General features: G+C 42.2%; 3 long non-coding RNA genes across 3 annotated transcripts; 1 reads left to right on the plus strand and 2 right to left on the minus strand.

Moving 5' to 3' along the window:
* Nucleotides 1-25,422: 25,422 nt before the first annotated feature.
* On the minus strand, nucleotides 25,423-38,224 carry LOC117010323. Its single transcript, XR_004420621.1, has 2 exons — nucleotides 37,883-38,224; nucleotides 25,423-27,669 (listed from the first exon to the last, which is right to left on the minus strand). It is a non-coding gene; the product is annotated as an uncharacterized LOC117010323 (long non-coding RNA).
* LOC117010321 lies at nucleotides 32,110-37,198 on the minus strand. Its single transcript, XR_004420615.1, has 2 exons — nucleotides 36,185-37,198; nucleotides 32,110-32,726 (listed from the first exon to the last, which is right to left on the minus strand). It is a non-coding gene; the product is annotated as an uncharacterized LOC117010321 (long non-coding RNA).
* Nucleotides 38,225-38,794: 570 nt separating the features above from the next.
* Nucleotides 38,795-42,238, plus strand: LOC117010327. The gene is made up of 3 exons (XR_004420633.1): nucleotides 38,795-39,040; nucleotides 39,139-39,271; nucleotides 39,812-42,238. It is a non-coding gene; the product is annotated as an uncharacterized LOC117010327 (long non-coding RNA).
* The last annotated feature ends 29,851 nt before the right edge of the window (nucleotides 42,239-72,089 follow it).

A 72,089-nucleotide genomic window follows, 5' to 3' on the forward strand; every position in this document is an offset into this window, starting at 1 on the left:
GCATATGGGCTTACCTATTTTCAGCAGCCTTTAGTCACTGCTTATAAGATCACAGTATTAGATAACAGCTTCATTCTGTCTCTGCGTTGAAGATCTCTGACTTGGTGGACCTACTAAAGTGGTGTAACTCTCTGTGCAAGACCATACATTTATAATGAAGAATAAAGTCTGTGTTGTTCAGTTCCTGTCTTAAATTACATTTTCTCATTCCAGGTAAACACAGTTACATGTTTCCAAGTTAGTCTGTTGTATTATCCAGTTCCAGATCACTTCTTGTTTCCTCTGTGTGCTGACAACCTTGTGTAGACTGAACATAAGTTTCATATCTATATTAAAATTGTGCCAAATATCGGGGAACAATGAGTTCAATTGTCCTGAGAAATAGCCCTGTGAATACATTGGCATTGCATTTTGTGCTTAATCACAGCTGCAACATCCTCTCTTAAACAAAGATTCCCAAAAGGTGTAAAGAAAATCTATTTCAATTCGAAGTCTACTCACCTACCCAGCGCACAGCTTTTTGCTTCCAAATCGCAGCTCTGAAAATAATGAAAGATTTAAGAGTCTTGCTGAAGGTTAATGTAGAATGAGACCCCATGTTCCATTTTTTCTGTTCTTATTTTTGCCCTGGTTTCTGCATATTCTGTAGATCATCAGTAAGAGCAATAGATAACGATTAATATCATAAACACAAGTATCCCATGACATACTATTTCTTGAAGTATATTTTTGGACACTTGATGACAATTTTTCTTAGTTGCTACAAAGGCAGATGGTGCTTTCTGCCTAGAATTCCACTATTCTTGTCTTCTCTTACTTCCACCTTTAACCTTTTGCTTTCTGACTCTCATGGATCACCATCATTTGTATGTTTATCTGATAAGAAACCTTCTGAGAAAGGAATTTTCTCCCAAGTGTGTTTCTCCAAACTCTTAAAGCATTCATTTCTCTGCAAAGCAAATAAGCACTTTGTACCCCTTAGGAAATAAGAAAGCTAACATGTTGTTCATTAGACTCAGCACATGCTGCCTCTTGGCTGAATATCGTGCAAAACAGAGTAAAGAATGGGGTACGATGATGTAAGTAATACAGAGGGCACCTCAGTGACAGGAAAGTTGTGTGTATTGTGCTAGTGGAGGAGAAGAGACTCAGAAAGGACACGGAGAAGCTATGGAGTTTCACACCTGGTGGTAAGAATGAAGATAAAGCAGATGGCTACTGGAGATACGTAAAATAATTACTAGGATTAGGGTACAAAGGCATCCTTCCTTCATCAACTCACCAGAGACAATCTGTTCACATTTTCACATTCAAAAAGAATTTTAAAATTTTTGAGAGGCACTGGAAAATTGAAGTGGATCTGGTTTGGGGGGAACAAGTTGATCGTAGTGCCGGGGAACTTGGCATAGGGGTGAAAGGTTGGAGGAATTGGGCTTGATCTGCCAGGGGATAGTGAAGTTAAGAGGATCAAAGAATCTTGTATCTAAAAGGTATTTATAGAGTAGAAGCTGTACTTGCTTCACAATGATGCATGGTGACAAAACAAGAGGAAAACTGCTGCCTGGATAGAAGCAAAACATCACTAAGAGCACTCTAAAATATTGGAACGGTTTGCTCAGCAAAGTGGTAGGTAGAGTCTACCTTGTTGAAAACATTCATGTCTTAGTCTGAGAAGGCCCTGGACAACCTAATCTAAAGACTAAGAGGTTGGATCAGATGATTTCTGATTTCTGATTTCTAAAGGTCGCTTCCAACCTTTTCTAAAGGTCGCTTCCAGACTTTTCTATTATTCTGCGTCTCATAGTAGATTTGAGTTTAGCATAAAAATCCTAGAAAATGGCTAATGATAAAGACTATGTTAAAAAACAGCATACATTTAGCATTTCAAAACAAAACATATTTTTAAAATTATCTCCTCCTAACAAGGACAAACTGTTTGGCCATTTTTTAAAAGACTGAGAGTTCCAGGCCAGTGTGCTCAGTTCTTCAGCCAGCCATTCTCCACTCTCGCCTCAAACCTCTCTGCCTTATAAGTAACTCTGTCAGCCTGTCTGTCTCAGATGTCTATTCGTCAATTAAGAACATGATACTGTGATCTTCAGTTAACATACAAGATTAAAATGTTAAATTCTTATTTTACATTAATTAAACTGAATGTTAAATAATTAAAATGTTTTAATTGCATTTAAATTAAAATGGATTAAAATGTTTTAATTGCAGAAGCAATCAGAAAATACAATTTTGTAAAAACTGAATTTTAATTGTTTTGATTGTATTCACTGTGGCTCATGTTACTACACATCTTTCATTGTGCCTCCCCTTTGATTGTAATTGCTCACACCACCTTTAATTTGGAGTCCTCCAATATCTCCTTTGTTAGTTTTAATCAAGTCAGCTACCATTTCCATTTTGCTGCCTCTTATTTCCTACTTCTTATATTATCATTTGTCCTAAAATAGCTCATTGGTTCTGACATCTTACTCAGTGGTATGCTCTCAACCTCACCTCTTCTTGGAACTGATCCTTCTCTGTGATCTTCCACACCAAATCTCTTTTCTCTGTTGATTTACACCCCTCATTTGTGCCCTTCCCAAGACTTACAATTTGACAGTGTCTCTCAATTCTGCAGTACATCTGCTATTTACTTGTGACAGTGTAATATTTATTTGCATTATTGTCTACAGTTATAGGGTCTTTTATACTGTAAACTCTTGATCATTAGTTTTTGCCTTCTGTGAGATCACAAACACTATCTTCCGTCTCTGAAGTCTCACGCTCCTTTTGCCATGGAATTAAGGAGGCCAAGTGATTTCTCTCTTCTTCGTGTCTTTTCAAGTGTTACATTTGTTATATCTGTGCTTCTGTTCCCTGTTCAAGAACAATCAAAGAGTGATTTGCAGTCCTTTCTGTCTTTTCTGCAGTTTCGTGTCTTTCTGTTGTTGACTCCACTTGTAGTTTCATCAAGTTCTTAGAATCATGGATTCATAGAATGCTTTTTAATTGGAAGGGATCTTAACGAGCATCTAGTTATAAACCCCCTGCCACTGGGGGTTCTCATCTCCATTCAATCATATTGCTATGCTCATGTCTTCTTTACTGAAAGCTTTGCTCTACTAAAACCTTTGCTCTTATTCTGTTGCCATCTGTAGGCTGATGATATGCTCTCAATGAAGAAGCAGTCATTGGACAAGATAAATGGAGCTTCTGGAGGATAGTCACAGCTGCTCATAACATGAAGAGAGGCACTGGATAGAGCCAGTGGCGCAGGCGGGGACCGCGTGGCCAGCAGTGAGGGGCACAATGAGCGATTCCCCAGTGCGGAACCTGGACAGGGTCAACCTTTCAGTGCAGCTAAACCCTACAAGGACTTTTCAATTGACAGAACTTGAGAACAAATAAACCTACGGACACCAATTCTCTCCTAAGTCAGAGAAAAGGAAAAGGTGAAGACACATGAGGAGAACAACATGGCAACACCAAGGTCAATGAAAGGAGGGAGGGCAGGAAGTGCTTTGCGCGTCGGAGTTGAGATTCTTCTGCAAGCTGTGGTGAGGACTATAACGCAATAAACTGTTTCCCTGTAATTCATGAAGTGCATGATGGAATGCAGAGGTAGACTCACAGTGAGAAAATGTGTTCATGGAGTGTGGGAAACTCAAACAGAGAGAGAAGGCCCTTGCTTCCAAGAGACAGAAAAAGAGGATACTTGCTTCCAAACTACAACAACTCGCCCACGCCACATAGTTCAAGAAGACTCTTTTGCCTGTGGGAGGGATTTATGTTACAGCAGGTTGGATAGGACTGCTACTCCTGAAAATTAGAACCATGTTGGAGAATGTCACAAAGAATTGCGTCCCATGGGAAGGACCCCACAATATAATAGAAGAGACTCCTTTCCCTAAGCAAACAGAAGAAGGATTTTTAGACATGATAAACTGACTAAAAACCCTATGTTTTGTCTCTCTGCACTATCAGTGGGGAGGAAAAAAGTGTTGGGGCAGGGGGAGAAGGTTTTATAAAGGCTTATTTTAGTTCTCATTATCCTATTTTAATTATGTTAATAAATTTTTCTTCATACCTTTTAAGTTTTGAGCCTGTTTTGCCCTTAGAGTGTTTTCTCCTAATTCTTATCTCACCCCGTAAGTCTTTGGTTTTTTCTTTCCCCCTCCTCTGCTCAACTATAGGAGAGGAGAATGAGTGAATGGCTGTGTGGCTTCTTGCCAGTGTCAAATCCTGACACACACAAGTCTTTTGCAACTTGACTCTTTGAGTAATATTTTTGCTCAGTTACGATCACATTGCCATAAATGCAATTAATAACATGACCTCATCCTTTTAACATCCTACCAGAACAAAGATGCACATGTAACTCAGTTTTTGTGTGAGTCTCAGCTTTTTTACATCAGTCCACTCTGGCAGGTGCTGAGGACAGAAAGTACCTCTCATAAAATTCATAGATCCAGTTCAGGAATGGTCTGGAAATTAAGGCTTCTTCACAAAGGAAGAGGAGAAAGAACAGAAGGTAGGCTGTTTGGCATCTTCTCTTTGAGAAGAGAAGAAGAAATTGTGAAACCTAAAGTAAGACGTAGGTGAGAAAAATGGTTGTATTTATCCAACCTGCTGAGGATGACAGTATTCCTTCAGAGGCTGAGTTGGAGCGGAGCCGTCCTTGATTCACAAGGCTTCAGTGATCTGACCATGAAATATCACAAGGAATCTCACCTGGAAAAATTATTAAAGAAACTTAGATCATATCAAGAACAAAATATAAACAAACATATTTTGGAGGAAAATAAGGACTGTGTTAGTGCTCAGAATGTTGTACAGGCTCTCTGTGCAACAAAAAATCCACCAGCCAAATATCTTTGCATCAAGGAGGAATTTAATTTAGAGACCGGAGATGCATGAAAACCTATTTTCTTACAGCTATGCAACTTTTTGTTTCCTTTCTTAGAACTGACAGCCTGCCAATTGACATACAGTACATGAAAAAGGATCCTTTCTGTTAACTGATATCAATAACAATAACATTACAGCATACTCTCATGGAAAACAGCACAAAAATAGTAATAAATGTGACATGAGAGAAAATTACTGATTCCACCTTCTCAAGTGGAAATTACAATGTAAGTGCCTTTTAAGGACGGTCTCAAATGAAAAGTTGGGGTGGGTCCAGTTATATTAAAAGATCAGGTGAACTTCAAATTCTCTTTTTCTGGAAATCTAAGGGGTGGTCCTTTTTGAGCCAGCCTAGCTCAACGAGGGAAATAAGGAAACTACCACATGGAATAAACATACAACTCTTTTGTTTGATATAGTAGTATTTCTGTATATGCAAAATATATAGAAGCCACAATTTCCCTTTGTGTTCAAATGGATTTTAATTGGATTTCATCTGAGTAGGCTAATATTTGCTATTTTTATAATAATAAATTATTTATATTTTCTTCTTGTTGTCATAGTTCAAATGAACTCATTTCCGGCATATTATAAATTATCATGCACATGAAAAAGCAATTTATTTTCTTAACGTTTTGGTCAGAAGACATTTTGAGATGATTGAGATTTAGTACAATTTTCTGTTTTACTGGAAAAGAATTACTATTCTGTCAAAAACAAAAGTGGTATTAAAGTGGGAAGATTTATCTTTAGCCAGTTAAGAGCTTTTCAGGAGTATTTATTGTAACAATAACTTTGTTAATTACATGAAGCATATTTGTTTTTTGTTGTTGCTTCTCTCCAACTATTTACTGTTCTCTAGATTTTTAAAGGGAAAGGGAGGAAGGTGATTGGACCATGTCTATTGAGAATTAGCTACAATATGCTACTGTTAAGAAAGTAACCAGATGCTGAACTAAAATATTTGATACTCTCTGTTACAGTGAGAAGCTCTCTTTTAGTCACAGATAAAGCAAAGTCATGCTCTTGAAGGAAAGGCATGCTCCTGAATTATGAAGTGAGGAAGTAATCTGGATGCATGCTTTTGAGGTACCTAAGTAATTTCACGAGTATAAGGTGCACTGGAGTATAAGCCGCACTTCCGGGTGTCGGCAGCTTCTCATTTTTGCCCATAGGTAAGGCGCACTGCCATATAAGTCCCACTTTCGTTCGCAGTGAGGATGCTCATGAAACAAAGTGACCAATTTGTAACAATCACGCAATCGCAGGTTTTATTGGCAGGTTCTCAATTTACAAGCTCCGCTCCCCTCGTGCTGCCAGCAGGAGGAAGCCCAACCCGCTACCAGTGGGAGGGATCCCGCCTTCCTCCGCGCTGTCGGCAGGAGCCTGTCTTCCCTCACCACGCAACAGAGTAACCAATTTGTAACAATCGCATGATCGTGGGTTTTACTGGCAGGTGCTCAATTCGAGAGCTCGGCTTGTCCTGTGGCTCGCACTTCTGGGTTTTCAAATTTCAGAACTTTGTCCATATATTGGCCACTCTGGAGTATAAGCCGCGCTTCCGGGCTGGGACCAAAATTTTAGTCAAAAGGGTTCAACTTATAGTTGTGAAATTACTGTAATTACCCACAGAGGAATTATGTTAAAACTGGAGCTAGTTTTGGGTTTAGTATCTTTCACTGAAAGATGGACCTTCCAAAATCCAATGCAAGATAGAATTCACAAATGGGAATTTTGTTTCATGAGGGTGTAATTGCACTGGTGTGGTAGGCTGACCCTGGCTGGAAGCCAGATACCCACCAAAACCACTCCATGCTCTCCTCTGCAAGTGACCAGGAGAGAGGAAATACAATGTGTTCATGACACAAACTAAGAACAAGCGATCTGTTACAGACTTGACTTGGGGATTTTAACTGAATTTATTACCAATCAAAATCAGAACAGGAAATCAGAAGTAAAGGAAGTCTTAAAACCACCTTCCCGGCAACCCCTTCCTCCTTCCTAGGCTGACTTCCACCCCTGCCCCTAGTGGCACAGGGAGACAGGAATGGAGGTTATATTCAGTTCATCATAGGTTGTTCCTGCCACTGGCCAAGGAGGAGTCCTTTTCCTGCACCAGCATGGGATTCTTCCCGCGGGATATTTTCACAAACTTCTCCAGTGTGAGTCTTTCCATTGGCTACAGTTCTTCATTAACTGCACCAGTGTGGGTCTCTTTCTGCAGTATACAGTTAACATCAGTTAGCCACGCTGAAGAAAACAATAAGGGCCATTTAGCTCCAGATGCAATCCAAAAATCTGGGTAATGCATGTCGTCCCATCCTCAGCACACCTACATCTTTCGTCTCACTTCAGGAATCAGTATTTCCATTCCTATTGAGCTCATGGAGCAAAGTGATATCACTATATTGGTGAGTAAATGTTGTAACCCAGTACCTTACTGCTTTAAGAATGGTATGTCCCTTTAACCCTGTAACCCCTGCAAAACCGATGGACTCACCCCTGCGATGGGATTGGCAGGAAGCCAAGACTGACCCCTCCCCTTTTCTGACCCTTAAAAACCTGAGCCCTCCATTGAAACTTCCTCTTTATCCTCCTCTCCCGCTCTGCCCACATGGAAGCCTAAGAATAAAACAGAATATCAACCCTGGGATTAAGAGCCTCTGGTATCTCTTCTGTTCTACATGAAACAGCACTCCAGACCAGCTCTGCAGGATATTTGAGGTGCAGTGCGAGGCCCCCAGAGTGCTGCTTCAGTTAGCGCCCAGTCCGTGGTGGTTTTCTTTTTTTTTTTTTTAATTAAAACCCACGTGAGAGGCTGTGACCCTTAAAGGGTTAGGAAGCCGACGGGAAGTCAACTACCCTGCGGGCGAAACTTGCTTTTTAGCAGGTCTAGCTCAAAGGGACAGAATCGGTAAACTCATCCAGCCCAAGGGTGAGCAGATTTCGGAACAGACTACAAAGTACAGTTTTTCAGCTCCTTGGCACTTCGCAGACATTGGTAAGTATAAATTTTCCTCCGTGGGAGGGGATTCTGAGGTGCTTTCTCTGTAACATCGAGGTGCTGGGAGTTGGGCTGCACAGCATCCGCCCTGGGGGTTAGGAGCTGTGAACAGCTGGAGACGCTGGGTGGAGGTGGCGAAGGCAGCCTTGAAGCAGTTTTCTGCTGTGTGTACAGTATCACGCCAGACAGCTGATTTCAAAGAGAGGCGCCGTTTTTGCTGCAGCCAGTCAGTCTCTGTGGGGGGAGGTGTCAGCTTTGCCGGCAGCTAGTAACCGTCTCTTACTGTGTTTTAACTGTGCATTGTAGTGAGATATTAGAGTAACTTGCTGTGGAAATATGGGCTCCCAGCATTCTAATTTGAAAAAGAGCGTGGCTTCACAAATTAGAGAACTTTTAAAGACTGCAAATGTGCATATTACTAACAGAAAACTAGAACGCTTTGCTAAGTGGCTGTCTATGGAAAGATCTGATCTTATTTTGGAAGATATGAATTTGGTTTTATTTTGGAATGAAATTGGAGATTTATTAACTTTAAAAGTCGAAAATGGAGATTAAAAAGCCTTAATATTCATCCCAATATTTTTGCAAATTAGAAAACTTTTACTTCAAACAGAAAATAACAGCCAGCCACAGCAAACTGCTTCAGAGTCAACCAGTTCTTCTATCTGTCCCTCTGCATGTAATATTCCCTCTTCACCTAAGAAATCTGACTCCTCTGTCTCTCTAACTCAGGCTATCAGCCACATGTCTCCTGCTGAATGCAGACCCCAACACAGCTCCAGCCACATGGCCCTCAACTCTTCTTCTTCCCATAATACTCCTTCTCCCCTGCTAACACCCTCAAACCCCTCCCCAAACTCATCCTCGCCCCTGGGTATTCAGGACTGTTCTCCCTCTGATCAGGTTTCGCAATCTCTACCCCCAAGCTATCAGGCTAGCACAGAGGGGGGTGGGAGTGGGTGTGGGAGTACTGGTTCTACAGGTTCTACACAACCTCCCTCTGAGATAAGGCCTTCGGCTCCACCCATTCCTCAGGACACTGTCTCTGCAAAGGGACAGAATACACAGATAACACAGCCCAGAGCAGAGGAGGGGTAGTGCCTATCCCTAAAACCCTGGATCGGGAAAACCCAGATTCCGTCTGTGGCTCCTGTCATTTATATGGGTAGGAGAAATGGCAGGAGAACATATCAGCCACTAACATACCAAGATAAAAAGAAAATTTGTAAGGTTCAAAGAGAATTTGGCAGACACAGTGAAATGTTTAAAGGATTTTTAAGAGCAACATTTAGTTCTAATGAGATGGTACCCAATGATATTAAGGATTTATTCAGATGTTTGTTATCCCCTTCTGAATTTGAATTATGGGAAAACATTTGGAAAAGATCATTAAGGCTGCTTTTGCAGGAACTACAACAAAGCCCAGAAAGTGCAAAAGATGAGGATAATAATGATATTACACAGGAACATCTTACAGGAGAAGGAGAATTTGACAGCCCTGAGAAACAGGCACGCTTATTAACTCAATTTGTTTTGGATAAGATCTCTCTAGCAGCAGAAAAAGCTTTCAATCAACTACCTACTGCTGAAGTTACAGGTAGTTATGTTAATATTAAACAGTTTCCTTCAGAAAGTTTCTTGCAGTTTCTGGATCGCCTCCGTGCACAGGTGGAGAGACAAGTCTCGGACCCAAAGGTGCAGGCAGAGATAATAAAGGAGATGGCTGAGAAAAACGCTAATGAATCATGTCACAGGGTCATACTTAGTCTTCCCCTCGACCCACCACCTAGCTTAGCACAGATGATAGAAGCCTGCACCAGAAAAGCAGAACTGTTCAGTGCACCAGAGAGGAATCCAGGACCACCACACTCACGATCTGCAGCAGCTATGACACCAGGACCAAGGAAGCAACCAGTACCTCCACAACAGCTCCAGCATATCACCTGCTTCCAGTGCAAGAAAACAGGACACTATGCAAGGGACTGCCCACCCAACCAGAAACAGAAGAAGACCAACAAACAAACAAACTAGGTGTACAGCGCGTACCCGCCATAAATATCATAATGCGCAAAGATATAAATACTGCGGGTTCCACACGGGAAAAAACCTCTCTCTTTAAAACTAAGGGGGAGGATGGGACAAATGGTGTGGGGGTTAATGATAGCATTAATGTTAAATATTCAATTAGCAAGGGTTGGACGCCTTTTGGTCGTCTCAATCTTAAGAGCACTAAAGGTGTTTATTTTATGTCAACAGAGTGGACAGGGATTACAGTGGACCTGTCTAGCACTTCACTGGACCTGACGCTGTTGCATTTGGAACTGCGCTGTGAGTATTTAGTTATGGGGGACACAGCACACACACCCTTGGAGATGGAGTTACTTCCATTATCCAAGAAGGAAAATGTTTCAGGCTTCGTTCTCTTAGCACGCTGCTCACAACCACCTTATTACCTGAACGAGGGGCAAATCCTCGCCCAGGCCATTCCTGTTCCAAAGGAAATCACAGCAGAAGGAAAATCACCTGAAGTCTATTGGGCAGAGGTGGTGGGTGAGGAAAAACCCTCTGTGGCATGCAATCTGACCCATGGTTCAGACCATCTCCATGTGGAGGGGGTGCTGGACACAGGGGCAGATGTGACAATCATACCCGAAAGGATGTGGCCGTCACAATGGGAATTGCAACCAGTGGAAGGCAAAATCCAAGGTATAGGAGGAATCAAATTGGCAAAAATATCAAAAAGCATCGTGCAAATTGAGGGGCCGGATGGAAAAATAGCTAGTGTCCGTCCATTTGTTACAGACTATAAGTGCCCCCTGTGGGGAAGAGATACCATGTCGCAGTGGGGAATGAAAATGGTAATCCCCAAAAATCCTCAGGATTTTTAAAGGCGGCCACTGAGGAGCGCCCTGCCCACAAATTGACATGGTTAGATGATTCTCCAGTATGGACAGCTCAGTGGTCGATGAGTAAAGAAAAACTTAAGGCGCTGGAGGAGCTTGTAGCAGAACAATTAGCAAAAGGACACATAGAAGAAACTACAAGCCCTTGGAATTCCCCGGTGTTTGTAATTAAGAAACCAGGGAAGGACAAAAGGAGATTGTTACATGATCTCCGGGAAATAAACAAAATTATAGCAGACATGGGATCACTTCAACCAGAGATGCCCTCTCCAACGATGCTCCCTCAAAATTGGAAATTGGCAGTTTTAGATATTAAGGACTGTTTCTTTCAAATCCCTTTACACCCAGCAGATGCTCCATGGTTTGCCTTCTCTGTTCCTACCATCAACAGAGAAGCCCCAATGAAGCGCTACCACTGGAAAGTGCTCCCTCATGGGATGAAGTGTAGTCCTTTCATATGCCAGTGGTATGTGGCCTCATTGCTGTCTCCAGTGCGTGCCCAGAGAAAGGAAGCTATCATCCTACATTATGTAGATGACTTGCTTGTGTGTGCCCCCGATGACTCTATACTCCAACACACGCTTGACCTAGTGGTTAAGGTTTTAACCTCTGCTGGATTTCAATTGCAGGAGGATAAAGTCCAAAGGATGCCACCTTGGAAGTACCTGGGCCTGGAAATCACTGCAAGGACCATTGTTCCTCAGAAATTGGACATTAATTGTAACCCAAAGACCTTTGCAGATCTCCATTCCTTGTGTGGGTCTTTGAATTGGGTTAGGCCCTGGCTAGGCCTCACTAATGAGGACCTAGAGCCCCTTTTCAATTTATTGAAGGAGGAGAGAGAGCTGATTTCTCCCAGGGAACTGACCCCAGAGGCAAAAACTGCAATCAAAAAGGTACAGAAAGCTCTAGCAGAGAGGCAGGCTCATCGCTACAAGCCGGAACTGCCTTTCAAATTCATAATTCTGGGAAAACTACCACACTTACACGGTTTGATATTCCAGTGGATCGAGGGGCAGAGAGATTCGCTCTTAATCATAGAGTGGGTCTTCCTCTCCCACCAAAGATCCAAAACCATCACAAAGCCACAAGAACTCATAGCTCAGGTGATTTGCAAGGCAAGGATGAGACTGTATGAGCTGGCAGGTTGTCCCGGTTTAAAGGGACAGCATTACCAGGAAAAGGGAATTCAGGAACTCGCAGGCACAAAAAAGGTATAGGTTGGGAATAACAGTTCTTTACTGAAACTTTTATAAGACAAGCAAAAACAGCATCAGCTATACGAAAGAAAAAAAAAAAGTGACAGAACAGAAATGAATTCAGTCTCAGTCCCTTTTTCAGTCACCGATGGCTCTCCGATGGACCAGGGTGGGCGGCTTCTCGGTCGCGGCTGCTGCAGGGGCAGGGGAGGGGGCCAGGTGGAAGAAAAGGGTGAGGAAGGAAACTGCTCACCGTGGGCGTCCCAGTTCCCAGTTGTTCAGAGGAAGCAGGAAGCTTTAGCAGTCCAAATCCAAGAAGCCTGATCCCAACAGGAGAAAAAGAACCTCTCTCCTCGAGTTTGGCCGGCGAGCTGTAGAGTTCTCCTACCCCCAGTGTCCTCTTACTTGCCGAAAACAAAAGCAGGACTCCACCTTTCCCTAATGGGCCATCAGCTTGCTTCAGCTAGTCATTTGTCTCCAGCTCTTAACGGCTAATAGGAGAGCCATCCCGGCTAGCTTAACATAATAATGGGAAAAATTTCTAAACCTTGCCAACCCACAACACAGGTTGTGACTTTACATGTATTCACCTTCCAGCCAAACTCTCTGAGGAGGGAAGGAACTCTCCTGAGAGGCTGACAAAGGAGATGTTCGAGCACTTGCTCCAGAGCAATGCCAGTCTCCAGTTGTCTCTGGACAGCTACAGTGGACAAATATCAGTCCATGCCCCATCTCACAAGCTGTTCAATGAGGAATTCCACCTCATTCCTCATGACAAGAGGAGTCGGAGACCACTCAAAGCTCTCACAGTGTTCACAGACGCTTCTGGGGCTTCCCACAAGTCGGTGATGACTTGGAGAAATCCTCAGACTCAGCATTGGGAAGCTGATGTTGAGTTTGTGGAGGGATCGCCTCAGGTAGCTGAACTGGCTGCAGTGGTAAGAGCTTTTGAGAAGTTCTCAGAGCCAATCAACTTGGTAACAGACTCAGCTTATGTAGTGGGGGTAGTGTCCAGGGCGGAGCAGGCAGTGCTCAAAGAGGTTGACAATGAGCAGCTTTTCAGGTTGCTGTCAAAACTAATCTATCTAATTTCTCATAGAGAACATCCGTTCTATGTGATGCATGTGAGGTCACACACTGATTTGCCAGGTGAGATCACAGAAGGGAATCGTCATGCAGACTCCCTTGCCACCCCAGCTGAACAAGCACGCCTCCCAGACATCTTCCAACAGGCAAAGCTGAGCCACCAGCAATACCATCAAAATGTGCCAGGTCTGATCCGTCAGTTCAAACTAACACGGAGTCAGGCTTGAGCCATTGTGGCCACCTGTCCCAGCTGCCAGCTCCAGGCCATGCCATCGCTAGGTGCAGGGGTTAACCCCCGAGGCCTTGGCAGCTGTGAGGTGTGGCGGACAGACATCACACAGATTCCCAGTTTTGGTCGCCTCAAATATGTTCATGTAAGCATTGACACATATTCAGGTGCAGTTTATGCCTCTGCCCACGGAGGAGAAAGAGTTGTGCATGCCAAACAACACCTAGTGCAAGCTTTTTCAGTATTGGGGATCCCTAAGGAAATCAAAACAGATAATGGCCCAGAGTATGTGTCCAGGGAATTCCTGGAATTTGTCCAGCAGTGGGGAGTGGAACATAAGACCGGCATCCCCCACTCCCCCACAGGCCAAACTGTGATTGAGCGTGCACATCAGACGCTCAAGCAGGTTCTGGCTAGACAGAGTAGTTCAACTGTGTGGATGTCTCCACAGCAGAAGCTGTGTAAAGCCCTGTTCACTATCAATTTCTTGGACTGTTCATTTGAAAACATGAATCCTCCTGTGGTTCGTCATTTTAACAGTGGCAAACAGTTCAAGCTGTCTCAGCATCCACCAGTTTTGATTAGGGATCCAGAAACCTGGGAAACCAAAGGTCCCTATGAGCTTGTTACCTGGGGACGTGGTTATGCGTGCGTATCCACTCCCTCAGGCCCTCGGTGGATTCCCCAGAAATGGGTGAAGCCTTTTGTCCCCAAATAGCCAGCTCCAGCTGAAGAGGGAGAGAAGCAAGTCGCAGTTGCTTCGAAAAGAAGACGCCGCCAGAGAGGAGAGAGAACTGACACAGAAGACAACCTTCCGGCAGACTCAGAGACTTGTAACATGTTTTAAAATGTTTGTTTTCTTTTTAGAGAATACCTCCCTTCCACTCAACCCGTGATGAACCCCATCCAAGTTGTCATCCTGTTAACACTGAACAGTCAGGCAGCTGCATGGATCGTCCCTCAGCCGCGTCAAAACGTCTGGGTGACCCTGGCAAAGACACTCCAACAGGAAAACATATGCCTGTCCTCGGCAGCAGCAGAAAATCCTATGCCCACCTGCCTGGTAGGAGTTCCCTTAGAGGCTAGAGAATATTCAGCCAGTTTTGCAATGGAGATGCAAAATGAAATTCCCGGGATACACACAATTTCAGTATACAAAACTAGTAGACAGCAAACAGAAGAGAATCCTATGGAGGAACTGCTGCCCAATTTGCCAAAAGCAGCTCAGGAACCTCAGGAATTAGAGCTGTTAGGTTCCTATCCAGCAAAATACTGCATTCAGCTTGTAATTTATCCAAAACCTTCTGACACCAAAGAATTCCACAATGTAATACAATATAGAGAGGAATTCACGGCCAAAAAGTGGTGCGGGGTTTTGAGTCACCTTGCAGCAAACTCCCCATCTCTCACAAGTCCCAAGAGCCTCCCTAAGGGGTTGTTCTTGATTTGTGGAGATCGGGCATGGGCAGGAATTCCCTCTCGGCTTTTAGGAGGACCATGTACCTTTGGGCGGTTGTCCCTGTTGGCACCCAATGAAACCTTAATTAAAGATTGGACTCATAAAAACAAATCAGTGAATAAAATCCAAAAGAGAAGTGTGGACAATTTGGACAAAGATTGTGACTCTGAAATTTTCCATTGGGCCAAATCCAAAAGAGTTGCTGTATCCCTGTTTCTTCCATGGGTAGCAGCAGCCAAGGCTCTGGGTGAATTGGGCCACCTAGAGTGTTGGGTAGTCAAACAGGCAAATTTGACATCCACTGCCATCAGTTCCCTCCTAGAAGACGAACAAATTACCAGGCAGGCCACACTCCAAAATCGTGCTGCCATAGATTTTCTCCTGCTGCTACATGGACATGAGTGCCAGGAATTTGAAGGACTTTGCTGCATGAACCTGACCTTGAAAGCTCCTAACGTCCATGCTGCCCTCCGAGACATGAAAACCTTGATCGGACAAGTGAAGCAAGAATCTGAAGACTGGTTCAATGAACTGTTCAAGGGCTGGGGATTCACGGGATGGTGGACTTCAGTAGTCAAAACTATTCTGTTACTCTTTGTTATTCTTTTCCTTGTAATACTGGCATTTGGAATCCTTCGACACTTAGTTCTCAAGGCCATTAGTGGTCTCGTGCCCTCTGTCGCCATGGTAAATCACATAGAGATGAAAACCCTGAAACAACCTAAAGCCCTGACTAACTCCAAGTGGTGGGAAAGATCATAAGTTGTATCCAGAATAACCTTCTCTCTTCTTTTAAACAAAAAAAGGATGAGATGTTGTAACCCAGTACCTTACTGCTTTAAGAATGTTATGTCCCTTTAACCCTGTAACCCCTGCAAGACCAATGGACTGACCCCTGTGATGGGATTGGCAGGAAGCCAAGACTGACCCCTCCCCTTTCCTGACCCTTAAAAACCTGAGCCCTCCATTGGGACTTCCTCTTTATCCTCCTCCTCTCCCGCTCTGCCCACATAGAAGCCTAAGAATAAAACAGAATATCAACCCTGGGATTAAGAGCCTTTGGTATCTCCTCTGTTCTACATGATACAGCACCCCAGGCCAGCTCTGCAGGATATTTGAGGTGCAGTGCGAGGCCCCCAGAGTGCTGTTTCAAGTAAACAAATCTCTGAAATTTAATCCAGCAAGATGAGGGGTATTTTGACCAGAGAATAAAGTGAAGTATGAAACACAAAATCTGGAATAATTATCAATCTTTGTGGAAGGAAAGAGTTACATTTTTGCCCCACAAATGTATAACATATTTTTAATTCCTTTGTCCAATACGCCCTTAAAGGAGTAGTGCATCCCCACAAAATGTCAGGGACCAGGAGAACTTTCTGGAGAAACACAGTTTTTTCAGGGACAGGTATTTTGTTAGAGTTTTGATTACTTTTCTCTGGACATAGATATACGAAATAGCAGAGATGGCAACTTAATTTCCTCCTCTGACTCCATGGGTGAGAGAGAGAGAGCACAGCTACCCCCACCTGAACCACATCTGCCGCTCCAGCAGGACTACACCCACCATTTAATCATACTGCTACCAACACCCTGACCGACAGGGTGTCAGTGTCTTGGTTTAAAAGACAGGTGTCTGAGAGGGAAGTCAGGGCCCTCTCTTGAAATGGAGAAAGTAAATCCCGCCACTCTGAATTAGTATGATTTTGAAATTAAGGGGCTTTCAGGCAAAGATATGGGGATAGGAATAACAGTTCTTTACTAGTGTTTACAACAAGCCAAACAAAACAACAACTATGGAATTAACAACAAGCAGAACAGGAATCCAGTAACAGTTCTCTTGGCCGCTGCCACTTTCCCTTTGGTGCAATTGTTGTCACAGCTGGCAGTGAGCACTGGCAGGCTCCTGGTGGGCAGGGCAACTGTGATGATCCCCTCATGGCTGCAGGGCACCTGGGGTGATGGCAACTGTGTCCCATGAACCCGGGGGCAGTGTTGGTCCTGGTGCTCCAGCAGGATGCTTGGAAACAGCAAACTGAGACAGCAGGGCATCCTAGCAGGGCAGGGGTGCATGGTTGTCTTGGGTTACAATACAGGGTGTGATAAAAGGTCTATTCTATCACCATCTGTTGAGGGTGGGGGCAGTGATGCTTATCCCTGTGGGAGATATTCTGTTAATGGGCCATCCATTGAAACCAAACAGGGCATTGTTCTTTATCTTTTCACAACCCATCCTACCTCCAGGGAGGTACCTTCTGCTAATGGCCCATTGAATCCCACTGTGTGACTGATAAAATACTTCATCCCATGGAAAGTTGTTCCAGCCAGGGGGAAGGGCCCAACATTTTTTACCAGGGTTTTGGGACACTAAGGTAGCCCCCCTTCTCCACTGGACTCCAGAGGGAAACTGGATTTCTCCACATCACCACTGGACCTCCGGAAGGAAACCGTACCTTCTACAGGACCACTGCTTCAACTGAATCACATCTGTCACTACAAAAGGACTACAGCCACCGTTTAATCAAACTGCTATCAACATCCTGCTTGATGGGGTGTCAGGTTGTTCTCTGACTTTGTCAGGGCTTGGGGTCTGCTTCTTTGTAGTATTGTATTGTTTTAATTTTAATTTCCCTAGTAAAGAACTGTTATTCCTAATTCCCATATCTTTGCCTGAGAGCCGTTTGATTTCAAAATTCTAATAATTTGGAGGGAGGGGGTTTACATTCTCCATTTTCAAAGAGAGGCTCCTGCCTTTCTTAGCAGACACCTGTCCTCCAAACTAGCACAGATTTTGGTGCCCAACGTGGGGCTCAAGGGCATCGAGAGATAAAAGGAATAACAGTTCTTAAGTTATCTGAATTTTTGTGTGCTGATACAGAAACCTCATCAGGTGGCAATATGTTGTCTAGTTTACCCTGGTTTGGGTGGCACGTGGTTGTGGCTGTATTTCTCCCATTTGCTGGCCCTTATCTCAACATGGGCCCTATAACTAAGGCTACTGTGGTTGTTTAATGTTTGCTTTATGGGTTAACAAGGTGAGGAATTCATGGATTTTTAACTTTCTTTGGAAGGCAGATACATGGATTGAGGGCTAGCACACACTCACTGTATATTTCTGAGGTTACTCTAGTAATGGTACTTACTGCGAGGGAATGACACCAGGGGAAATTTTCTCCCAACCCTTCACCCAGATTTTTGGGTCTACCCCACCACTTTTTGAAGGGTTCAGTTCTCCTCTAAATGCTAATGATATTATACAGTGGCTGGTGTTACTGATAGGCTTGTCCTATTTAACATTTAGAGATAAGGGGGGATTGAGCTGGATAACAACCCTGATACCTACTCCAGGAAACAGAGATGGTGCTGCAGACATTGACCCTGCCCCAGAAACTAGGGATGCTGCCCCAGAGCCTGAGCCTGCCCCACAGTCCACCTCAGAAAGGAACCACTTGGAGTGGGTGAGAGTTCTAGTGAAGGAGATAGGCCAGATGATGGAGGAGTACCTCTCCCCAGTTGGTGAGAAACCCTCCCCCTGCCCTAAAAAGGGAGAATCCAATGATGCTGCAGTGGAACCTACTAACGTTACGTCTGTCCAGGTTCCAACTAAACCACAGGGGCACTCGCAGCCAGCAGCAGTCGCCCCTGTGGAAACTAGAAAGTCTAAGACAAAAACAAAGCACCTAGACAATAAGGATAATAAAGGAGGGCCCTCACAACCAGCAGGGGAACCAGAGGTTGAGATCGTCACTGAGTCCCTGTCGTATGAAAGTCTCTGTAATCTCTGAAAAAACATTGTACGGCGGGGCCGTGAGGCTTTTAAAACTTGGTTACTTTGGGTCTGGGACCTTATGGGTGCAGGTGTGCAACTGGATGGTACTGAGGCAAGGAATTTGGGACCCCTGACCCAGGACTCAGGTGTAGATCAGGTATTCATAAGAGAGAGAGGCCCCCTTTCCCTCTGGGAGTGGCTTTTAATGAGTGTGAGAGAGAGGTTTGTCCACAGGGAAAGAATGCAGGAGCACCACCATAGAATGCACTGGAAGACCCTTAAAAAAGGGATCCAACAGCTGAGGGAAGTGGCAGTACTGGAGGTACTCTTTGGGAGGGGTGGACAGCATGACAATGACCCTGACAAGGTCAGGTGCACAGGGCAGATACTGTGGAATCTGGCAAACCTGGGGCCATCTCAATACACCACCTTCATTGCAACGATTAACAACAACAGCCAAGAGACAGTGGGCTCTGTTGCTAACAAGCTCAGAAATTTTGAGAGCATGATCAATGGCCCAATGCAGGTTCATGTCTCTGCTGTTGTTAAGGAACTCAAAGAGGAGTTTAAGGAGGAGATGAGGGACATAAGGGAAGAGGTAAGGAAGGTCAATGCAGCACCAGTGTGAGTCACAGGCCCCAAAGTCGGAACCCAACGCCCCCCAGCTAGGGAGAGAGTGTACACCCCACGAGCTGATCTGTGGTTCTTTTTGCATGACCATGGGGAGGACATGGGAAAATGGGATGGCAAACCCGCTTCTGTCCTGGCAGCACAGGTGCATCAACTCAGAGAAGGAAACACTAACCAAGGGAGGTCTACTAAAGTGAAGGTAGCCTCAACCTCCCATAATCAAGGTGCAGGGTATTAGAGAAGGGAGGATAATCTGTGAGACCCACTTGAAGGAATCTCTACTATGTATGCCCAGGAAGGAAATAAATAACCAGTGCTAGAGGGGCCCTGCCTCTAGCCAGGGAGAGGCATGGGATAACAGGGTCTATTGGACGGTGTGGATCAGGTGGCCTGGCATATCAGAGCCACAAAAACACAGGGCGTTAGTTGATACTGGTTCACAGTGTACTCTGATACCATCAGGACATGTGGGGGAAGAATCTGTTTCTATTGTTGGGGTGACGGGAGGATCACAGGAATTGACTTTGCAGGAGGCTGAGGTGAGCTTGACTGGGAAGGGGTGACAGACACATCCTGTTGTGACTGGCCCAGAGGCACTGTGCATTTTAGGCACAGACTTCCTCCGGAGCGGCTATTACAAAGACTCAAAGGGATACAGACGGGCTTTTGGAATAGCTGCTGTAGCGGTGGAGAGCATTAAGCAGTTGAACACCTTGCCTGGACTGTCAGAAAACCCATCTGCAGTGGGACTGCTGAAGGTGGAAGAGCAACAAGTGCCAATTGCCACCTCAACAGTTCACCACCGGCAGTACCGGACGAATCGAGATGCCGTGATCCCCATCCACAAGATGATCCGTGAGCTGGAGAGCCAAGGGGTGGTCAGCAAAACCCACTCACCCTTCAACAGCCCCATCTGGCCTGTGTGCAAATCTGATGGCGAATGGAGATTGTGGACTATCGTGCATTGAACAAAGTGACTCCACCGCTGAGCACTGCCGTGCCGGACATGCTGGAACTCTAGTACGAGTAGGAGTCCAAGGCAGCAAGGTGGTATGCCACCATTGACATTGCCAACGCCTTTTTCTCCATTCCTCTGGCAGCGGAGTGCAGGCTTCAGTTTGTTTTTACCTGGAGGGGCGTGCAATACACCTGGAATCGTCTGCCCGAGGGGCGGAAACACAGCCCCACCATCTACCATGGACTAATCCAGACTGCACTGGAAAAGGATGAGGCTCCAGAACACCTTCAATACATTGATGACATCATTGTGTGGGAGAACACAGCAGTGGAGGTATTTGAGAAAGGAAAGAAAATCATCCAGATTCTGCTGGGAGCTGGCTTTGCCATTAAAAAGAGTAAAGGCAAAGGACCTGCCCGAGAGATCCAGTTCCTGGGAGTAAAGTGGCAAGATGGACGGCGCCAGATCCCCACTGAGGTCATCAATAAGATCACCGTGATGTCTCCACCATTGGAGAATGCACATTCCTGAGTACAGTCAGATTGTGAACCCTCTCTACCTGGTCACCCGCAAGAGAAATTATTTCCACTGGAGTGCTGAGCAGCAGCAAGCCTTTGCCCAGATCAAGCAGGAGATCGCTCATACGGTAGCCCTTGGCCCAGTCAAGACGGGACCAGAGGTGAAGAACGTGCTTTACACTGCAGCTGGGAATCATGGCCTGTCCTGGAGCCTTTGGCAGAAGGTGCCTGGGGAGACTCGAGGCCGACCTCTGGGATTCTAGAGCCGAAGTCTCAGAGGGTCTGAAGCCAATTACACTCCCGCAGAGAAGGAGATCTTGGCTGCCTATGAGGGAGTCCAAGCTGCCTCAGAGGTGATTGGGATGGAAGCACAACTCCTCCTGGCACCCGACTACCAGTGCTGGGGTGGATGTTCAAAGGAAAGGTTCCCTCTACCCACCACGCCACCGACGCCACATGGAGCAAGTGGATTGCCCTCATCAGGCAGCGCGCCCGTATTGGAAACCCGAATCGCCCTGGGATTTTGGAGATAATTACAAACTGGCCAGAAGGTGAAAATTTTGGTCTCACGGACGAAGAGGAGCAGAAACAAGTGAGCCAGGCTGAGGAAGCCCCACCGTATAACCAACTGCCAGCAGATGAAACACGCTACGCTCTTTTCACTGACAGCTCCTGCCGCATCATGGGGATGAACCGGAAGTGGAAAGCAGCTGTATGGAGCCCTACACAACAGGTTGCACAAGCTACCGAAGGAGAAGGTGGATCAAGTCAATTTGCTGAACTCAAAGCTGTTCAGCTGGCCCTGGACATTGCTGAAAGAGAGAAGTGGCCAAAGTTCTACCTTTATACTGACTCATGGATGGTAGCCAATGCCCTGTGGGGTTAGCTGGAAAGGTGGAAAAAGGCAAACTGGCAACATAGGGAAAAACCAGTCTGGGCTGCTGAGGAGTGGAAAGACATTGCCACCCGGGTAGAGAAGCTACCTGTGGAAGTTCGTCATGCGGATGCCCGTGTCCCCAAGAGTCGGGCTAATGAGGAGCACCGACACAACGAGCAGGTAGATCAGGCCCCAAAGATAGAGGTGTCAAAAATAGACCTGGATTGCTAACACAAGGGAGAATTGTTCCTGGCTCGATGGGCCCATGATGCCTCAGATCATCAGGGCAGAGACGCCATGTATAAGTGGGCACGAGACCGAGGGGTGGATCTAACCATGGACAGTATCTCTCAAGTTATCCATGACTGTGATACGTGCGCTGCCATCAAGCCAGTCAAGCGGGTCAAGCCTCTCCGGTATGGTGGGCGTTGGTCTAAATATAAATACAGGGAGGCCTGGCAGATTGACTGCATCACACTGCCTCAAACCCACCAAGGCAAGTGCGCCGTGCTGATCATGATGGAAGCCACCACCGGATGGTTGGAGACCTACCCTGTGCCTCACACCACTGCTCGGAACACCATCCTGGGCCTTGAGAAACAGGTCCTTTGGAGGCATGGTACTCCTGAGAGAATTGAGTCAGACAATGGGACTCATTTCAAAAATGGCCTTGTCAACACCTGGGCCAGAGAACATGGCATTGAATGGATATATCATATCCCTTACCATCCACCAGCTGCCGGGAAAGTTGAATGATGCAATGGGCTACTGAAGACCACACGGAAAGCACTTGGTGGGGCAACCTTCAAGAATTGGGAAACGAACTTAGCAAAGGCCACCTGGATGGTCAACACCCGAGGGTCCATAAATCGAGCTGATCCTGCCCAGTCTGAACCCTTGCACACAGTGGATGGAGATAAGGCCCCTGTAGTATGCATGAAAGGTATTTTAGGTAAGGCTGTTTCGATTAGTCCCACCACAGGTGAAGACAAACCCATCCGTGGGATTGTTTTTGCTCAAGGACCTGGTTACACTTAGTGGGTAATGCAGAAAGATGGAGAAACCCGTTGTGTACCACAGGGAAACCTAATCTTATGTGAAAACGGTGTGTAAGGTGTCATTATGCAGATGGTAAGAGAATATGGGGTGGATAATGTCTTGGGTTACAATACAGGGTGTGATAAAAAGTCTATTCTATCACCATCTGTTGAGGATGTGGGGGCAGTGATGCATATCTCTATGGGAGATATTCTGTTAATGGGCCAGCCATTGAAACCAAACAGGGCATTGTTCTTTATCTTTTCACAACCCATCCTACCTCCAGGGAGGTACCTTCTGCTAATGGCCCATTGAATCCCACTGTGTGACTGATAAAATACTTCATCCCATGGAAAGTTGTTCCAGCCAGGGGGAAGGGCCCAACATTTTTTACCAGGGTTTTGGGACACTAAGGTAGCCCCCCTTCTCCACTGGACTCCAGAGGGAAACTGGATTTCTCCACATCACCATTGGACCTCCGGAAGGAAACCGTACCTTCTACAGGACCACTGCTTCAACTGAATCACATCTGTCACTACAAAAGGACTACAGCCACCATTTAATCAAACTGCTATCAACATCCTGCCTGATGGGGTGTCAAGTTCTACTCTGACTTTGTCAGCGCTTGGGGTCTGTTTCTTTGTAGTATTGTTTTAATTTTAATTTCCCTGGTAAAGAACTGTTATTCCTAATTCCCATATCTTTGCCTGAGAGCCGTTTGATTTCAAAATTCTGATAATTTGGAGGGAGGGGGTTTACATTCTCCATTTTCAAAGAGAGGCTCCTGCCTTTCTTAGCAGACTCCTGTCCTCCAAACTAGGACAGTGGTGCAGCAGCAGAAGAGGAGGCAGCTCCTGGTTAGGCTATGGCGGTGGTAACAGCAACCCACCTCCTCCAAAACCAAGAGTGAGCGAGAGCAGCTGCCTTCCCCTGCTTTCCTTTTACCTGTTTCTAATCTCGCTGTGCCTTTGTCCTTCCCTTCAAGTGAAACTCCCAAAACCCAAAAGGGTTCCCCCTCCTCTATCTCAAATACTTAGCTGTCAGTGCTTCTTCAGCAAGTCAATGTGAAAAATTCCACAGACAATGAGTAAAAGGAAGACCAACCCTCAACAGTCAGGTTGTATTCTGACTCTGTTGGTGGTTTTGTACTACTGCATTTTATTTTAATTCTCCTATTAAATTGTAGTTCTGAATTGGGATCCCCCAGTGGTTTCCTTTCAAACCAGCACAGCCTTGAAGCCAGTTTAGTTAGAATAAATGTCCACTATAAGTAATTAATATTTTAAGCAAGAATGTATAAGGTTGTGTCAAAAAATGAAGACCTTGATTTTAGGTCTATAAAATATTACATTCTCTATGTCAGTTTTATAATACTTTTGTTGTGGTCATCATGGCCTCAGTGCAAGAGACAAAATTTGCAGGAACCTTCGTATCTTTTATGAGGCTGGCATATTAGATGTTCACAAATTTGAAAGCTTCCCTTTTCTTTCATCCTCTCAGTTGAGTTAATGAAATATTGTACATCTCCCATAAAGCTGTGTAGGGGTTTCAGAAAAAGTTTTACTGCTAATTATCCTGTTTTGATAAAAATTGACTCTTGCAAAACCTACTGATGCCAATAGAGATTTCTGGATTCACAACACATCTAAACCAGGGAAAATCAGACTCAGAAGTCTTGAGGGTTTTGGTATTTACTACCATGGCCTTGTAAACCATCCAGAAATACAGACACTGATGCTAGAATAATATCAATACTTACTCTAGCTAAGTAATGTTGAAATGTAGTATATTTGTGTTTGCATGCGTATGCATACAAAGTGGTGGGAAATTTTTAATGCAAAAAACTTTATTGTACTACACTAACGCCCTTTGCTGTTGTTGTGCTGTTATTTGATAGTCGTTTAGCATTGCTTTCTCTTTTCTTAATTTCCCAAGAAACCTAGCACAAAGAGCAGCGAGAGCAGATTTTTCTGGGTCCAAGCCCATTGCTGTCACCTGGAGACAACTATTGCCCTCCAGGGCTCCTTCACATCATCACCAGAACATCTGTTGTTACCTACTTTATAATATATATGTTTTCATGGTCTGAGTACTGTGCTTCATCATTGCCAACAGGCCTAATGAGTCCTTTTACCAGGCTGGTTCAGATAGCTGGGATGTAACTAATGACTGTTGTCAGCTGCTGCCTATTCATTGGTTTCTGCCAAACTACTTTGGAGGTCTTGGGCTGATTCCTAACGGACAGATGTCCATATCAGAGAATGATGGCAATATTTGACACTAATTGGCACCCATGCCAATTACCTCAGCTGCTTGGAGCCTCAAAATGTGATTCCTCCCCATCAGATGAGTTTACTCTGCTGCAGCTCCTCCTGCAGGAGCACGGTGACAAGTAGTTCAAGCAGAAGGGGAAAAAAATTAGGAAATAGTTTTGTATGGTAAACCTGTTTTTTTTGAGCAGAGCATTTAGCAACCAATAGCTTTTGATATATAACTAATGCCATGGCAAAAGTTTATGGTGGTCTTGAGGTCTGGCTGTACACACTTCAAGCCCTTGATCAAGCATGAAGACAAATATCAAAATAAATATATCCTGAACATATTCCAGCAAAGCAAACTTTCTTCTGACCTCATTGTTCAAAGAGCAATAAAATCAGCTTTAAAGGTTCCCGTTGCACATAACCAGAAATTGCTCATTTTGTACTTTCTCTGCTATGCACTCCTTTCCCAAAAACCAAGCTATTGAAGTTATACCACTGTGCTTATAGGTTAAGCATATTTTTTGAATAAGCAATCATTAGCAATTTCTGCTGGGGTAGTGTAAGTAAGCACTTTAATAAAGACACGCATTTGCTGTTTTCTGTATAAACACACTTTAATACCATGACTCAGATAAGCAAGACCACTTAAGTTGTCTTCCAGAGTTTGGCAGGCTTCAATAGATTCATTAGCGCATTTTTCTTTAGGATCAATGGAACTCAAAGAACCCAAAACAATAAGGCTAGTCATGGTCTCTCTCTCTGAACCAAGCTCTATACACTTCAGATTCCAATTCTTAGTAATTGTATTTCAAAACAGGTAAATATCTGCTTCTTTGTTTTTTTTTTTTTTCTTTCTTCTTACACCTTTTATGGGGTTTTTTGTGTTTTTTTTCAATCTGCAGATGCTTGTATTTAAACCAGCGTGGTAAATGGCAGGGTTCTTCAGCTAATCCTTTTTTGAACACAACTGACCTGGCATTAAAATGAAGATAAAATATTCTCAATTAAAGAACAAAGCTTTAAAAAGACATGGCTAAATGGGTGGACCAAACAACCAAACCTGCATTGCTAGGAGCAGAGTTGGGCAAGTCACAGTCCCAATGGCTCACCTGATGAATAAACCTGGGGCTGTATCAGCAGTGCTGAACAAGTGCCCACGGGAGTGCAATGATATCAGTTGAATGGCTCTCAGCAGCACAAGTGAAGCACCGTTGAATGTGTCAGTGGAGGGAAGGCATTCAGACAACGAAGCCATGGCAGCTGAATGTCAGCAACGATGTTGAACATCAGCCAGTCCCACCATCCCAGTGACTTCAGCTGTAGTGTGGACATATGGGGACAGACGGATAGATGGATAGACCTTCAACACCTCCCATCACTTTCCAGGCTCCAGGCTCCCTGCTTTGAAATGACAATTTCATCATGAGGAGAGACTCTGCTTATAAGTGATGAGGAGTGCTCATTTAGTAGCGATGTTGCCAACGGTATGTGCAGCATCCTAATCAGACCCTCATCAGCATTTTCACAGCCGAAAACAAAGCAAAAATAAAACCAGTTGCTGCTGATCAGATGTCAGCATCTACAGATGGAGGAGGCACAATAAGGTGTGCACAAGAAGCTTGCACAATAAAGCAATTTTTTCTTCTTGATTTGAGTGTTGCACTTTGGAGACCACTCTTTTACTGATGTAAACAGCGTGTGATTGGTTAAAACACTGTGAGAAGCAAACAATTGGCATCAGGCATGCAATGTTTTCTAACGGAAAACAACAGAATTTTCCCAAAAATCAGCCTGGTGGATTACATGCTAGTAGCACGCTGTTCTTAAGACACACACAAGACACAGTAGAGACCTGCAAATCTCTCTGTGGCAAAGCACATCATTATAGACCAGCAACATCAACATCACCAGCTATAAGCAAAGAGGACATCACCAGATATAAGCAAAGAGATATATACTCTGTGGAGTATATTGCTTGGGCCATTCCACCTTGCCTTCTCTTTCTTAAGGGGTGTCAGAACAAACCTCCACACTGAGGAAGGCAGAGTCCTCCCAAAACTCCTAATTTCTATCTCATAGTAGTGTCGATGATATGACAAATTATTTTTTGGGTGAGTTACTATACAAAGAGCAGTACTTTTCTGTTTGTGCAATTAGTTGATAAACTATTACCACAAATAAATGTTCATGGCATAGAACTAAGACATTTCTCAAGCATTTGCCCGTCACACCAAGCTCACTGACGAGTCTCACAGCATGTTTGTAACTTGCCTATTTTAGATTAATTGAAAACCAAGTCCGGTTTTGGCAATCAGTGCTGTCCCATGGATGTCCCATGGTCTCATCCTTTACATGTGGAAGGAAGGGACAGAGGACAGTCTTTGAATACAAATGATTACAATTGAAGATAAACCAGATGTCATGAACAATTTCTGGTTCAGACCACATCTTCCATAAAATAGGAACTAATGGGGGAATTTTTGTTGTCTGCCATGGGAAATAATCCAACCACCTTTTCATCTCTGGACGTGGAGGGAAAAGGGGAAAAAAAAAGAAACTATATTACCAAAAAAATCTGACTTGTTTGAAAAGAAGGGCTGTTAGCATTGGTACATTTTTCCTTTAGTTTCCTATGAATTTTTTTTTCATTGAAGCATCTAAGCAAAAAAACAAAAACTAAAACAACAAAAACAACAAAAAACCAACAACTTTAAAAAAGCAACATCTATGGTTCGTTTATTGGTTTTATATTTTTTTCCCCTGGAAACAAATTTGCATTTAAAAGGAAAAAAACCTGACTCACTTGATAAGCATTGCTGGTCTTCATTCTCAGTGATGGAATCTGGAAAAATGGAATAACCCTTTTGTTCTAAAAATACAAACAATGTTTGAAAAATAATACTTCAACATTACAGTTGTCCTACTTTGGAGGACAGGTGTCTGCTAAGAAAAGCAGGGGCCTCTCTTTGAAATGGAGAACGTAAACCCCCTCCCTCCAAATTATGATGATTTTGAAATCAAGCGGCTCTCAGATAAAGATATGGGAATTAGGAATAACAGTTCTTTACTAGGGAAATTAAAACACAGTAATTTCATGATTACAAGCCGCACCTGATTATAAGCCGCACGTCCAGCTGTTGGCAACGTTTAGGTCTTTGTTCACATATAAACCGCACCGGATTATAAACCGCACTTTCATTCGCGGTGAACTTTCACAAAGTTGCCAATTAGTAACAGAATTGCGGGATCGCAGGTTTTACTGGCAGGTGCCAACCTTGGAAACATTATTTCCAAGCAAAAAAAGATACAGACAAGAGCTGCGGCAGTGTACCCTGCAAGTTTTATTTATAAGCGGAAAAAGACACAAACAATAGTGTGGTCATTTTGCAAGCATTTCCAAAGGATCCGCATTGCCTTTAAACAGTCACTCAGCCGTGCGGGCCAGCACACGGGCGGCCGAGCTACGAGCGGAGCCGCTCATCCGCGCCAGCCCGGCCTGGTCACCCCTGATCCGCGCGAGCACCACCACCCCGCCCATCCTCGCAAGCAACACCACCCTGCGCATCCGCGCCAGCCCAGCCCGGTCTCTGCTCATCCGCGCAAGCACGGCCAGCCCCGCAGCCGCACAAGACTGAAAACACCAAAAAAATTACAGAGAAATATCACGCACTTTGATCAAGCTTTTAAACAGCTTCATTTTTCATTCACCAGCCGCTTCATCAGTGGCTTCATCTTCCATGAAATCTCTGAACTCTTCATCCTCCGTATTGGAAATCAGCAGTTGGGCTATGGGGGCATCCAGCAAACCTGAGCCCACATCCCGTATCCTCATCCTCAGAGTCATCAGTTTCGGTACTCTCGATGGCATTGCTGGTCAGTCCAGGAACGATGTCAGCCTTCGCGAACCCTCGGATGATAGTTGTGGCTGTTGCTTTACCCCAGGCATCCAGTATCCACTGGCAGACAGTAGCAGAACTTGCTTGGCGCAGACTCCTGGTGTTCATGTAGGAATGGTCTCCTTGAACCATCCAGTTTTCCCACAGAAGTCACAGTTTCACCTTGAAGGAACAAATAATGCTTATGTCCAGAGGTTGCACTTCTTTGGTCAAACCACCCAGTATTACAGCAAGCTTCAAGTTCATCTTTTTCACCAGGGCTTTCACGCTTTCAGTTTTGTGTGCATGCATGGAATCGAAAATCAGCAGTGCCAGCAACTGGTTGAAGAACCTATCCAGTCTATGAGCATAAACTTCCGTTAGCCAAGTCCGCATTATCTGTTCATCCATCCAGCCTTTTAGATTCACTGCAACAACTATTCCCTTTAGAAATTTGTCTTTAGGGAACATTTTTCTTTTAAAGATTACCATTGGGAGTAATTTTTACCCATCTGACGAAATGCCGAAGACGACTGTAAACGGTATCTTTTCGTTCCCTGTGGTTCTTATCGGAACCATGGATGTTCCGGTTTGCTCCACGGTTCACGTCAGTGGCATATCGAATGCAGGGGGACTTCATCCATGCTGATGTGGCTGTATATTTTTTTCAGAGAACTTGCTTTTGCAGTAACTCCGGAAGGTGGCTAACTTTTCCTCGTAGTCCGCCAGCAACTGCTGAAACACTCTGGTCCTTGTACGGATAGAGAGCTGCTGTTGTTTCATGAAACGGAAGCACCAAGCTGGTCCTGCTTTAAATTCTTCGATATGCAATTCATTTGCAATCACTTTGGCTTGTATCCAAATGGCGACAGTAGATAAGCTTCGGCCAGCTATCCTTGGCTCAGAAATCCAGTGGTGAAGTCTGTCTCCCAGCCCTGGCCACCTTGCTTTTCTGCTGTGGAAACTCTTCTTTGTCTTTCTTGTAAGATGAAGTTCATCCTCTTGCTTTCTCCATCTGCGTACCATGGATTCATTAATTTTGAATTCTCTAGCTGCAGGTCTATTCCCATATTGTTTTGCATAGTCGATTGCTTTCAATTTAAACTCGGCGTCGTACGAGAGTCTCCTCTCCGCAGTCATGCCGAGGTAACTCACCCTGATAATGCCCCCACCCTACCAGTAACGCCATCATCCACAGGCAGGCAATAAGCTGTTCTCTGACTGGTTCATCATCGGAACAACGGGAAATCATCGATTTCAATCCATTTTTGCTCTGGACAGGACCGGCGCAGTACAAGGTAAGGGCAGACCTCAGATTTTCATTCATGTATTGGCCGCACTGGATTTCTAGCCGCACTTCTGGATTGGGACTGAAACTTTAGTCAAAATGATGCGGCTAATAATCGTGAAATTACTGTAGAAATTACTGCAGTCCTTTTGCAGTGACAGATGTGGTTCAGTTGAAGCAGTGGTCCTGTAGAAGGTGCAGTTTCCCTCCGGAGGTCCAGTGGTGATGTGGAGAAATCCGGTTTCCCTCTGGAGTCCAGTGGAGAAAGGGGCTACCTTAGTGTCCCAAAACCTCTGTTTTCATCTTGAGAAGAAATGCTGGGCTCCTACCCCTGGCTGGAGCAACTTTCCATGGGATGAAGTAATTTTATCAGTCACACAGTGGGACTCAATGGGCCATTAGCAGAAAATGACTCCCTGAAGGAAGGATGGGTTGTGAAAAGATAAAGATCAATGCCTTGCCTGGTTTCATTGGATGGTCCATTAGCAGAATATCTCCCACGGAGATAAGGATCACTGTCCGCACCCTGAACAGATGGTGATAGAATAGATATCTTTTATCCTGGATTGTAACCCAATACAACAATAAACCATAAAGAGAACCTACAAGAAATCTGGAGAGGAATGGTTTTCAAGAGCATGTAGGAGTAGGATGGAGGTGTCCTGGTTTAGGGGACAGTATTGCCAGGAAAAAGGCCAGAGCTTTTCCCAAAATGGAGAGTGAAAATCCACTCCCTCCCAGTTTACTATAGTTTGGAAATTAGGGGTTCTCAGGCTAAGGTATGGGTTTAGGAATAACAGTTCTTTACTGATATATCTACATGACAAACAAGAACAACATCAGCTATGAAAAAACAGAAAAAAACTCAGTCTCAGTCCCTTTTCCAGTCACAGGCACTCTTCTCCGCACGGTCCCAGTGGAATGCGGGGCAGGGCGGCCCCCTCTCAGTCACAGCAGCCGCAGGAGCAGGCAGGCGAAGCGACAGCGGCAGGGCTGTCCCAGATGGGAGAAGGGTGAAGGAAACTCCGCTCACTGTTTGCGTCCCGGTTCTCAGTGCTGTTCTCAGAAGCAGGAGGCTGTAGCAGGGCCTGGTTGCAGGGCAGATCCCACCACGGAGAAAAACATCTCTGCTCCGCATTCGGTCCGGCGAGAGCGTGTCTCCCCTGGAAGGACAAAACAACCCACGAGCACTCACCCATCCCTTTTGTCTTGAGCAATAAGAGCTATGGAAGCCTCCCGGACAGCTTTCTTAGCACGATAATGGGAAATATTTCTCCACTGAGGGAAAGAGTAAAAATTCCCCCAACCCCCAACAGAGGTCAAGGCCTTCAAAAACAACCGTAGGTTTAGACTGGAAACTAAGAGGAATATTTTTCCTGTGTGGGTGGTGGGACACTGGAACAGGTTATCAAGAGAAGTTGTGGATGCCCCATTCCTGAATGGTGTTTAGAGCCACATGGTCTAGTTGAGAGTGTTCCCACATCGACCATGTCCCCATGGCAGGGAGATTGTAACTAGATGATCTTTCAGGTATCTTCCAACCCAAACCATTCTATGATTCTTTGGATATGTAACATTTGACAGAAAGGTTTCCTTTTTGGGGAGATAAATACATTAAAGTTTGATTTTTCTTTTCCTGATCATAAACAACGCAAACTGGCTCCTGTTTGACTAAATCTATGACAGTACTATTGTTATGAAAGAGATAACTCACTAAGCAAGGATATTGTGAACACCTCAATTGAAGACTAAACTTCAAGGAAAATAATTCACAAATATTTCAGAATAAGCAACTTGTGGGAAAATGTCAAGCTGTGATAGAACAAACATTTAGTCATAATGAAATCAAAGTATAGTAAGCCATTGCATTTCTAAGAGTGTGAGTAACAGATCAGCCTGGTGCTTTTCTCTCTTACATAAACACCAAAAAAGTAAGATGGCAGTGAACAGGATTAGAAGAATTCCCCCTACCAGGTGTATAAGTAACCCCCATAACATGGAAACAAGGAAGGTTTGAACTGGGAAATGACGCAAGCCTTCACAGCACACTTTCCTTGAGCTTGTCCAATGAATTCTGTGCTGAATTACCAGTTTGTTTGCATTAGCTTCTATCCTCAGCTTTTGTGCTGCTTTCCAAAGGGCTCTGTGTGCTGCTCACCATGACAGCAGGAGAGGCTTTGCCAGTGTGGTTTTTAAGTCACTTGTGCTGCTGTTCATCCAGAGGGGTGTGGAGCCCCAGTACTTTTTAACTGTTGCTGGTTTAAAGGACATGTTGGATCCAAAGTCCTGATCATATTCCCTCTGTATGTACCAGTCTTCTCCTTCCAGAAGAAAATGGAGAACCTTATGGCATTCTCAGTTTTTCTCCCTTTTACATAAATTTCTTTATGAGCACAATAGCTTTATACTTTTACTCAGTAATAATTGCAGGTGCAATTTCAGCGCAAAAATGCAATCTGCAAATTGTTTTATAATCTACTGAGAAATAAATTATTTCACTTGGCCTTAACTACTAACAGAAAATCTGGAAGATGATACTAAATGTTGGTTGTGCCACATTGTGTATGGGCAAGAGTAGTTGTCAACTCCCACGTGCAATCATTTTGCACCTTTTTAGCAAGTACAGTCTGATCCAAGCACAGGTATGAACAACATCTTGAAGCCTTCCACCTGGCACAGAGATTATGCAGGGATTGAAGGGTAATTTATTACTGGAAGAGGTCGCCTATTAGTATTCTGAGGAGTAAGAGGTGAGAAAAAAAAAAGAGATAGCATTATTAGAACACAATAATGAAAATGCTTAGCTATATAGATAACTTTCATTGTATAAAGCGTCCTACTGAAGCCAACAAAACTTTGTGTGCTTCACTATTAGCAGTTCTGGGCACTTGGTGCACTTTTAATTTCAATTCATTGAGGTTTATGGGAAACGTGCTCACGCTAGAAATACATTACCTAAATTTTTTTTGTATTTATATTGACAAAATATACAGTTATGGTATGAATTTTATGAATGCCAGAGACTAAAATATATTTTACATATATACTGACATTCATAATGAACTAATCTCTTGCTAACTAATTGTATTTCTCTCACATTCACATTTTTTTGTGTCTGGGCTTAGCCCTGCAGACAATTATTTATTTCACTAACTTTTCCACATTAGGCTTCTCATGGCTTCTCTGAAGGCCTATCCTCACCAAAAAGATAGGTGTTTGAGCAGTTCCCTAAGCTTTCTAAGTAATACTTTCCACTTGAATGACTTCCACATCATACTTACAACTAAGAATAAAATCCTTAATTAAAATGCACAGACTACCAAAAGGAAGGGTGTCCTAAGTTCTCCTGATAAAAAGCTTTCTTTGGGTCTCTTGTACGCACAAGAACAGCCACATACATACTTCTCTGGATAGAAGAGTGCCTCCCAATTAGACTTCCAAATCCTAGAGATTTGCACCACTCAACCAAGTGCCTTATTGCGTCCAGCTAAAGTAAAGCCTGGCTGTGGGCAAGTGAGCAAGGGACTACTGTGAAGTGAAGTGAATTTCAGAGACCCAATGAAAGCAATAGTGTTTGTGGAGGCACAGCTGCATGAGTTGGGAAAACCAGAAGATGATGACACAAAGGAGTGACAAAATGCTGGAGGGTGGTTGAAAAATTGTGATGTGGCAGAAAATACAGTGGGAGGAAAAAGAAAGGGGAAAGGAAACAAATTGAAGAAACAGAGGACAAGGAATGAAGGTAATGCCTCTGAAGCTAAAGACGGACAAAAAACCCCCAGCAATGGTGAGCTGAGAGTGAAAAACAGTCATTGGAAAATTAACAGAAACTAAAAAGGACTTAACAAAAAGCTGAACGATACACACAAAGCTGTGGGGATGGACAAGTCCGTATCATGGCCCCGTATTTAATGTTTTTGTAAGAAAGTTGAACAAGATAACTGAAGTCTCAGTTGAAAGGTCTAGAGGCAGGCCACATAGCTACTTAGATTTCAATACTGGTGCCAAATTTGAAAGGGTGATAGGAAGTTACTGTGGCCTCCAGTATTTCATACTGATTTGTGTTAGGAAGTCATAACTGTAGTAGTTAGCATAATCTAAACAACACTTTCATGTGCTGTTTTTATTTGCATTATAATGATATATTTATATAATTGTATTATAATTATAATTGTATATTTAACTTGTAACTCTTGAAAGAACAAATGATCACCCATGAGGCAGTGCAGGTGTACTTTGCGTAATTCTCACACATACTTGATTTCACTAGTGACATGTCTAAAAATATATTTAATTCTGTTCTGTAATGGATAGCAAACTTAGATTCTGTTATTAAAAATTTCCCTTGTTTGTATATAAAAATAAAGATCCTGTAGTTGCAAACCACACCATTATAGACAGACATCATTTAACTATTTTGCCCTACCTTGAAAATGGTGCTACTCTGTTTAAGAACAACCATGTTTATGGTACTGAATAAGCAACCTCAAAAAATAGCGCAAAATCCCAACAGTGGGCTTCTTATTAGTAGACACAGTACCACATAATATAACAAGGGCTAATACTAAAAGTAGGGGTTTTTTACCTGTGGTCTCTCTGAATCTGCAGAATCATTAACCAAAGAAAGACATTTTATTTTGATAGGTCTTAAATAATAAAAATCCTGACAAAACACTAGACTATTATATGCTGAAAAGGTAACACTGAGCCTCAACAGAAAGCATTTCTTAATTTTTGTGAAATCAAATTAAATTCATGATATATGATGACAATCCTAAAAATGGCAAAAATGAAACAGGGCTTATACTAACAGAGATTGCAGAGGGTCACAAGGGAATCCCTGTGAAATAGGTCTTGTTTTGAGATTCTAATGCATCATAAACGCTTTTTATTGTTGCCATCTAGTCAGGAGTGAGTCACTATTTAGAAACCTCTTGAAACACAGTTTTTGGTAAATGTAACATACAAACAGTATTTTAGCCTATTGGAAATCTTGTATTACATGCTAGCATTCATAAATTATTTGTTTTTATATACTTCAAATATTTACACAGTTTGTTACGGTAACAGAGCATACTTTGAAAGGAACTGAACTTTGCAAAAACATCTTAAATCATCCTTACACAAAATTTGGCAGTACAAGGTAGAAAATGTAAAAGATTTTCAGTTTTGTAAAATCACTGTTTAAGAATCATATACTTCTCTATACAAAGGACTGCTTATGGCCATCTGCATCATTGTTTTATAGTAAGAGTCTGCCTTCACCAAACATTCATGTAGGGGTTTGGAATAGGGATTTGTTATAGATCTTTCTCGTGCAGGCTCTACACAAACCCTGCAGCTTGGTAAATGAATCATTCAATGAAGATTCCCTGGTCGTCTTCAGAGTATTTAAAACAGACATTACCAGCACCCTGTGGTAGATAAATAGTTAAGTACAGCATAAAAAAAAGGAAAACTCCACATTGGGTCTGTGAAGAACACACCCCTCTGCAAATGACCAAATACTTAGAGGAATGACAATAAGCGCACCATCAGGGCTGTCAAACTTCTTGACAATTTTCAGGTAAATATGTACACAAGTCTGTGCAAGAAACACTTGAGAACTGTTTCCAGAGTTTGGTTTTCTCTACAAATGCTCCGTTATGAAAACATGAAATCACTGACACTGAAATAGAAATATTTCTTTGTGCACCCATATCTACCTACATCTTCATAATTTATGAATATGAACATTGAAATAAACTCCAGATTCCAAACTTTCTAGTGATACAAATTCAACAAATGGTTGTGTGTTTTCTCCCAACTTGTTGTTTTGATGAGGTACATTCAAGCACAAAAGTTCTCACAAGTTTAGGTGTATCTTTACATTTAAACATGCCTAATGCAGGGCCAGATCCTGAGTCTTTGTTGAGGAGGTTTCTATAAGCCATATTACATGTATTTCCATTGTTTAATCCCAGCCTTTCCCTGCAGACAGTGTAGTTTACACAGTTGCAGACCTGGGCTTTAATTCTTCAAACTGCAAACACACAACCTCCATTGGTTCCATTACAAATAGGATATGCAAAAGTTCTTGTGTTGGGATCGTGATTAGGTTGCCCTGAACACAGGATGAAGTGGAACTGGAGAACTAGAATAATGGAATCGTGAGTTGGAAGGGACCCACAAGATTAAGTCTAACTCGTCATTACTTTCTGATTTCTCTTCATATGGAGAGCAGCATTTGGCCCCAAAAGAAGCAGTGGTAGATCAGTGGAGAGGGTCATGAAGGAGTGCATCATTCAGGGAGATCTTGGAACCTGGTCGAGGAGTAACTTGTGGCCACCATGTGTTCATATTGATCCTGAAGAGTAGATTGAGTTTAGAAACACAAAAATATGCTTACAACTGTTCATCCAAAAGCATCATATTAGCAGAGTATGTAAGAGATCTTTGGAAGGAAAGCATGCAGTATTCTACAATATCAGTGTTTTGAAGGCACAGGTGTGAGCACTGTGGATATTGACAGAGTTGTTGCGAATGCAATTGTAGAGAGTTGCAATTTGCTGGGCTACCTGGACATGGTATGATGCCTAAAAAAGCCACATAAAACTACCTTGTTCATGTTGTGCTCTTGCCTGCAAAAACCCCCTACAAATGAAGTATCACGTGCAGTGGTGTCTCTCTGGTGGGATTTTAAGGAGGAAAAAGCCCCCACTGTTAAAATCTTTACTTTTGTGTTTGCTTTTTCATTAGGCTCTAATGGTGCTTCTGCCCCCCCCACTGAAGTCTTGGTGAGAAGATGGTATGACAGTTTGGCTTCCCATGCAGCTGGCACCCGTGATACCAAAAGCTGGAGTCTGCTGCAGCAGGATCAGGAGAGGCTTCTATGGAGTGGGGTCTGACTGTCAGTTTCCCACCAGCAGCCAACTCCCTTATGCCGGAACTCAATGAAGTGGAGGACAATGGCAATTGTTGTTCCTATTAGGGAACTGGTGGAAAGAACAATCACTGCTTGCCCAAGCATCCATGCTGACCAAATGCTCTCAGGATTTACAGTAATTTCATGATTATAAGTGCCACCATTTTGACTAAAATTTTGCTCCCCAACCGGAAGTGCGGCTAACATTCGGGAGAGGCTTACATATGAGCAAATTTTGGAAATTTCCCAACCAGGAAGTCTGAGCCAGAAGCAGCCCCGAGCCAAGGCGGAGCGCCCCTCTCCCTCTTCCCGGCGGCACTGCCCGGGCATGGCTCTCTCCCTCCTCCCGGTGGCAGCAGTCAGGGACGCCCCTCTCCCTCCTCCCGACAGCACTGGCCGGGCACGCCCCTCTCCCTCCTCCCGACGGCACTGGCCGGGCAAGCCCCTCTCCCTCCACCCCGCTGGCACGGCCGGGCATGCCCCTCTCCCTTCTCCCGGCGGCAGCAGTCAGGGATGCCCCTCTCCCTCCTACCGGTGGCAGCAGTCAGGGACGCCCCTCTCCCTCCTCCCGGCGGCAATGGCCGGGCAACCCCCTCTAACTCCTCCCAGTGGCACCGGCTGGGCATACTCCTCTCCCTCCTCCAGCGGCAGCAGCCAGGGACACCCCTCTCCTTCTTCCCGATCGCACCGGCCAGGCATGCCGATACCCAGCCTCCCCGCGGCACCGGCCGGGCACTCCCCTCTCCCCCTTCCCGGCAGCACTAGCCGGGCAAGCCCCTCTCCCTCCTTCCGGTGGCAGCAGCCGGGGACAACCCTCTCACTCTTCTCAGTGGCAGCAGTCAGGGACGCCCCTCTCCCTTTTCCCGGTGGCAGCAGTCAGGGACGCCCCTCTCCCTCTTCCTGGTGGCACCACCCAGGCACGCCGATTCCCTGCATCCCCGCGGCACCGGCTGGGCACACCTCACTCCCGCTTCCCGGTGGCACTGACCGGGCACGCCGCTCTCCCTCTTCCCGGCAGCAGCAGTCAGGGACGGCCTTCTCACTATACGCAGCGGCACCGGCCGGGCACGTCCATCTCCCTACTCCCAGCGGCAAAGGCCGGGCACTCCCCTCTCCTTCTTCCCGGCGGCAGCAGTCAGGCACGCTCCCCACCCTCTTCCCGGCGGCAGCAGTCAGGGACGCCCCTCTCCTTCTTCCCGATCGCACCGGCCAGGCATGCCGATACCCAGCCTCCCCGCGGCACCGGCCGGGCGCTCCCCTCTCCCCCTTCCCGGCAGCACTAGCCGGGCAAGTCCCTCTCCCTCCTCCCGGCAGCAATGGCCGGGCAAGCCCCTCTACCTCCTTCCGGTGGCACCGGCCGGGCACGACCCTCTCCCTCCTCCCGGCGGCAGCAGTGAGGGACAACCGTCTCCCTCTTCCCGGCAGCAGCAGCCGGGGACGCCCCTCTCCCTCTTCCCGGTGGCACCGGCCAGGCACGCCGCTCCCTGCGTCCCGACGGCACTGGCCGGGCACACCCCTCTCCCTCCTCCCAGTGGCAGCAGCCGGGGACAACACTCTCACTCCTCTCAGTGGCAGCAGTCAGGGACACCCCTCTCCCTCTTCCCGGCGGCAGCAGTCAGGGACGCCCTTCTCCCTCTTCCCGGCCGCAGCAGCCAGGGACGCCCCTCTCCCTCTTCCCGGTGGCACCGGCCAGGCACGCCGCTCCTCTGGCTCCCGGCGGCAGCAGTGAGCGGGGCCGGAGCCGCTTCCTTGCGGCCGCCCCAAGCAGGGCCAAACCATTAAACCCCATGATCCCGCGATTCTGTTATTATTTGGCAACTTTGTGAAAGTTGCACACGGATCCTCGCTGCGAATGAAAGTGCGGCTTACAATCAGGTGCGGCTTATTTATGGAGGAAAAACGAAACGTTGCTCACACCCCAGAAGTGCGGCTTATAATCGGTGCGGCTTGTAATCGTGAAATTACTGTACTTCTAGAGCCTCTGGTTAACTCTAGTCTCCATTGTCAGCATAAAATGCTATTAAGCCAGAGGCAGGAAAAGCTTTCTGTTTCTCCTGGACTTTTATGAGTTTTCTTGAATGTTTTCTGGGCCTCATCTGCAGAAGTGAGGATGTGCTTGAATCTGTGATGGGCTCATCCAGGTCAGGTAAACATTTGCTGAAAATGCAACTCTTCTGCCTCCAACAAATAAGGCAATTTTGTGAAAGCACACATCTGATTTCTCATTCTTGGATTTCTTTACAGCTGTCACTAAGAAGAAAAGCTGTTTCTAATTAACATGGATATCCCTCAGAAACTTATCAAATCTAAATTTTTCTGGCTAAATATGGAGCACAAAACTGCCAGCAAATTGGAAGCATCACAGGAGTGGTGCAAGGTAAATTGTTTTGATTTTGTAAGACTAGCAAAACAAAACTGTTGCTGAGACTGTTTCTACGATGCTGGTAATAAATTCAGTCCTGTAGACTATTCAATCTTTACCCGTCTGCCTCCCTTCACTGTCCTCCTAGCGATATGCTACTAGAGCTATGCAAAATACCATCATAAATATGCATAATTCTGGAGATTTTTACTAGTTTTTCAGGATTATCCAATGTGACATTTCATAGGACAGGAGCATACATCAATTTAATGAAAGTGACAAATACCTTATCCTTTTTGTTTCTATAGTATTTTTAGTATTTCCTTGAACTCTCCTGAAAACAGTGTGAGCTTGTAGGAATTTGAACAAGATCTTTTAAATTTAAAATACTTTACTAGCATACTACTTTTTATAGCTTCAGGGTTTTAACACACATCAGGCAGGTATGAATGCATGCATGTAAGATACTGCATTATCTTAATGTAGATTATTTATGTGCAATGAGAAAAAGTGTTTCTGTAGGTATTTTATATGTTATTTTCCGATTCCCTACAGATAACAATGAAGAGTAAAATATCTCATGTGTTGGGCTGATTTCTGAAAATGAGTTTCATCTGTCTAATTCCTTCAATCATGATTACCCACGTGATAGAACGATTGAGCAAGATTTTCTTCTCATTTTTATTTTAACCGCAGAGACATAGATTTACTGCTATGGCAAACTGCAATTGTGTTCCAGATCTGTTGTATGTCATAGAGGTTTGGATACATTTTTGTTAGAGAAATTAACTGAGATGTAATCTAAAAACTTACTGCATAGTCACTAATTATGAACATTTTTGTTCTTGGTAGTTTGAGTGGCCAGCACTCCAGCTAGATCTTCAAATTCATGGTTTTAGTTAAAATTAATAAAGTTACTTGTAAATCTAGGTGCAACGCCTCTGATACCTCAAAATATCAGTGGATATTTACCGTGCAATGGCCTACAACAGAAGGATTGAGAAATCCAGGTTTTTACAGAAAACTATTTTAATTGCCTGTTACATTGCAAAGAGAATGTTACCGGATATTGTTGTAGAATTAATTAATTAATTTGCAAAACAAAATGTTTGTTATTTACACTACTGCATGCCTCAAAATATTCACTAGTATAACATGCAACACCATTATTCTATGAATCCTTCAATCTTAAGAGAAATTATTCTATTCTCATATGCCTAAACAGAAAAAATGTTGCAGACCACATAAAAGGGAAAACATAATTTTAATTTTATATTCGATTAGTAGAACTTATTCTCATAAATTTCAAGAATACATTTCATTGTGTCTCTTAAATACATAATGCAGTACGCTGCATTTGTACTTTGAAAAATAGATGTGCTCTGCTTTATTCATTAATTTTTCTTAACTGTTTTTGTGTGATATTTTTAATGGATGCAAACACAATCCTATCCTCCTTGTGGAACAAAGTATTGATAGGACAGTTCACTGAAAGTCTTACCTTTCATTATTGTGCAAGGTCTTAGATTTAATTGGGGAAATTAACCAGAAGGTAATAAAACAAATATGGGAAGTTTGCACTTTGCATTACACAGGGATGCCAAATCAGGCAGTTTACATTTATTTGTGAACATGTATATAGACCGTGTAAACCTGAGTGTGACATACTGCAAATATAAGTTACAACTGTGTTACTACATATGAAAGGAGGGAAAATTTTCACCCAAGAACTTTGGCTCGTGGATGCGCACGTGTCTGCGCGTGTGCATTGGTACATGTGCCTCCCAGCTGCACAGACCAATTTGGCACCTTGAAACACTGTTTTTTCAAAATGGCTAAAATTATAATGTGGCCGAAGATCTGTGAATGTCTTAAGCATGTTTTTTCAGAAAATATTAATATTGATGCAAACATAGGAATTTTCCCTGCTTATGTAGATGTTGGGCTTTTATCAGCCACAGATAGAATGACCAAGGTTTACCACCTTCTGCTCCCTGTTCACAAAGGTTCTATGCCCAGAGACCTCCATACAGTCACCAGAAAAGGTCCTCCAAAAACGTTTACAGTAATTTCATTATTATAAGCCGCACCTGATTATAAGCTGCACTTCCGGGTGTTGGCAACGTTTCATTCTTAGTCCGTATATAAACCACACCAGATTATAAGCCGCATTTTCGTTTGCAACGAGGTTGCTTGCGCAACAAAGTAACCAATTTGTAACAATCAGGCAATCACGGGTTTTACTGGCAGGTGCTCAATTTGTGAGCTCCGCTCCCCCTATGCTGCCAGTGGGAGAGGGCCCCCAGCCCGCTGCCGGCAGGATCCCACCTCCCCCTGCCACGCAACAGAGTAACCAATTTGTAACAATTGCGCAATTGTGGGTTTTACTGTCAGGTACTCAATTTGCGAGCTCGGCTTGGCCTGCGGCTCGCACTTCCGGGTTGGGAAATTTCAGAACATCGTCCATGTATTGGCCGCTCTGGAGTATAAGCCGCACTTCCAGGTTGGGACCAAAATTTTAGTCAAAATGGTGCGACTTATAACTGTGAAATTACTGTAATGCCTTATCGACATAAGGCCAAAATGACTATCAGGGCATGGCTTGTGGACAATCCATATCATCGCATATATACTCATTGAATAAAACATAATAGGAAAACACTAAGGCTGTGTCTCCGTGTGCTCTCAGTGCATTTTTTTTTTTTTCCTGTTAACATTCACTAAGTCTTGTAGCAGCAGTCTGGAGACTGGTGTTTGTCCTCTGTTCTCACTCTTCAGACTAAGCTAAGTTTCAGGAGTTGTTCAGCAAATCTGACAATTCGGAAGCCACATTTCAGTGGATATGCCCTGCTCCTGAAAAGCCACTAAACAGATGATAGAAGATATTGACATCAGAGTTACTGGGAGAGCCTTTTGGAGGGCAGCACTGGTTAAAACTGTAATGTATTACAGTAAATTCACGAATACAAGCCGCACGGAATATAAGCCGCACTGCTGGTGTGTTGGCAACATTGTTGCCTTTGTTAATAGATAAGCCGCACCCGGAATATTAGCCACACTTTAGTTCGCAGCGAACTTTCACAAAGTCGTCATTTAGTAACACAATCGCGGGATCGCCGGGGCTTACTGGCTTACTGCCGACCTCGGAAACATTGTTTCCAAGTGAAAAAAGACACACCCTTTATTTACAAGCCGAAAAAGACAGGAACATCTCCGTGCTGGCACAGGAGCGGCCGTTGTAGCCCTCACAGCCCGCGGGGGGGAGCAGCCGTTGTAGCCCTCGCAGCCCGCGGGGGGGAGCAGCCGTTGTAGCCCTCGCAGCCCGCGGGGGGAGCGGCCGTTGTAGCCCTCTCCCTGCGAGCCGAGTGGCCGTTCTACCCCTCTCCCTGAGGGGAGAGAGGCTCCCTCAGCCCTCTCCCTGCGAGCCCCGCCAGCCCTGTAGCCGCACAAGACTGAAAACACTTTTAAAAGTACAGAGAAATATCACACACTTTTATCGAACTGCGAGGTAACTCACCCCGATAACAACCCCCACCCCTCAGTAACGCCGCCATCCACAGGCAGGCCATAAGCTGTTCTCTGATTGGTTCATCGTCGGAACAATGGGAAACCATGGATTTCAGACTGTTTTGGCTCGGGACTGGACCAGCATGATACTAGGTAAGGGCAGATATCACTTTTGGTCCATAGATTAGCCGCACCGGAATATTGGCCACATTTCCGGGTTTCCACCAAAATTTTAGTCTTCTTGCTGTGGCTTGTATTCGTGAAATTACTGTACTTTAAATTAGTAAGATGTCAAAGCATTGTACTGTCTCTCAATAAAATTGAAGGTTTGGTTTATTTAAGATTTTTGTAAAATACTGTATTGTGGATTTTATCACTACCAGCTATTAAGCCAGGAGTGCTAAGCATCACAAAAATATTTTGTGAAGTTATTAGGTGACAGAAATCAGATAGTTCTCTATTATAAATTTACTACCTGTACACTCACATGTAAGAGTTACTAGCACCTTTCATGCTGCCTGGGTACCATTCATTGAAGCATAGGACAGGCAGAAAATTGCATTTCCCTACATAAATATAGAAATATGTAATATCTTTGTTATGTATATTTGTTACATATATTTTTGAGATTATTTTAATTTCCCTCTAAACCATGATTTATAATTTTATTTATAGTAAGTAAACTTCTGGAATTAAACAGAGATGTTTTTCAACTGGAACAGGATAGATTTTGATAGATACTTCTTTTGAATTGCTGAGGAGCAAAAGTCAATACTTTGGTAGCAAGAATCTGTCTGGTAATCACATAAGACAAATTCGTAAGGAATATAGTAAAGATATTTATTTACTACTGGTGCTAAACCAGTTTTATTTAACTTAGAAGGTTTTTCTATCTGTGAATGGAAAACAAACTTTCCTTTGAGAGGTTTGTGAACCAAATAATAAATGTCAAGTCCAAATCCCATATGGCAATCAGTTGGGTTTTATCCTGGATAAGTCTTCAGGATGCAAATGAGAATGGGGAGTTTCCCTAGCTCTGCTGTCACATGGACAGCCAATTTACTGGCATGGGCACACACTGTTAAGTCTTGTACCTCCCCCTCATCCCAAGACTTGGTCTCAGATGCCTGCCTTTCACAGAAAACCACAAACCAAGGAAAACATATCAGTAATAGTGCCCTGTAAATTAACTTGATTCTTAATGCAGGGGAAAAAAATCAAATGCTAAAAGCTTACAAAAGGAAAACAAAAGCCACTCAGGACACACAGTACATATAGTGTGGATTTAAGAGCTCTGAAGTTGGTTAATCTCTTGCAAGCAACATATTTAACCCTCCTTCTCTTTGTTAAGCCAACTCAGTCACTCTTTGTTAAAGCCCCAACATCAACCAAATAAAGAAAAAGTTATACACTTTCACAAAACAACCTCCATGGAGCCAAATAATACCAAAGAGCTGCTAGCTCTGGGCTCACCTTCATCTTATGTCCCTGAAACTGTAATTTTTAAAAATACGCTGTTGTTAAAAGATAAACTGCAATTATTTATATTAATTCACTCCTAATAAGCCATGCTAAGTAGCTAAGATATATGTGAGTATTTTATGATTGGAAAGCAACCTGTGAAATGTGAGGCACTGGTGTACCTTGAAATTTAGATTAAAGTAAACATTTAATTTTCCCCTGTACTTGAAGGTACACTTGTTTTTTTCTCCTTTGTCAAAGAACACTTGAGTAAGAACAAAAAAATGATGGACAATCACCTGCTTCTGTAACCCTGCTAATAGCAGTATGATACAAAGAGACAGAGCAGACACAGTTCAGGAAGGTTATTATGCTTTATTGTGTCCCCATGTCCCCACATCTGTTCCTCTCACTTCTTCCTCCTGTCTTACACACACACACACACACCCCCACACACACCCACACCCACCACTCCCCTGTGCTGGCAGTACTGCATCTCGCACTTGCCTACCTTATGGTTTACAAGCAAAGGAGTGTAATAGTAAAATTCATAATCTTAGAATCCCTGCTTCTTGTTATTCACAGATTTATTTGCAAATCCCTGTGTTCTGCTTTTTTCCTGTTACTACAGTTTATGTCACTGTTGGGCCTATATCCTTGCAGGAATTTTGAATGAAAATCAATATATAACTGGCAAATACAGTAATTTCACCATTATAAGCCGCACCATTTTGACTAAAATTTTGCTCCCACCCCGGAAATGCAGCTTATACTCAGGAGCAGCTAATATGTGAAAAATTTTATGTAATTTCCAACCCCGGAAGTGCAGCCGAGGTGCTCAGCCTAGCACCTGCCAGTAAAACCCGGCATTACGCAATTCTTGCAAGTTGGTTACTCTGTAGTGTGGCAGATGCAGGCGGACTCTGTGCCAGCAGTACGGGGGGGGAGGGAGGCGGAGGCTCCCTCCTTCATGCAGCGCAGCCTGGGGGAGAGGCGGGGGCTCCGTGTTGCCATCCCCGCGACTCGAGGGGGGGGCAGGGGCTCCGTGCCGCCATCCCCGCAGCCCGGGGCAAAGGCGGGGGGCTCCATGCCGGCAGTGCGGGGCAGCGAGGGAGGCGGGGGCTCTGTGCTGCCATCCCCACTGCTCGAGGGGAAGGCGGGGGCTCCGTGCTGCCATCCCCGAGTCCCAGAGGGGAAGCAGGGGCTCCCGCCCCCTGCCGCCACCGCCGCAGGAGCAGGGGGCCTCCTTCCCCTCCTGCCGCTGCAGAAGCGGGAGTGAGGGGGCTCCTTTCCCTCCTGCCGCCGCCACCGCCACGGGAGCAGGCGGGCTCCATCCCCGCCTGCCACCGCGGGGCAGTGCCGGTCTGGGACAAGCGAGCCCGGCTGTAGTGGTGGCTGGCCCCAAGCGGCCCTGCCAAGCGACCCTGCCGAGCTGGGCCACCCGGCCCCGTCAGCAGCCCCGAGTGGGCTGAGCCCGCATGGTCCGAGCTGAACCAGTAAACCCCGCGATCCTGCGATTCTTTTACTAGTTGGCAACTTTGTTGCACGCGGGTCCTCGCTGCAAACGACAGAGCGGCTTATATGCAGGTGCGGCTAATTTATGGACAAAGAACGAAATGTTGCCAACACCCGGAGATGCTGCTTATAGTCAGTGCGGCTTGTAATGGTGAAATTACTGTATTCTGTATTTCCATAATTTTAACTGTTTGAGTTTTTTTAAAAGATACTATTTTAAGAGGTTTATGGACTGTCCTGGTTTAGGGCAAATTTGGGAGAAAACCTCTGAATGGGGGCCCTCAACTGGTTTGGGGAAAAATATTTCCTCAGAGAGAAGTGAAAGAAACCTGTTTATTTACCAGACAAAGCACTTCCCAGCACTAAACAGCAAACACTCTCACCACTCAGAAGGAGATGACAAACTCAGAAGAGTCTCTTCCGTGGGTTGCAGCCTGGCTGTTCTCAGTCCCTCTGGCCTGGGAAATGCCACGGCCCAGGCCAGGCCTGGTGGGCCACAAATGTGAGCTTCTAGTGCTCCTTTTGGGTTTTCAGTCCAGAGCAGGTTCAAATAATTCCAAGAAAAACGGAAAAGAACAGTCCAGGACTCCCTTGCATCAGCTGGTCGGACTAAGTAAAAGCAAACAAAAGCTCTCTCCTGCTGTCCACTGCAGACAACACAGTCTGTGTGAAGGATATGGGGGAGCAAGTGAAGTTTCTGATAGCAAATTCTGCACTTCTTCTCTCCCCCCTTCACTCCTGGAACCAGTCTTAAAGTTGCAGAACTCAATGTTCAACACCAACAGAACAGACAATTTGGGGATACAAGCATCATAAAAGTCACCCCAAGACATGGACCTACAGATACATGAACAACATGTTGATGGCTTTTTGTAGTACTTCAACTACTTGAGGTTCTGTTTATGTGAAATAGCTTGAATAAAATGAATTTATATATACATATATGTGTGTGTATGTAAATGGATTTGAAATTAAAATGTTTATAAATCCTTTCAATTGTGCTGATTAAGCCCCGCACTGATCTGGGCAGTGATTCGATTTTTTTTCAAAAGAGTTAAAGCATTGGAGAAAGAGCTACTAATTTTGATTTTTCTTTTGGTAGAGGGTAAGAAAGGACCTGACTAACTCAAAGGAAGCAATTCCTACTTAGCAAATTTTCACTTCTTTAAGAAAACCTTTCATTAGTACATCTTACAATTGGCAGATGAATATTTCCTTCCTGTGAAGAGAAAAATTTAATGAATGACTTGTTTTGTAAATATTTACAGACATGAGCTTATTCTGCAAGTTCTTGAAAGGTGCAACACTTATCTGAGTGGACCTCTTAATACCAATAAATTACTGATCTGAGTAGTTTCTTCTAACTAAATTTGCTGAATCTGGCTCTAAAATTTAAAAATAGTTCTAATATTAATTCCATTTACTAGTTCTGTGTATTCTTCTACTCCCATTTTTTTCCTTTGACATCCACTTGTGAACAAATAATTGATATTACTTTTTCAGAAGATAATATAAATTATTTTACTGAGCTACAACAATAAAAAAACCCTCGCAACATACATGTACATACATGTAGCGTCTACTTCCCCCCCATTTTCATTTGAAGCAACAAGATTTTCCTCATAAATTCTCCATGAGTAAAATATTATTGCTCTTCATGTGAGCATGCATGCATATTATTAAGTGACAGCAATATCTTTCAATAAGATAGTTTATTTACTGTTAAATGGAGAACAGTTCACGTTAACATTATTCTGTCTGAGACTTGAAGTTTGTCCGTTCTGGGGCTTGAGTTTTTACTTTCTTCTGCAAATAATCATAGTGCTTTTACAAGACATTGCCTCAGCAGTAAAGCAATTTAGAGTGGAGGATATTTTTAGACTGTATTCATTGGAAGAGAGGGAGGGAGGCGGTGAAGTAAGACATACATGTACTGGTAATTCATACTGGTACTCTGCTTCTGTTTTACTCAGAGCTTCTATCATGGCTGAAATTGAGAGGTAGAATCTAGGCAGTACGGCACTGCTGTGTAAAATACTCTCACCAAAACACAGAGCAGGGTTCTCTGTCCTCACTTGCTGTTGCCAGCTAGTACCATGCTGACTCTATTTCAAAAAAATAAAAGTAAATAGCTATGGGTCAAGGAGGCATAGCTTGGCAGTCTGTTAAATAACACTATCAATCCTTCTGGTCCAAGCAGAGATCTTTTCATTCTGGTCTTTCAAGAGCCTCAGTCTACACATTCAAGAATATGACAGAAAAATAAACTGAAATGAGCTGGCACTAAACATTTAAATTCTCTACTGCTTGGTCATTATACTTATGTCCATGTTTTAGCTTGTCCCTCTCCCACCATACTTTTTCAGATTTTACCTCATTTGCATGACCTTATTATGCATAAAGCCTATTTTCTGATACAGAGTGCGGCACGCTAACAAAGCAAAACCTATATACAGAGTACAGTAGTTTCACGAATACAAGCCGCACGGATTATAAGCCGCACCCCCGGTGCCTCGACAATGTTGCTGTCTTTGTCAATAGATAAGCCGCACCCCGAATATTAGCCGCACTTTCGTTCGTCACGAGAATCCGTGCGCAGCTTTCACAAACTGGCCAATTAGTAACAGGATCGCGGCATAGCGGGCTTTACTGGCTCGGGGCGGGGCCAGGCAGGCTCGGCCCGCTCATGGTTGCTGACGGGGCCGGCTGGGTGGTGCTGCAGCCGCCGCCGGGCTCACTGGCCCCCCTCTCCCGTCAGCACCGCCCCGCCGCTGCGTTTACGTAGTCGCCCTGCCGGCGGGCCAGGCACTGCCGCCGCTGGCAGGCATGCCGGCCGCGTCGCCGCTGCGTTGTTTACGTAGTCGCCCTGCCGGCGGGCCAGGCACTGCCGCCGCTGGCAGGCATGCCGGCCGCCTCGCCGCTGCGTTGTTTACGTAGTCGCCCTGCCGGCGGGCCAGGCACTGCCGCCGCTGGCAGGCATGCCGGCCGCCTCGCCGCTGCGTTGTTTACGTAGTCGCCCTGCCGGCGGGCCAGGCACTGCCGCCGCTGGCAGGCATGCCGGCCGCCTCGCCGCTGTGTTGTTTACGTAGTCGCCCTGCCGGCGGGCCAGGCACTGCCGCCGCTGGCAGGCATGCCGGCCGCCTCGCCGCTGCGTTGTTTACGTAGTCGCCCTGCCGGCGGGCCAGGCACTGCCGCCGCTGCCAGGCTCGCCGGCCGCCCCCTCCCATCTGCACCGCCGCCGCGTTTCCTCGCCCTGGCCGGCACTGCATGCCCACGCACTGCCGGGCTCCCCCACGCTGCTGGCCCCGATTCTGCTGGGCTTCCCCCGCTGCCAGGCAGCCCCACCCGCCGGCCTTCCTGCTTCTGCCATGCTCCCCTGCACTGCTAGCCCCAGTTCTCCCGGGCTCCCCCGCCATGCTGGCTCAGGCTCTGCCGCCCTCCCTGCCCCGCCCTGCTGGCTCAGGCTCAGCCACCCGCCCCCCACACTGCAGGCCCCGCCTCTGCCAGGCTTTCCCACCTCTGCCGGGGCCGACCGGGCTCCAGCTTGGCTTGGGGCTGCCGCAGGCTCTCACTTCCGTGTTGGCAGCTTTTAGAATTTTGTTAATAGATTAGCCGCCCCGGAATATTAGCCGCACTTCCGGGTTTCCACCAAAATTTTGGTCAAATTGGTGCGGCTTGTATTCGTGAAATTACTGTAAACATTTTCTCTTCTCTGAAGTTGTTCCAGCTATCCAGTATTAATATCTGATTGATCACTGTCATTCAACATTAAATCAGATCTAAGTTTATGGTGATAAAATACTTAGAGACTAAATATTGCATGAGAAAACAAGAAGACAATGTCCAAATGATCTCCAAAAGTCTTTTACTTTTATAAATTTCTGATTTTTCTGCTGATAACAGTTGAGGCAAACACTCTAGTGGGAGGTAACAGTTAAGAGGTATCTGTTTATTTATGACAAGTGAGATATCTGCTATATGCCTTGCTATATGTAGCTTGATAAAGTAATATTGCAAACTACTGAATTTTACTGTTACGGCTCAACATGGACAGCCAGGTTTCAATTTCCAAGATTTCTGGTCACCTTGCATCTGAAAATAAAGAGAGTGGATCCCCTTATTATGTTATTACTTTCTGGTTGTTCTTATACTATAACTAGTATATTTTGTGTTATGGAAAAATAAGTCTGATTCATCCAGATTTCCACTGATTTCATGGATTTGTCAGTGAGAGGGAAAGTTTCAGAATACAGTTTCTTGGTTTCTGTCCAGAAATAGGTGATAGACACCTCAAAGTCATCCCCTTGAAGGGCAAAAATCTCCCACTGGCTGCTGCAGAACACAGCTAGGCCCACCTTGAGGGAGGCATGCATTCATTTAGAAAAGGAAAAGTCTTTTCCTTCAGTAGAATTCTAAGGTGCAAATAGTAAGGAATAATCTAGATGAAGCTTGAAATTCATCGTGTAATATTGTAATATTAAGAACCTTCTCTACTGAAAGATTGCCACAAGGGAGATGAATCTTTTCATTAACTTCTAAAATCTCGTGGAAATGGTAGAATCATTCAAATACAAAAATTCAAATGATATCAATATCATTAAAATTCTTTACAAACAAAATGTTAGTAGTGCTCAATTGTTATAAAACCACCCTTATCACCTACCATAGAAACCAGAAGGCAAAAAGATAATTATTTTTCTCAAAGGAGAGTGTTCTCACACCATTCTTAAAGAACATGATGCTTACTTAAGATAATTTCCAGCAGAAAACTTGGTTACACCTCATTAACAGCATAAATAAAATAGCTCCATAATACAAGAGAGGAGATATTACCTGTAAGGATTTATCCATGCCTTTCTGGTAGCTGCCAAATTTATTCTGTTCAGGCAGCTGTGTTAAGTACATATTTTTAAGCACAATAGTGAGATATGCAGTGCTTTTAACTGCTACAATTATTTTGTTCCAATTGTTTCTTGGGCTGAGTAGTAGCATCTTTCATGCATGGAAATAGCAGTTGTTTATGGTTTTTATCGCACCTTTTTTGAGGGGGCTTTCTACAGAAACTGACAGATACAGTCTGGGAATACTCAGATATGGGCTCAGAGTTGTCAAAGCATCACTCAAACTACCAAACCCTCTGTGAGTTCTGCACACACATCCATATCAATGCCACCACATACCAAACCAAACCTTGTTCATCATGCAATAGTTTCCCAATAATTATAAATGATATTTTTAAAAAAATTAAAAGACTGTGTCATGCATGCTATTATGCTAGCTTCTGTCTTGCTGTGTGTGTGGTTGGCACAGAAATCACCACACTGAACAGACAGCCTATGCAATATCCTCCTCCGCCGAAGACAGGAGTTCCTTTGTCTTGGGTTACAATACAGGATGTGATATCTGTTCTATCACCATCTGATGAGACCAGGTAAGACAGTGATCCTTATCTCCATGGGAGGTATTCTGCTAATGGGCCATCCATTGAAATCAGGTGGGGCATTATTCTTTATCTTTTCACAACCCGTCCTTCCTCTAGGGAGTTATCTTCTGCTAATGGCCCATTGAGTCCCACTGTGTGACAGGTAAGATGACTTCATCCCATTAGGAGATGCTTCAGCCAGGGGGAAGAGCCAAGCCTTTTTTACCAAAGATAAAAACAGATTTTGGGACACTAAGGTAGCCCTTTCTTTCTGTCTGGACTCCAGAGGAAAACTGGACTTCTACACATCATCACTGGACCTTTGGAGGAAAACTGCACACTTCTACAGGACCAGTGCTTCAACTGAACCACATCTGTCACTGCAAAGGGAGTGTAGCCACCATTTAATGGGACTGCTACCAACACCCTGACTGACAGGATGTCAGGTTGTACTCTGAATTTGTCAGTGTTTGGGGTTTGTGCTTTGTAGTACTGTATTTCTATTTTAATTTTCTTAGTAAAGAACTGTTATTCCTAATTCCCATATCTTTGCCTGAGTGCCCCTTGATTTAGAATTCTAATAATTTGGAGGGAAGAGGTTTACATTTTCCATTCTAAAGAGAGTTTCCTGCCTTTCTTAGCAGACACCTCTCCTCCAAACTAGGGCATGCTTCCAGTTGGCTACCCGCTTTGAACCCTCACCAATAGGTAACTATCAGTATGACCTGCGTCAGTCACCCTGGCTTCTCCCTGAGGAGACATGGGATGAAGGTTATCCTGTAAACCACTGGTTTTACAGAACTTTAATGTGAGGTGCCTCAGAACCTCATCAAGATCTCACTCTAAATACTTTTGCTATGCAGGAGAAATAAGATCAAAGTCCGGTGTTACGGACAGATCTTGCAATAGTAGGTTTAATTGAAAGAGATTCAAAGGTCAACTCACGCTCCATAGTAAAACAATTAACTTGTACAGTCTTTTGCAATGGTGGTGTTTCACACAAATTCACTGTCCAGGATGGCAAATCTGTAAGTATAGGAAATCTAAACTCCTGGGAGCAATGTCAACAGGGTACTTTCCCTTCACTAGATACCTATGAAGCTGACAGAAATCAGCTGTGGAGGATTCCTGAAGGAAATACGGTTATGAGTCATCACATCTCAGTCGACAATTTTGAAAATAAATGAGAGATGAGGAAAAGAGACCCAAAAGTAAGCTCTTCACACCTTGCCTTTCCATACCCATACCCGGGACGAACTCACAAGGCAAAGAAAGCAATTGCCTTCATAGGCATGAAGTTCTTGTCAGGTGCAGGAGTATGTGGGCTTTCGTTGGTAGCAAAAGGGGAAGGTTGAAAGGAAGGTGTTTTAAGAGCTGTTGTTTTTTTCTCATTATTGTACTCTGACTGGATTGGTAATAAATGCAACTAATTTCCCCAAGTCAAGTCTGTTTTGCTGTGGTGAAGGATCGCACCAAATATCTTTGCAAATTATCTTATATCATCTTCGATATACTTAAATCAAAGACATATTTGATATATTTGGTTATTTAATAAATAACTAATACTTTTAATCTAAAATAATTATTTCTAAATCAATAGCCCTGTTTGGCTATATAAGTAACATAAGATTTTCTCTTGCTGAGTAAAATATATTCTGGAATTTGAGGCTCATGGCTGTGAATGATAATTTCCACATGGTGAGTGCTTAATTGTTTAAGATTTTCTGTTAATAATTGTTTTCTCCAGTAAACTACTTTCTAAAACTATTCATACACAGAAGAGTAGAGACAACTACACTGAATCACTCAAAGATATGAACAAACATTTCTTGATATTGATATTCACCAACCTCTAATGCAGAAGGGAGATAACAGCTATTGGCATTCAATGTCATTTCTGAAGTTTTCAACAGATTTCAAACAGAAAAATAAATCTGTTTAGGGTTGGTTTTGGTTTATTCATCAGGTAAATTATGTGCATGGACTGACTGACCTGTTCTGAGGTGGTTGTTAGTTTTGGGTGGCTCACCACTGCAGTTGCATTCATCCTACTTTATATTGCTGGAGATGGTGAGTGGAAACATTGTTTCAGTTTCAGCTGTCAAAATCTGTTTTTTCTTTATATAGGTACAAACAGTCATCCAGATCCACAGGTTTCCAGATGTTGACATTATAATCAAATGCATGCATTTTCTCTCTTATGGAAATTTGGAAAAAATTCCTACTGTACTTTTAAAAAAATTAATTATGTACATACACACACACACGCACACACACACATATATACACAAACATAAATATATATATATATATACTGTTTTCAAACAGGAAGATGATAAGATTTTTCTAAAACTCAGAGTAGATATTTTAAGTCACAAATTGTGTATGTTTCCCTGCTCTTCCCCTATGCTGATGCATAAACTGCAGCCTAATATTAGCCTGGATTCAAACTGGACCTTTAACACTTTTTTATGCAGATCTTTCAGAAGTCCAAATTGATGGTGGCTGAGCTGTAAACAAAAACCTGTGGTGCCATGATACTCAGTGGATTTTAAGGATTTAATAAAAGATTTTACACCAAAGAGTGAGCTAAAACTGAAAAGAGCTGAAAATAAGAACCAACCTTGCAATCTTCACACAGAGCTCTCCAAGAGTATTCTTGTAGCTCTATGCCTTTAAAAAGCACCATGTCCTATCTCCTATTTTTATTTACATGCATCCATTCGTATATATATGTATACATATGTACACATGCATATATATGTATATGTGTGCATATATATATGTTTATAGCACTCCCACTGCTGCAAAAGGATTTATATATAGCATCTAATGGGAAAAAACATCTGAAACACCACAAGACACTGCTGCAAAAGGATTTATATATAGCATCTGTTGGGAAAAAACATCTGAAACACCACAAGATTTAAAAAGTTGATTTATGGAAAGAAAATACACTCAGGTGTGATTTAGGAAACAATGAGACTCTTTTACTTTCTGTTTTGGAGTGATTTTTTTATGTTACTCTGTTCCCTAATCCTTGGCTTTATGCCCCAAAACGTTTGCTATATCTCTAAGGTGTGTCTGGGGGAGTGGGAAGCCTTGGGTTTTTTGGCGTTTGGGTTTTTTTAAGAAGCCTCACCCACAGGTGCCCAGGGTGCTGTGCAATCTGGGTTTTTTTTCTTGGTTACCTTGGCTTTTTTGTTAGCCCGTGCAAGAAACATTTTTATCCGTCCCTGTCCCTAGAGACGCTGCAGCACCAATCCTTTTGTGCCTTTTTGTAAGTGAACTGGATGCTTTGGTTTTGGTTTAAGATGAGAGAGGATTGATTAGTGGCAGGAGAGCAGTTAGTTGGAACTGGCAAGAAAGGCAAGGGGCCGCTCTGTTGTGGCTGCACACCTCAGAAAAAGCCCAGCTTAGAGAGAAAGCACATGAAGCCCACCTGCTTCACCTGCTGCATCACCAGGTTTGCATCTTTCTGCCCAAACCGCTGCTGGAATCTCATATTTGGTTTTTGTTTGGTTTTTTTTTTTTTTCCCCTGAATGCCATGCCATTTTCTACCCACTATGTGGCAAGCTGCTGTTGTGTTTTTCTTTCCCTGGCATTTTTGGGTTTTGGTCTGAGGTGGAGGGGTGACGGGGTTAAGGTGTGACATTTCAATGTGTAGCATTTTAAAACTTTTTTCCTGTGCCATGTGGCACTCTATTTGTCAATAAACAGTTGTTTATTTGTTTTTTCCACTTTCATTCACTAGTATTTATTTCCTATCGGCAGAAAGGAATTGTTGGAATCCTTTCAGAAGAAACATTCGTTCCGGGGTGTTTTCTCCTAAACTTATCTATAAACTGAGACACTTTCCCATTGTGCACAGAATTCTGTTCAGTTTATAGCCTTATTTCTCAATATGATTCTACCTTCGCAGGCAGCCAACAAACACCCACTTTGCAAATAAATTCCATAGGATTATGACTCCTGTGGAACTGCAGGGCTACCAAGCTCCAGATGCAGAGTCCAGCCGTCTACCTACCCTAAATTCCTCTGATGCATAGCTTGGAGGCAAAATATACATGACACAAGCACTGCCCAGGTAACAGAAAGTGTCTGACCTCGGTTATTGGTTACTCTGTTTACTCAAATGAATGCAGCCTATGCTACAGCTTTGAAGGTCCTACTATCAACCTCTGCAGACTGAATAATTGAGAAAAACACTATGTGACAGTATCATAATGGCTTCAAAGGAAACTTTAATTCTTACACTGCTAAATGTTCAAGAGCTCAACTGCACAATTCTCTTCTAGTGAAATTTCAAGAGAGTGCTCCCAAACTGACAGTTTTTCAAGATTCTAATTCAAGAAGGGCTTGTCTTTTTATTTTTGCCATATATACTCTATTGCCTGACACGCTTTTTCTGTAAAATGGTGACAAATAGCCTAATGTGGACTCTGGAAGAACGAAACAGAAAGACTATTTATCACTTTTTTTGCTGCTCAGTTAATTAAAACTAAACAGCATTTATGATATGAAACAGTAGGTAAAGAGGTGCTTGGGTTTGCTGTTTGTGATAAATGTGATTCATGCTTACTAAATTGTAACCATATTAGCAAAATTGTACTCAATTTTTACGAAGCAAAAAGGAAAAGGGAAGTCATGGGGCACGGCAGATGGGATCCTCCAGATGTTAGGTGGCGTAGCAGAAGGATGTAGGTTTGATAAGCAGTATCTAGAAATAAAAGTTTTGACCTTGGAATGGGCCAAATTGGGATGATTCCAGAAATTATACCCTTGGATAAGGTTTTATTGTGGGAACATATACTTACTTACATAACCCCAAGATTATTGATCTTGTGCTACCTGCAAGGTTACACAGCGGACACAATGAAGACAAACAGCCTTCATCGGAAATAAGACCCCTGAAAGAATGAGAGACCCCGAACTACTGGTAGATCACGCACAGCACAACATAGTGACGTAGATTTTAGGAATAGAAACTAGGAGGAGCTTTCCAGAAAATTCTGTATTGATATGTATTAGTATACAGTATATAAGTGAGATTATTAGCTTGATTGTTCAGTATGTGAAGAGGGGTGGGCCCCTCCCCGTACCCCTGGTCCCTTGGTTGGTTTTGCTTATGCTTTATATGAACTTCAATTATACTAAATTACTCACAGCCAAATTTTGTATATAGTCAAAATATATGTATCTAACATACTTTGATTGTATTCATTTATATACCATTGTTGCTATCGAAAAATTACTGTTAAATTTAATCTTGTTGTTTGATAAACTGGACAAATAGCAAATCATTCATAACACTGCTGACATGTATTTTTGCCATTAGCTTTCATTCCATTTACTGAAATCTTGTCCTTTCTCAGCAGAAGAGCCCATTTTATCACACACTTTAATTAAAAAACACAAACAAAAAGTCCCCCCCAAAAAAACAACCTGAAAAACTCACAGAAAATCCAAAACCAAACCAAACCAACAACAAAATAAACCCCAACACCTGACAAAGCCTCAAAGCATAAAATCATCAGGTGATGGGTCGTAGTGGTGGATGTGTCAGGAGAGTGGAAGATGTCAGAGCTTTGTTAAGGATGCTTACTTTTCACCAAAAAAAATAGCCTTGAACTTTTTCAACTCTTTAAAAATGTCAAGTTCACCACCAGACTCTGGCCTATCTGGTAGAGCTAGAGAAGATGCCAAAATTAAGGAGTTACATAGATTAAGCTGCCCTGGATTCAGCAAGCCTTAATTCTACGTAAATCCTTCTGCCTGTCCTTATTATTGGCTACCTCTAGTTCTTATCTCTGCAGAGAAAGTCAGAACTATCTTCCTTCACTAGGAATGGGCAGTTTCTAGATGAGGATGCTCAGTATTGCTAAACTTGGAAAGAAATATTCAAGATTCATCAGGCCATAGAGACAAAAAAGTAGAGCAGTTAATGCTGCCACTGTACAAGTTTTATGATTCCTAAAAAGCAAAAATAAGCTGCTTCTATTATAATAAAAAAACCTCTATTTTTTCAGGGTAGGAACAGACACCACATCAACCACATCCACCTTACGGTTCTAAGTCAGCTGAGCTGAACATAAAATTTGTTCTATCCAAACCCTTTTCCAGGGGGAAGGCATCTTGGTGCTATTGGATAACTTTGTGAGTCTTGCTGTATCCTTAACTACCAAGATGAAACTACACTGGAATTTAGATGAAATTTCATCAAAGCTTTCCTGAAGAAACAGTTGCATAGAACTGCAAGGAAATTTGCTTTACTGTGTTCCCCTTAACACAGATTCTTAAATTCATTGATTAAGAATACCTGGAGTTAAGATATTTACTGTTTTCCAAGAGGTTTAATTTTTATGGAATATTGCTTTCCAGCTTTTTCCAGATAAACTACCTTTTCCATTGTCTTTAGCTTGTACAAGGGAAGACCAGCACATGAGTTACATATATCTAAAAATAGACCAAGGTGAGTGACAACAACAAAATCAGTCGTAGATCTTATTAATGGTTTCATACATTGGAGTTGCCACTAAATATTCTGAAGAGATTAAGCATTTTGTTGAACTTCAAACTAATAAAATATTGATTAAATTAGCTGGTACTTGTATTATAGAACAATGTATATTTTAATAAAGACCTGGAGAGCATAAGCATTTCATTTACAGTAATTTCATGATTGTAAGCCACACCATTCTGACTAAAATTTTGGTCCGAACCCAAAGTGCGGCTTATAATCAGCTGCGGCTTATATATGGACAAAGAACAAAAAATTGCTGTTTTAGTTTGGAGGACAGGTGTCTGCTGAGAAAGGCAGGAACTTCTCTTTGAAATGGACAATGTAAATCCCCTCCCTCCAAATTATTATAATTTTGAAATCAGGGGGCTTTCAGGCAAAGATATGGGAATTGCGAATAACAGTTCTTTACTAGGGAAAATAAAATAGAAATACAGTACTACAAAGAAACAAACCCCAAACCCTGACAAAGTCAAAGTACAACCTGACACCTCGTCAGGCAGGGTGTTGGTAGAAGTCCCATTAAATGATGGTTACAGTCCTCTTGCAGTGACAGATGTGATTCAGTTGAAGCAGTGGTCCTGTAGAAGGTGCAGTTTCCCTCTAAAGGTCCAGTGGTGATGTGGAGAAATTCGGTTTTTCTCTGGAGTCCAGTGGAGAAAGGGGCTACCTTAGTGTCCCAAAACCTGTTTTGTCTTGGTAAGAAATGTTGGGCTCTTCCCCCTGGCTGGAGCAACTTCCAATGGGATGAAGTAATTTTATCAGTCACACAGTGGGACTCGGTGGGTCATTAGCAGAAAATGACTCGCTGGAGGAAGGATGTGTTGTGAAAAGATAAAGAACAACGCCCCACCTGGTTTCAATGGATGACCCATTAGCAGAGTATCTCCCACGGAGATAAGGATCACTGCCCCCACCCTCAACAGATGGTGATAGAATAGATACCTTTTATCACACTCTGTATTGTTACGTGCAACTCATAATCAGGTGCGGCATAGGTATGGACAAAGAACAAAAAGTTGCTGGCACCCGGAAGCACGGCTTATACTCAGTGCGGTTTATAATAGTGAAATTACTGTACTTCTAGAATTAGAGACCACTAAAAAATAGAGGGGCATATACATAGATACAGTTATGAATACATACACAATTTGGTGCATAGTTCCTCTTAAAGAGAACTGTATATATGTGTATTGTAACATGTTTTAACATGGCAACAGGTGTGCAGTTGAGACAGTTATAAAGAAGTGCAGCAATTTTTGTCGTTAAGAGATATCTAGATACCTATAAATCTTTCTAGTACATAGGACATTTATTATCTTTGAATCAGCTTCTGTAAACATGAGTTTTGACTGAAAGAAATGACTGACGTTGACAAACTTGTGAAAAACGTTTTTGTTCACACTTTTTCTTAATATCAGTCTGGTCCTTTGTCCTTCGTATTTTTTGAGTGAGGATTTTGTTATTAAGAACCTAGATTTTCCACTCCCTGTGTACAGGCTGCCACTGGAATCAGATAACACCTTTGGAGTAAATGTAGTTTCTGAATGTGTAGCATATTTTTTTGCAATGGGTTTAGCATTTTAATTTGTTTACTGATAGTAATTTGAGTTCCCTGATTTTTTGCGGGGTGCATTTATAGAAGACATTTCAAAAGATCGTTCCATTAGCAAGGAAATTAGTTTTCGTGCATATCACTTGGCAAATTGTACTTGTGTTATTTTATGTGTACGTCCTAGTGTGGTTGATTTTGATCTCATTTTATGTCAGGTCCACCCTGATAGAAAAGAATCATATCCAAAACCTGTTCTGGTGAAGAGTTAAAGAAAGCAGAATTTGCTAGCAGAAGGCTTAGTAGTAATATGCTACATGATTTTACAAACCACACTATAATTTTAAATTGTCTGATTCTCTCATAGTGGAATCTCTGAGGTTTTAAAGACTCTACTGACTAACCAAAAATTACACTACTCCTGTATTCACCATTATGCTGAGTATTGTTAGGTAAATAACTGGCTAGTTAATCTTTAAGAGGGTGCTTCATCATGGCAGAAGTCTGGGCTATTGTTGTTAACAAAACATGCTCCTAGAAATTACCTAGAAAAGCTTTTGGCTTCACCAACCAAATATCCCTCCAAAGAGACTGATGTCCTCAGATTTACCCATTCTGAGTCTTTCCTTTTGTCTCAGGCATGGGAAATCTCTTCCGCAGCTGACAATATCAATGTTGGACATACATCACTTCAGATTTCTTGCCTTTCACTTATCTCAGTTTGGTAGAGGAAATCTCATGCTGGTCTAATTCCAGGAATAATTTCAGAGACATTTCAGCCATTCTCCTCAGAAAGATAGGTCACTAGCCATGCTCTGAAACACATAATTATTAAGAACATTAGAAAAATGTTTGCTATGAAGCTTACAGTAATTTCACGATTATAAGCCGCACCATTTTGACTAAAATTTTGGTCCGAACCCAAAGTGTTGCTTATAATCAGGTGCGGCTTATATATGGACAAAGAACGAAAAGTTACTGTTTTAGTTTGGAGGACAGGTGTCTGCTGAGAAAGGCAGGAATTTCTCTTTGAAATGGAGAATGCAAACCCCCTCTCTCCAAATTATTATAATTTTGAAATCAAGGGGCTTTCAGGCAAAAATATGGGAATTAGGAATAACAGTTCTTTTCTAGGGAAATTAAAATAGAAATACAGTACTACAAAGAAACAAACTCCAAACCCTGACAAAGTCAGAGTACAACCTGACACCCTGTCAGGCAGGGTGTTGGTAGCAGTCCCATTAAATGGTGATTGCAGTCCCCTTGCATTGACAGATGTGGTTCAGTTGGAGCAGTGTTCCTGCAGAAGGTGCTGTTTCCCTCTAAAGGTCCAGTGGTGATGTGGAGAAATCCGGTTTTCCTCTGGAGTCCAGTGGAGAAAGGGGCTCCCTTAGTGTCCCAAAACCTCTGTTTTTATCTTGGTAAGAAATGTTGGGCTCTTCCCCCTGGCTAGAGCAACTTTCAATGGAATGCAGTAATTTTATCAGTCACGCAGTGGGACTCAATGGCCATTAGCAGAAAATGACTCGCTGGAGGAAGGATGTGTTGTGAAAAGATAAAGAACAATGCCCAACCTGGTTTCAATAGATGGCCCATTAGCAGAATATCTGCCATTGAGATAAGGATCACTGTCCTCACCCTCAACAGATGGGGATAGAACAGATACCTTTGATCACACTCTGTATTGTAACATGCGGCTTATAATCTGGTGCGGCTTATATATGGACAAAAACCAAAAAGTTGCTGACACCCAGAAGTGCGGCTCATAATCAGTGCGGCTTATAATCGTGAAATTACTGTACTAGTTTTTTAGAATTTAAATCAAACTTGAAATGACAAAACCTGCCTTCTTTGATTCTATATGCAATACGCTGATGCAGATGCGTTTTCCTCTACCAAGAGTTGAATCACTAGTTTTACATGTAGCATGACATACAAATACTTACGCAATAATGTTTCTAATATTTTGCTCTTTGAGATTCTTGTCTTAATAAATTCACTTGTATTAGAGCAAAAGGGCAAATGAAATGGAAATATGCAGTCCCTAAAAAAATTAAAAGCACTTGAAACCCCTAGTTTTAACCCTAGTTCTGATAAAATCTTGTACCTGACAAATAAATAAACTCTATCTCTGTCTATACCTCTACTGATGTGAAAAGAGAATAAAAACATAATTTACTGTTTGCCAAACTGACAGTGAGAATTTTTACCCAGAGCAGGTATATTATTTTAAGGCATTACATGATAAACTGTACTGCTAGTGGAAGTTCTTCCAATAAATCTCTTTTAGAAAAATACCTGCTGGGCAAAAATAACAGCTTAGCGCATGAGCAATACATGAGATAATTGTGTAGGAGGTAGCAGCATCTGTTTAACTTAGTGTTTTCGTGGGGGTTTTGGGGGGTATTTTTTGTATTTTGAATTTTGGGTTTTTTAGTTAGCTTGCTACCATTTTACCAGCTGAAGTTCCAAAGTGTTTGAATCTAACCAAAAAAAGCCCAGACTAAACTCTTTTTCAAGTGCAGAAATACAAGCAATCTGGACTTCACTGAAGCTGTCCCGTGTTGTCTCTAATCTAACTTGAGCTTGGATTTGACAACTTTCCCTTGTCATTTCCATGGTCCAGGAATAGGTGATAGGTTGCAGACTATTTCAAACCAACATCTGTCTCATTACTACCTCACCAGAAAACATCCCATATAGGTTTTTGGCAGCCAGGACAGAGTAGGTCATGCCACACAATATTTAAATGCTTAGTGAGAGTGGAGTTAAAGATCTGTATAAGGCTTGTATGTCTTTAGCACTGGGCCAAATATATCAGCAATCTTACAAGCAGCCCTAGCACAACTAGGAAAAAGATGTGGAGATTTTGGTTAAGGCAAAATTTCCAGCAGCAAGTCCGTCTGACGACATCAAAACTTTCCAAATTCAGCTGTGTGCATCCCATGCATGTAAAGTAGAATTTTATGAAGACATTCTCCAAAGCCCATCAGATAAATGGGAAAGCAGACTGTTGAAATATTAGCTGCATGCTGTGGTCATTGTTGAGCATTGGAAACCATACCACTAAGGTGTAAGCATATAAGGAAATATAGGGTTAAGAAATACTATTTTTAGAATGCACAGTAACCTAAGTCATATGAGAGAGCACATATTTTCCAGCATTCATTAGGTAAAATTGTCAGAACATTAATATTACAACGACTGTATGCTTTGGTGTCTGGGTAAAACTATACACCTGATGGGAGGAGTGCTGAATTATTTTATGCCTGTGGTTAGCACAAATTGTCATTCTGAAGCTATAACATAGTTCAGAAAATCAAAAGAGAGATGGAAAGACATCATTTATAACTTACAGGCAGTGCCATTTATAACCTTAATATATTTGAATTTTTTCTAAATTTCAAAGATAAGTAAATGTAATATAGGTAAGGACTTAACACTGTTTATATCCTCCAGATTCTGTCATTCTCTGAAGTATATTCATTTTGTATTTTAAAGTACGTTATGACATGAAATAAAACAGCACATTTTTATAGAAAACATTTCTCAGAAGTGCTTTACTAATCATGTTAGAAACATAAGAGTTGCTGTCTTTTCCTTCTTTTCTTTAAAAAATGAATCACGTCCAAAGGCTGCATTATGTAATTAGGAGCTGCTAATCCTTCACCCTATTAATTTGACTTTATGTTAAATGGAAGATTCTTACCATTTAGCAGTCTTTCAGGTTGTGTCAGGCTGCAATGCAAGATGTGTTTGTAGAACAGCCTTGAGGATAATGTGTTGTACAGCCCTGACTGTACAACTGTTTCATAAGGTCACCTGCCTCATTTGAGTTCATTGGTATCACTAAAGCATGTAGAGTTCAGCATGTGCATTCAACCCTGAGCCAGCAAACATTACAACAGTGGCAGGGAAGTGATTCAGATGGGAACACAGAAACCTGACACTGTTGGAGACAAGGTGTTTATAGGACAGGGACCTTTGAAAGAAACTAAAATACAAAGTAATTCATCTTTCATAGCTACCCATTAAATAAACACACAAAAAAAATGTTTACTTCTTTTTTCTACATTTCCTAGTAATGTTACTTCAAATAGTGTCAGAAGACCTTATTTTGGGGGAAAAAAGGACCACTCAATAGAATCATCGCTAACTCACTTTTTAAAAAAGGAAATATAGGATAAATCACTAATACAGTATTCTCTTACTTTCTTGTGTTTATCCTCAGATTATTTCTACCAGTGTGTCATTCTACAGAGAGCACTTTCTGACTGCAGGCATCCTGCTCTGGAAAATAAGTTATAATCTCATTGGAGTAATTGCTTCTTCGGCCTGAGGGGCAAGAAGAATTGAGAATTGAAGAATTCTTGAGTAAGAATTGTCTATAGTGATGCAATTTTCTATGTGAAAGTAAGACCTTCCAAAAGAAATTTAACAAACTATGTGGAAACTCAGGACATCCTTCTGGATATCCTGGGTGGCTTGAGACCCTGGCAGGGGGCTCGGAAGCCTTGGCACAGAGCCCAAGACCCCTGTGCCTTTGATTTTAGCCCCTGGGAAAAATTACCACCTTTGCATGAAGAGTTACAAACCACAAAAAATAAGTAAAGTATAAGTTAGTTTATCAAAAGATGAAAAAGTAGAATTTTAAGATTTTTTAGAATAGGGATCTAGGGTCAAGATGGAGGAACCTGGGTGTGTTCTGTCCTTCTTTCTCCTTCTTCCTAGCATCCATCTTTTGGGTGATGTTAGCATTTTTAGATTGGTTTAGAGTAGAACTAGACTGTACAATATAAGTGATAGATATTGGAAGATAATTGTAAATAATGCTTACGTAGTTTATAGTATAAAAAGATAATACTACTCTGAAGGCGAGCAGTGTGCCTGGGACTGACCTGCTGAGAGGACCTCAGCTAGTCAGGGAAAGAACTTTTAGATTAGATAAAATAAATAACTTCTGGAAACCACAGAAGTCACCTTCTGACTCTTTCTCCGGTGCTCGGACTGGGACGTAGAGACTCTCAACATATGCAGGTGGTTGTCTTGAGCTCCTGAGACACCATCAACCATAAAACTAGGCCTCAATACTGCAATATCTGCATTTAATATTATGGAAGTAAGACATCTAAATACCCTATAGGGCATTCTTGAATACATGTTTTTTATACACAACAAGGAATAGAATTTAATTTTGTTTCAACGTTATTGCTGTTGTGGGTTTCGTCCCTTTTTCCTTTTTTCACTAATTCGCATAATCCTACTCCGTGTCTTTAGTTCAGTGAATTGAGCCATATGGCCAAGACAGCAGGGGCAATTTTGGTTCATTCTCACTGCCAAAAATAAAAAGGTATGGTGGAGAAGGTGGCAGATGGAGAGAAAGAGAGAGGAGGAAGTTGGGTCCATTCAGCAGATCATTCAGTAGATACATATGGTTAAGAAATGTCAAATCTGCCCTTTTATATGTTTATATACTTAAGTGTAATGTTTATATGTGCACAGGTTCAAATATATACACATTAATTTGGTGTATGCTAGCTTCCAAAATACTACAATTTCTCTCTCATGAAGGAGATACACAAAAAGACTTATTTCAGTTTTTAAGGGTTTCCTAACTTTTTACACCATGCATATGTGATGCTCCTGCTATGAACTGAGTGAAGAAAGTAGTTTCTAGTGATTTTTTCCACATGAGAACATGAGAATCAATTTTTTGAAAATTTAAATTCTTTTTACAACTTCAAACTTATGAAAACACAGTTTGGTCAAGTCAGTAATTCGCCACAGATTATTAGGCTTTATAAACTAAGTGTTTCTAAATCTTGACTAAATATGAGAACAATTTTTAGAACTTGTTTAAGGTCACACAAAAAGGCTGTCTTTCATTAACAATCTTAGCTGCAACTGCCACATTACAGATCCTGGCAAGACAAAAATTATAAATATGTTAGAGCTACAACTATTGAAAATGTTAGTTTGTAATTTTTAGACTAATTTTTAAAAATAAATAAATGTCATATTTTCCAGTCCAAAGGAAACAACTTTTCCACTTCAGTGGAGGCATTGAATGTGCCCTCTCCAGGTTGCTTAACAATGGTTAAGCATTGTTACCCGCAGGTTCAGGAGAGAGTTACAAGATTCATATCTCCATCCCCTGGGCAAAGGCCTCTTAAGTCTTCTCCAGTACGTCAGCACGGTGCTGCTGCACACTCTGAGCCTGCTTCAGAGCTTATTCTTGCCCTGACAGCACCCTCAGGCCCTTGCTGAGCACCCCTTCTCCTGCTCACATCTCTATTGCCTTGCAAAGACCAGCCCTGTTACCCAGGAGATCTGACTATCACTCACCGCACACCTTCTTCTATCACTGCAGCTCAGAATAGTCAGTCCCCCTTGCACTCCATGGCTTGGTGCATCCTTGATTTGCCCTCCTTTTGTGCAGAAGCCCTACCTACCCCCTTCACCAGCTTATTAATGATACTCCCCGACTCCCTTCTCCCCCAGTTGGATTTCAAGCTGACAGGTATTAGTGATGTAGCAATTAGTCCACCACCACTATCATAGTGTGCTGTGAGAAGCATCTTTGTGAGAAAATGGCTTCCTGGCCCAGAAGCACTAGACTTTTACTATCAAAACAATCCCTCAATCCTCACAGATTCTGTGTCCAAACATTTCCATTCCAACTTTCCAAAACGTATTTTCAAGATGACACAGCAAATAATCTTGCAAGCAATCCCTGCAAGGAGCTGTGCTATTTTCTGCAGTTTCACTTGCCTGCTTACTCTGAAAATACAAGTAAAAACACCAGAAAATAAACTTCAAGTAAGATGACTGATCTTACCTTTTTTTGGCTATAATTTCTACTGTAATATAAATAGTAAATTGATGCTAAGCATAGATAACTGCCATAAGAAAAAAAAAACCTCAAGCATTAATATATTAATACTTGAAAATCTATTTTCTACAAGCTCTGTGTTTTTCCACTTATTTCAGCAGAAAATATAAGTACTTTTCATTTCTGGAAAAATGGATGACATTGGACAAGAAATCTGAAACAAGATTTTCCATGAGATTTGGCAGGGTGAAAAAATCTCAAACCCAAGTTCTGCTATCTTTGGTTTCCAACAGAACATCATTAAATCCCAGGCTTGAGAAGTACTGTATCTCTTCTGTGTAGAATGAAAGATACCAAAATTCTCATGAATTATGTATTTACTACTGCATGACATCACTAGTAAAATATTACCATGTTGCAAATAACAGTAAAATAAAAGATTCTATGGGAAAAGTTTATAATATACTCAGAAGATCCTGTAAAAGCACAGACTGTACCAAGGAAATCAGAACAAATAGTTGTAAGCACTAGGCTGGGAAAAGCACTGTTTAGTGATACAAGGAAGTGTACTTATCTGCAGTCAAGCAGAGTGCTTATATCTCACAAACTAAGTAAAGTTGGGCCATGCCAGTGACTAAGATAAGCGATAGTTAGTTTATAAGCATCAGCAGTTGGCATACTTCTGTATAAGTGGGAATTAAATTAAACATTCGGGTGAGCAGTCAGTTGCACAACAGCCATCAGCTGTTCAGAGGAAATGTTTTTGCTCAGAACAAAATCCTAGCACTTGGTTAAAAAACTCCAAACATAATAATGAATTGTATGAAAGTCTCCTTGATGTAACTATACCCATAATATTCAGAGTTTTTCTTATTTGTCTGGTACTCCATGAATTCTAAGCTTAAAATTCAGGTTTTAATTTCATGGGAGTGCATTCTAAGTCAAATTTTTCCCAGTACGTGGGCCCACTGCAAATGTAGTAATGGATTTTGCAATTTTTCACATTATCCCTCAGGTGCCGAATCAGCACTTATTCTGATCTGTTCTCTGGAGTCAGACAAAAAAAGACAATTAATGTTTAGTCAGATGAGGTGAAAGACTGGGTCTTTCTGAGGTGCAATGCAACAGTCTGGAGCAGTGTTGAACAATGAAATCCTGTGTGAAGGGTCTGAATTCTAGATAGACCCATTTCCAGAAGAAAGCAGTAAGTACTACTTACAAGTAGTAATTTAGTAGGAGAAGAAACACAATCAAGAAAACATACAAAGAAAATCAGAATATGTGATTGTTCTCTGGCAATTGGTAGATGTGTGAGAGCAAGTGTACACACAGGTTTTCTCTCCTTGTGGTTATGATTCTCTCTTTTCAGATTTATAGTGTCAATAAATGAAGGCGTAAAACTTCACCTTCTCAGTTAAGAGTTTGTAGAAATGTAGTGAGTTGACTAAGAATGACAGCAAGAAAGTCTCTCTGTTGCATACACAAGGATATCATTGTACCTAAAAATAAATTCATAGAAAAAAGATTTGGTATAAATTTCCTATGGCTCCAAGAAAATAGAAAGATAAATAATAAAGGAATTAAGTTGCTTTATTTTACTAAGGTCACTTTTAAGTAATCATGATTTTGTTGGAGACTAATTTATGGGTGGGCAGTTTTGGCAAAAATGTCAAATCACAAGATTTAAAAACTAATTAAATATTTTAAAGAATACTTTGGTTTAATTTCAAATAAATTGCAGAGTTGTATATTTTTTTCACATTTATTTCCTAGGCTAAGGACACAGGAGACCTCTGTTTTACAAATAACAACTGTGGAACAAGAAGGAACAGAGGATTCCTCTTAGTTTTTAAATTATTTCTTAATCTAATTGTTTAATTATTTATTTTATTTCATTATTTAATTAATAATTTGAATTATTTCTTAGTTTCATAAATTTCTTAATTTGGGTTTCTTAATGAATTTGATGGTGTAGTATGGAGCCTATTGAAATTGCAGATTTATTTCTCTATTGGAATTTTAGGATCCAACTACTACTGCTACTACTATTGTTTTACTACCAAGAATGCATAATTTTTCTTTGACTTTTTATCTTTGTTAGGCATTAAAATTTCTTGAAACATTCAAATTTTTAAGTATTAAATTTTTCATGTTAAGAATTTTAACTTTAAAGCATTTTTAACATTATTAAACTTTTTTAACACTTTTTTTTTAGCTTTCTTAGGCACTGTACTTCCAAAGCAAACATCTTTTTTTTACAAAGAAGCTTAGTTTTACTCCAATCTCATCACAAGTTTGACAACAGAATCAGATGAGAGCAGTGATGGAAACCACACGGCAAAAATTAAATAGCCTCAGTTATTTAGCAAAAGCAACTTTAACTTACAGTTGCAGTTGATTATTTCAATATTTATAACTTGTAAAATAAATATATTAACAAACATTCAACAATATCACACATACCTTGCTTTAATTTTGATACTGAAACCTGTAATTCCCCTGGGATTCTGACAGTGAGTATTTCTTAATTCAGTGTGCTGAGGATGCGAGTGGAGAGGAGACAAAATGACACAGCAGAGGGAGGAGACCAGGATATCATGGGTAACATCATTAGTAAAAAAGAGAGGGCAGAAGAGGGTCAAATGTCTGGGTCAAATAAGGCAGGACAATGTTGTCAGGAAGTCTTAATACAAAGGCAAAGCAATAGAGCAGCATTAAGAAGTCACAAACACTATTTTAGGAAAAAAAACTTTTTTTTTTTTTTTTTTTTTTTTTGGTGTGTGTGTGTGACCTGTGAAAATGCAGGTAGGTAAGTCTTTGTTACCTTGACAGAAATGGAAATACCAAAAATGCTTTTGCAAATATGTTTAATGCAGATGTCCTAGTCCAGAAAAAACTATACATCTGTTTTGAAAACTCCTACTTTGATGAAATAAGAAACATGAAATTTCGTTAAATAATATAGGTAACATAACAAGAAAGCAAGGCAATACCACATGCTATGCAACACAAGTATTGAATTAGAATATAAAATATTTGCAGGAAAGTACAGTCAAATGCCTGAGTATTATCCACTGCACTAACTTTTATTATTGTGTTAAAAACCCCTGTTTGAAATAGTCAGTCCTGTGATACAATGTGAAGCAACAAAGAATTCTTGGTGTGAAATCCAGCAGCTAAATTAATGTCATCTCTGGATCTGTAGGTTTGCAACCAGAATCCTCAAAAAGAAAAGTAAAAAGGGCAAAAAGCAACACTGCTGTGCTGCATTTCACTGTCACTGTTCTGATCTATGAAAAGAAGGTTTCACTCTTCCTTCCACCTTCCGAAAGCAAAACTCTACAGTATTGTAGGAGCAAAGAAGTGGTTACACAGAATTATCACCCTGTTCTTCAGTGTTAGGTTTTTATTTTGATACCACTCTACTGAGAATATTGTAAGAAAAGTCAAGTAAAACTCATTTGGCCCCATGCCTGCTCTTAAAGTGACAAGAGTACAAGTAGAGAAGGTTTATGAATGATACTGAGGGATAAAAATTGGAAACAGTGCAAGAGCCTGATTGCTGTTATGGCCAGAAACCCTCACAATGGCACACCATATGTGCTGTTCATCCTGCTCTGCCCTTTTTTGATGTTGCTACACAGGTATTTTGGAAAATACCATAAAGAAATTTTCAGGGATCTTGCTTGAAATTGGATGCAGCTGCCTTCCCAGTGTGTCACTGCTCTTTGTATGTATGTGAAAACGGTATGTGAAAATCTGTGTTTAATGGGACAAGTTTAGGTCTTTTCCGTAGCCATTTTCAACTCCTTCCCTTAATTAGAAGCTTGCTGATAAGATTTCAACACCCTCCTGATCTGCTGTATTTGATCTCACATGCAATTTTTTCCCCTCATTGATCATATATTTGTATACTACGTAGTGCCATAGGAGATGGAGTTACAGTCTCTTAAAACAGAAATCTAGACTACATGTTTGTGATTTTCTTATTGCTTTTATCTTCATTGAAGGTATTTCTCATGATTGCAGTACAGCTGTATAAAAATAGTTTCTGTATTGCAGAACTATTACAGAAATGTGTCAGGCTGTTTCTGCATTCCTTTATTGTTGGAATCTGATATTATTATTTCAAAATATATGCAGCTAAGTCTATAAAATGCATTTTTTAAGAAGAAATGCCTAATCCCTATGCATATAGCAAAACTAAAAGCCAAAAACTGAGCCAGAGTGGTTGAAAGATGGTAAATTCTATATCTAGTGCAACATATTTTGTCTCTCTCCATCTCTTACCATATGAGTGCTAATGCTTCGGAGGAACATCTTGCCTTAGAGAAATATCATATAGCAACCTAAAAGGTTTTTAACAGCTAAAATGTTTTTTAGCTGTTACTGAGGCTGACTTAGCATGGACTGTTTCTCAGCATTCTGAAAAAATGGAACTGGCTATTTTAGTCTAGGGGTAGTATGAATGTAAGTAACACAAGGTTAAGAGATTTTTTTTCTTTTACATTTCAAGGACTTTAAATTTCACTTTTTTTCCTCTCTCTATTCTGTGAAAGACAAAAAAAGTAGAAAATAAATGTTTTTTATTTTATATCTCAGCAAACCATTGGTGCGATACCAAGCCTGACCAGGACCTTGGGACAGCTAGAAAAGGATTTAGTTAATATAATGACTGTGATTTCTGGTTATGGACACTTTGTATTCAACTGAGTCTCTCGTCAGAGGTCTGAGATCATCAACAGACACTTTCATTCACTTTATATTTATTTTTATTTAGCACATAATGCTGAAAACCCAAATTTTAAAAAAATGCTTCTTAATGAATGAGAAACATATAATAAAAAGAATAATGGTTCCTGAGTCTTAAAATGAGACCACTTTGTTTTGAGACATGACTTCACAATTTAAGTGCAATTAAGAAAGAGCAATAAATGACATTCTAAATCAGTGCTGAGATGGCTATAATGTCTTATTAATGTGTATATTTGTATATAAGCAGACATGATTAATAAAACTTAAGTATACATATCTTTTTACTGAAACTGGACTGAATAGAGGTGAAATTATTTAGCCCATCTTTAAAATCCCTGTATTTTGTAGTTTCAGTATGCATATGCACACATCAAGGTGATCTTGAGATATTTTATACCATGCAGGTTTGTAAATTCACCTTGCCTTTTACTGCTTCTGTGATGGCTAAAAATACATTAAAAGCACTCTAGTTTTGGTCCTGTGATCCTTGTCACAAGAGGTAAAAGTCTTTAAATAATGATTGCAGCAATATACAGGTTTTCCCATTCACATTAAAGAAAAAGAGCAGGATTTTCCATTGACGCTAAAAAAAGAGCAGGATTTCTCTAATTTATGTCGATTTGTTTTTTAAGGTACTAAACCAATCTGGAATAGTTATAGATAACCATATAACCTCAAAGCACAAGCAACCTAGACACAGAGTTACTTCACTGGCTTAAGCGAAAAATCATCCACCATACTAGAATTATAAGGATAGGAAAGTCAAAGGGTGTATGGAAGAAAGAGGCAGAAGAGCTTCTCTTAAACTTGGGAAAAGGAAAAAATGCATTTTGGAAGACATAAAGTTGTCATAAAATATCTAATACTCTGCTGGAGTGTCATCCTGGTTATTTCTTCAGGAAGTGACTTCTACATACCAATTACGTATCTTACCTTAGGAAACACCACTTCCTCTCATCTGGTTTAAAAGATTCCTTTCAGGTTTTGATAATTATCCGATGCATTAAATGCAGTCTGCCTTGCTTTCTATGACGGGACTTAATATATAATACCTATGACTATTTCTCTCCAGCAGCTATACATAGGTATTTGAACAAGGTTACTTGAAGGAGCAGTTAAAACCCCAATAGTAGAGAAATTAATATATCACTGCTTTAGAATTTGTGTGCTAGCATGTTACTTTAAGTCATTAATGGCTAGGCAGAATCCTAGCTTGCATTCAACTTTTACTCACATAAATTACCAGAAAATATTGCCAAACTTGATGG

Source organism: Catharus ustulatus, chromosome Z (assembly GCF_009819885.2).
Source record: "Catharus ustulatus isolate bCatUst1 chromosome Z, bCatUst1.pri.v2, whole genome shotgun sequence".
NCBI classification, from domain to species: domain Eukaryota; kingdom Metazoa; phylum Chordata; class Aves; order Passeriformes; family Turdidae; genus Catharus; species Catharus ustulatus.